Below are 72,089 nucleotides of genomic sequence, written 5' to 3'. Positions count from 1 at the left end.
AGAACCAAAGAGTTATAAGCGCCGTTCAGAATAGCTGACAACGTAACTTCAGGTGTGCCCCAGGGCAGCGTAATAGGTCCTCTGCTTTTTACGATTTACATAACGATCTGACTGATGGTATTGACAGCGGCTTTAGACTGTTTGCCGATGATACTGTAGTCTACAAGAAAATAGTATCACACGAAAATTGTGAGCAAATCAACGAGGATTTGCAGAAACTAAGTGCGTGGTGTAATGACTGGCAGTTATCTCTCAATATTAGTAAGTGTAAAAAAAAAGTGTGTGAAATCTTACAGGACCTAACTGCTAAGGTCATCAATCCCTAAGCTTACACACTACTTAACCTCAATTATCCTAAGGACAAACACACACACCCATGCCCAAGGGAGGACTCGAACCTCCGCCGGGACCAGCCGCACAGTCCATGACTGCAGCGCCCCAGACCGCTCGGCTAATCCCACGTGGCTAATAAGTGTAACCTACTGCGTATAACAAGGCGAAAATACCCACTAGTGAACGGGTACAAAATAAATGCCCAGTCTTTGGAAGCGGTAACGTCCGTCAAGTATCTGGGTGTGACTATTCGAAATGATGTCAAATGGAATGGTCAGATTACACAAGTAACGGGTAAGGCGAGCTCTAGATTGCTGTTTATTGGTAGAATCCTGAAGCGATGCAGTCCTTCAACAAAGGAAATAGCTTACAATACGTTAGTTCGTCCAGTCTTGGAGTATTGTTCGACCGTATGGGACCCTTACCAGTTGGGTCTGATTCAAGAGATTGAGAAGGTCCAAAGAAGATCGGCAAGATTCGTGACTGGTACATTTAGCCATCGCGAGAGCGTTACGAATCACATAGAAAGTCTGAAGTGGGACACACTTGTAGATGGAGGACGCACTAAACGGAAGGGGCTGCCCACTAAATTCCGAAACCAGATCATCACCGAGGATGTAGAGCATATGTTATTACCACCAACTTTCAAATCGCGCAGTGATCACCATTCAACGATAAAGGAAATAAGAGCTCGTACTGAGGCGTTTAGACAGTCGTTTTTTTCCTCGAACTGAGAGGGGGGGGGGGGAACATGACTTCGGCGCGCGAATTGTGCCATTCGCTACACACCGCTTGGTGGCCTGCGGAGTATATATGTAGATGTATGTGCACTATTGGCCATTAAAATTGCTACACCAAGAAGAAATGCAGATGACAAACGGGTATTCATTGGACAAATATATTATACTAGAACTGACATGTGACTACATTTTCACGCAATTTGGGTGCATAGATCCTGAGAAATCAGTACCCAGAAAAACCGCCTCTGGCCGTAATAACGGCCTTGACACGCCTGGGCATTGAGTCAAACAGAGCTTGGATGGCGTGTACAGGAACAGCTGCCCATGGAGCTTCAACACCATACCACAGTTCATCAAGAGTAGTGACTGGCGTATTGTGACGAGCCAGTTGCTCGGCCACCATTGATCAGACGTTTTCAATTGTTGAGAGATCTGGAGAATATGCTGGCCAGGGCAGCAGTCGAACATTTTCTGTATCCAGAAAGGCCCGTACAGTACCTACAACATGCGGTCCTGCATTATCTTGCTGAAATTCAGGGTTTCGCAGGGATCGGATGAAGGGTAGAGCCACGGGTCGTAACACATCTGAAATGTAACGTCCACTGTTCAAAGTGCCGTCAATGCGAACAAGAGGTGACCGAGACATGTAACCAATGTCACCCCATACCAACACGCCGGGTGATACGCAAGTATGGCGATGACGAATACACGCTCCCAATGTGCGTTCGCAACGATGTAACCAAACACGGATGCGACCATCATGATGCTGCAAACAGAACCTGGATTCATCCGCAAAAATGACGTTTTGCCATTCGTGCACCCAGGTTCGTCGTTGAGTACAATATCGCAGGCGCTCCTGTCTGTGATGTAACGTCAAGGGTAACCGCAGCCATAGTCTCCGAGCTGATAGTCCATGCTGCCGCAAACGTCGTCGAACTGCTCGTGCAGATGGTTGTTGTCTTGCAAACGTCCCCATCTGTTGACTCAGTGATGTAGACGTGGATACACGATCCGTTACAGCCATGCCTATAAGATGCCTGTCATCTCGACTGCTAGTGATACGAGGCCGTTGGGATCCAGCACGGCGTTCCGTATTACCCTCCTGAACCCACCGATTCCATATTCTGCTTACAGTCATTGGATCTCGACCAATGCGAGAAGCAATGTCGCCATTCGATAAACCGCAATCGCGATAGACTACAATCCGACCTTTATCAAAGTCGGAAACGTGATGGTACGTATTTCTCCTCGTTACACGAGGCATCACAGTAACGTTTCACCAGGCAACGGCGGTCAACTGCTGTTTGTGTATGAGAAATCGGTTGGAAACTTTCCTCGTGTCAGCACGTTGTAGGTGTCGCCACCGGCGCCAGCCTTGTGTGAATGCTCTGAAAAGCTAATCATTTTCATATCACAGCACCTTCTTCCTGTCGGTTAAATTTCACTTCTGTAGCACGTCATCTTCGTGGTGTAGCAATTTTAATGGCCAGTAGTGTAGATGTAGAGTGATGGAAGCAGCCCAGACACGCGCCAGTGTGTGGAACGGGACGCCCCTAGAGCGCAGGTGGCGCGCTCCACGAGCTGCAGCCGAGCGGAAGGCGGCGCTGTTGTCGGCGTGCTGCCCTCTGTGAAAACTCGCGGCAAAGGTGCGTGACAGTGATTTATCGCCCGGCTGGGAGGGGCGGGCCGGGTGTCAGTTATCAATCAAGGTGGGCGGTAATCCACGCATTGAGCGCCGCCCACTGACTCACCGGACACCGCGCCGCCACATCCATCAACGGCGCCGCAACTTTCACTCCTGACGCGGGCAGTGCGCCGCCTGCACGAGGTGGGCCATCCCTGAAGACTCCACATTTCCTCCCTCTCGATATTCTTCCCCTAATAACTTTCATACCTGCCTGCCCTACCAGACAGTCATACCACTCCAGCGATCTGCTCTTCCTGTCAGCCATAACCCGCTGTACTCCTTCCATCTCAATGAAGGCTCCAACTCATTCTTTCTCGGTGTACCTGCAACTCTACTCGCCACGCAACACCTTCGTTCCAAGATCTAGTTGTTGCTCATATGTTGTTGTTGTTGTGGTCTTCAGTCCTGAGACTGGTTTGATGCAGCTCTCCATGCTACTCTATCCTGTGCAAGCTTTTTCATCTCCCAGTACTTACTGCAACCTACATCCTTCTGAATCTGCTTACTGTATTCATCTCTTGGTCTCCCCCTACGACTTTTACCCTCCACGATGCCCTCCAATGCTAAATTTGTGATCCCTTGATGGCTCAGAACATGTCCTACCAACCGTTCCCTTCTTCTAGTCAAGTTGTGCCACAAACTCCTCCCCAATTCTATTCAATACCTTCTCATTAGTTATGTGATCTACCCATCTAATCTTCAGCATTCTTCTGTAGCACCACATTTCGAAAGCTTCTATTCTCTTCCTGTCCAAACTATTAACCGTCCATGTTTCACTTCCATACATGGATACACTCCATACAAATACTTTCAGAAATGACTTCCTGACACTTAAATCTATACTCGATGTTAACAAATTTCTCTTCTTCAGAAACGCTTTCCTTGCCATTGCCAGTCTACATTTTATATCCTCTCTACTTCGACCATCGTCAGTTATTTTACTCTCTAAATAGCAAAACTCCTTTACTACTGTAAGTGTCTCATTTCCTAATCTAATTTCCTCAGAATCACCCGACTTAATTCGACTACATTCCATTATCCTCGTTTTACTTTTGTTGATGTTCATCTTATATCCTCCTTTCAAGACACCATCCATTCCGTTCAACTGCTCTTCCAAGTCCTTTGCAGTCTCTGACAGAATTACAATGTCATCGGCGAACCTCTAAGTTTTTATATCTTCTCCATGGGTTTTAATTCCTACTCCGAATTTTTCTTTTGTTTCCTTTGCTGCTTGCTCAATATACAGATATACATCTGGGGTAGGCTACAACCCTGCCTCACTCCCTTCCCAATCACTGCTTCCCTTTCATGCCCCTCGACTCTTATAACTGCCATCTGGTTTCTGTACAAATTGTAAATAGCCTTTCGCTCCCTGTATTTTACCCCTGCCACCTTCAGAATTTGAAAGAGAGTATTCCAGTCAACATTGTCAAAAGCTTTCTCTAAGTCTACAAATGCTAGAAATGTAGGTTTGCCTTTCCTTAATCTTTCTTCTAAGATAGGTCGTAGGATCAAAAAATGGTTCAAATGGCTCTGAGCACTATGGGACTCAACTGCTGAGGTCATTAGTCACCTAGAACTTAGAACTAGTTAAACCTAACTAACCTAAGGACATCACAAACATCCATGCCCGAGGCAGGATTTGAACCTGCGACCGTAGCGGTCTTGCGGTTCCAGGCTGCAGCGCCTTTAACCGCACGGCCACTTCGGCCGGCCGTCGTAGGATCAATATTGCTTCACGTGGTCCAACATTTCTAAGGAATCCAAACTGATCTTCCCCGAGGTCGGCTTCTACCAGTTTTTCCATTCGTCTGTAAAGAATTCGTGTTAGTGTTTTGCAGCTGTGACTTATTAAACTGATAGTTCGGTAATTTTCACATCTGTCAACACCTGCTTTCTTTGCGATTGGAATTATTATATTCTTCTTGAAGTCTGAGGGTAATTCACCTGTCTCATACATCTTGCTCACCAGATGGTAGAGTTTTGTCAGGACTGGCTCTCCCAAGGCCGTCAGTAGTTCTAATGGAATGTTGTCTACTCTCGGGACCTTGTTTCGACTCATATACCCATCCAGTACTTTTCCTGTACTACTTCACACATCCCAAAACGTTTCTCAAATCTCCCCCCCCCCCCCTGCCCCCCCCCCCAAAGTGTTAGTCGTCCCTGCCACAATAATCATCTATATAAAACAGAAGGAATTCGCATGTCCGTCAAGTCAAGAAGAATTCATCGTTACTGAATTCTGTTACAGTTAATAGTAATTGCATTTTACCTCAGGCCCACGGAAACATTCCTATCATAGTATGTATGTGTATTAATGATGACAAGCTACTCACTTTCCATTTTGCTGACGACCAAGTCATTTTTGCAGAGGACGAAAGGATGGAGATGACATGAACTACATGGTTACAAAATTACACAGAGAATATCATAAATGGGATTTAACCATTAATTTAGAGAAAATGGTGTATTTAGTTACTGAAGGAGTCGACCGACATTTGACGTTAGGTCTATGAATTCCGCAGCTCGTGGTCTCGCGGTAGCGTCTCGCTTCCAGAGCACACGGTCCCGGGTTCGATTCCCGGCGAGATCAGGGATTTTCAACTGCCTCGAGATGACTGGGTGTCGTTGTGTCGTCTTCATCATCATCATTCATTCCCATTACAGTAGGAGGAAGTCAATGACAAACCACCTCCGCTAGGACCTTGCCTTGTACAGCGGTGCGGGTCTCCCGCATTGTTCCCCTACTCTCTGTCAGGGAGTATGGAACTTCCTCATATGAACTCTTATAAATACCTGCGAGTCGTTAATAAACCCTTTCACGGATAAAATTTATTTAACATATATTTGAAAACAAAACGTCAAAACCTATGTTCCTTTGTGATAAATAATGTACTTTCACTAGGGAAAAATTTCAAGCTGAGCTATTTTGAAAATCGGCGCATTGGGACACATGTCATTCCGGAACCTAACTAGACCCCTGTTTTCATGTGCACCTAGGATTTTCGGGGTTAAATATTTAATTTTAGAATCATTTTAACACGACGGCGATTATGGAAAAAAGTATAATGAATCAGCACCAAAACAAATTTATACTTCTGAAAACGAAAGACATGAAATATCGCACACAAGTTTTCAACGTAACATTTGAAGATGGCTTTGACATATCACACGACAATGTTTCCTACATTCTATAAAGTTTTCTGGTGCATATATGACCCACTAGAGACAAGTAATGTACAGATCAGCGGAATTGCTAAGATGTGTAACAATACATCGAAACAATGTCTATAAAGTATAATAAAATACAGTTATTTACTTAAGACATTCTTAGGATAGAGAAGATGGTCACTCGATATGGTTTTCGTGAACCAGACACACTATAGACACTGCAAGCCGCTTGTGTAGTACAGTATCAAAAGCCTTTCGGAAATCTACAAATTCGTAATCAATTTATTTGATAGCTCATACCTTTTTATATATCCCCCCCCCCCCCAATCTGTAGTATTTTTCTCCAAGTTTCCAAAGCATCTTGCTACGTGCTAGCACTAGACAGATATGAGATATACTCGTAGACGTCCCAACGCTGAAAACTTCATATTACTTTAGTGGGACACATCCCATCAACCATGTAAGGAAAAAGAAGGTGGGCTCAGCAAAGCGAAGTTAAGAACCGCAATGGCCAAGGGAGACAAGCAACCAAACAATTAAATGGAATTTTTTGGAGCACACGTATTAGATCAGAAACGAAGATTAGGCTATTTAAAACTACAGCCAAAAGTGTAGCAAAGTATGGAGCAGAAACATGGGAAATAATGAATAAATGTCTGAAGATGGCCTTGTAAGCCGAAAACCGGTTAGCAATAAAAATAATATTGTAGGACAAAAGCAAACTGGTGATTTTCATTTATTATTATAATGTTGTTCTACCAAGAAGCGACTGAAGATTCTGTTTATATAATAACTGAAAGATTTAAGACGAACTTATTGTCAATGGAAATGGGATTTTGGAGATGTTGCCGTGGGTCGACACTGTGGGATGAAATTAAAAATGAAAACATGAGAGATTGAACTTGAGCACCACTGTAAAGTGTACATTGCAGCAAAACGACTGAGGCGGTATCGGCGTCTATGACGTTTGGGTGTGGACGGATGGCCTAGGAAGACGATGGAATCGATTCCGACTGCTAGAAGGAGAAGAAGAGACTGCCCGAAAATAACATCGGAAGACGGAGTCGAAAGAGCCGCGTCAGAGAGGAATTTGCAGGCGTGAAACTGGAATGATAGGAGACTTTGAAAGCTAGGATGCGAGAAACAACAAAGTTTATTAAACCGGAACTAAAAAAATAATCTTTGTATTTGGAAACGCGAGCTTTCTCAGCGAATTTCATTTATGTAATAAATCGAAAGCATGGCCTCCCCTGAATATGTGGCCTCTGATGGGGGCGAAACGATGGATTTAGCAAGAAAATTCACTCGATAGATTCTTAATAATCTGCAAAATCTTCTTTCTTTCTAGCCTGTAGCTTATTTCTTTCAGTCTCCCTCATCTACCCTGAGGTTGTCGTTCCATCTTTTCCTTGGCATGCCAATATTTCTATTACCAGCTGGTGATTCATTTCTTACGATCTTCACAAATTTCCTTTCACCCTTTCTGTCTGTGTGCTCGTTCCGTTCATGTTCTCTCTTATGTACCCACGTATTATTGGAGTCCAATTTACATCCTTTTCTTACACTTTCCTCTCTATCCCTCAGTGTCATCCGTGTAATCCTTTGCAGAATTTTCATTTCCGTGATTTCCAAAAGTCCCTTTGTTTTTTATGTTTCTGGTCTTGTCTCAGCTGTGTATATCATAATTGGCCTCACTAATTTTTTAATTCTTGCCTTTGCATTTTTTCCTATATGCTTGTTTTTCCAAATAGTATGATTTAAACCTTATCACGTTTTTCTTCGCTACTGGTTTTCTAATTTTCTTTTCTACATTTCCACTGCTGTGCAGTACAATACCAAGTTATTCAAATGTCATTACCTACTGAATAATTTTTCCATCCACTTCCAGTTTGCATCTAACTGATTCCACATATGTCGTCATGCATTTGTTTTTTTGAGTGGGTATGAGCATATTTAGGTTTTTGGCTGCAGCTTTAGATATACCGTGTGTAAAATATTTTGCAGGTTATCTTCACTGTTTGCCAACAGAACTGCATCGAGAGCGTAGCATTATATAACAGCTGCCAGCCGCTACCTTCTTTATCACCTCGTCCATGGGTATAGTAAAAAGTAGCGGTCTCAAAGAGTCACCTTGTCTAATACTACTATTAACTGCTATGCAGCTAATCAGTCTGGAACCAACTTTCGCCTGGTTGAAGCTGTTGGAATAAATGTCTTCAATTGTTTTTATTAAGTTGGAAGGAATCCCACTATTGTAGAGCAGGCTTCAAACACCTATTAGCTGAAACCTGTAGAAAGCCTTCTGCAGATCAGTAAAGCAAAGATAAGATGGTCTATTGTATTCAGTGGACTTCTCTACAACCTGTCGAAGAATTATTGCTACATCTGTGTACGACATACAGGATCTAAAACCATACTGCTCCTCTGCAAGGACTGTAATGCTTTTTATTTTATTTCCTATTATTTTTATGAGTTTAAGAACTGAGCACAGTAGATTTATTCCTCTGTAGCTGGATGGAACTAATATCCTTTTTTGTACGTGAGAATTGTAATAGTAGGTAATAGTAGTTTTCCGGTCGTTTGGAATTTTGTTACCAGTTATAGCATCGTTAATCAGCCTGATTAATTGTTCAGCTTGCAGATATCCTCCATACTTCAGTAATTCATTGCGATTCCTATCTTTCCCTGAACACTTCCTATTTTTTATCAGACTTACAGCTTCCTCTCTCCTGCATGTGAAACAGTTACATCATATTTTACTTGTATACTGACCTCTGATCTCTCTTCGTTTTCTGTTTTTTTTTTTCCTCTATACAACTCTGTTAGATATCTAACCCAAGATTCCTCATTTATGTCGATGACATTCAAAATTTCCTTTAATTCTTTCCTCTACTGTGGTATCATTCTCCAAACTTGTCTCTGCAACCATAGAAGTCATATTCTAAAGTTTTAGAAAATATTTTCCAGTTTACCTGATTTAGCCTCATTATGAGTTCTTGTATAATCTTCATAAGGCTGTCGTGTTTTGAGTGTTTTATATTTCAAATAGGCACACTTATTTTTTTCTACACATATCTTGAACTTCTTTCGAAACCGTGGTGTTCTGTTTGCTTTATTCTCTTGCTGTATAACTCGTGTACCTTTTGCTTCTTGAGGTGCTGATTCCATATGTTCTTTCATTTTCTCCCAAGCCTGATCTACACTATTCTCCCCATTAATTGCTTTCTCTTCTATTTTCTCTGCTAATCGTATCTGAAACAAATTTTTTGTAGATGTATTCCGTAATGATTCTAAATTAAATTTTTCTTCTTTCAAGAGCGGTTCTTAAGCAATCTTGCTTCTCCCTAATTGCAATTTGATTTTTGCCATCAGTAGGCTGTGATCATCCCTATGTCGGCAGACTTTAAAGTTCTAACATGTAGCACTCACTGAGGATGGATGTTCTTGTTTGTAATCTATTGTAGATTTACTACCTCCCGTACTCTTAAAAGTGTAATTATATTGCTCTTTATGGTCACAGAAGGTGTTATTTGATCTCAGTTCGTTCCTTGGGCATAAAGTGGTCATAATCTAACCATTATCATTTAGAAATAATTCATTATATCGTTGTTCAACTCTAGGGATGACAGTATTTTCAAACGAGCATTAAAATCTTTCATTATGTCTGTAAGTTTGTTTGAGGGTATCAAACTGATAACTTATTTTAACTGCTCATAGAATGCCTTCCTTTTGTTCTAGGTTTACAATATTGTGGGCGGTACAGCTAGATAATGTTCAATTTGTGATGAGACAGTTTTAGTTTTAGTGAAAATATTCTCTCAGAGATGTACTGGGACCCCTAAATAAGATCTTCCGCTTTAGCTCTTGTATCCTTTTCAACTCTACTATAAATGAGTAGGTACTGGTCATATTCCTTCTCCTTTCTTTTTGGTCTCTTAGATACTACGAGGGTTGAGACTTAAATAGTGGAAACTATTTATTCGCAACCGATAAAAAAGAGTTACAGGTTTGCACCTGTTACTGTCTTTCAAAGTAGTCACCAGCGTTGTGTAGAACCCGTTGCCAGCGATGTGGAAGGCGTAGTGTACCGTTAGCAGAGCCTGTTCTGTTGATGGTGCGAATGGAGCGGTCTATTGCCTATCGAATCTCTGGAACAGTTCTGAAGCGAATGCCATGGGCAGTGCACAGTTTTACTGTTGTATTTTGGAGCATCACATGCGACCAGCTTTGCGAAAGAAGCGGCGACACTTTCTGCGCAACCCACCCATCATTTTGCACGACAATGCGCGGACGCATGCAGCGCAAGCTGTGGCTGCTCTGTTCGATCGATGGGACTGGGAAGTACTAGACCATCCACGATACTCCCCGGACTTAAGTCTTTGTGACTTTGATTTGATTCCGAAAATGAAGGAACCACTTCGTGGCTCACGCTTCAGAACTGTTCCAGAGATTCGACCGACAGTAGACCGCTCCATTCGCACCATCAACAGAACAGGCTCTGCTAACGGTATACTACACCTTCCACATCGCTGGCAACGGGTTCTACACAGCGCTGGTGACTACTTTGAACGACAGTAACAGGTGCAAACTATTTAAGTTCCAACCCTCGTACATATTGACATTTCACAATGTTTAAGTTCTTCCACAAGCTCTTGACCATTGTTATTAAAGTATTTTATGCTACAAGTTCCAGTTCTCAGAATATTTTTATTTTTCCATATCTTAGACCGGGTCCTAGCCTTAGTCCGTCTTATCTGAGTCACTGTACTGATACTCTAAGCAATGGAATCACACCTCCAATAGATCACTGGCCTGGTTGTCAGTGGGTTTGTTTTCAAGATTTTCCTTTCCTTAGGCTGGCTGCTTTCACAACAGCTTAGAAAAAAGACTGGAAAGTCGCACAGGTCACATCAATATTCAAGAAAGGTAATAGGAGTAATCGACTAAATTACAGGATCGTATCATCAACGTCGATACGCAGCGGGATTTTGGAACATATATTGTGTTCAAACATTATGAATATAACTGGAAGAGAACGGTCTATTGACACGCAGTCAACACCGATGTACGAAACATCGTTCCTGAGAAACACAACTAACTCTTTTCACACACGAAGTGTTGAGTGCTACTGACAAGGGGTTTCAAATTGATTCCGTATTTCTAGATTTCCAAAAGACTTTTTGTTGTGTCTAGACAAGACAGCCTAGACACAATGAGAGGAAGCCGAAAGGCACGCGCTTAAACTCACGCAGGCTGGCGTGAGGTCTGAAACAGGATACGTAATGAATGCTATAAAGAAAAGTACGTAGCTTCTGGAATACTTAACTTTAATCCACATTTGTAGAACATCGCTCTTGATGATATATGTTATAACCACAATATATATAGCAAAGGATTATGGCGCCTTGCTAGGTCGTAGCAATTGTGGCTAAAGGTTAGGCTAACTATCGTCTCGGCAAATGAGAGCGTATTTGTTAGTGAACCATTGCTATGAACGTCGGCTGTACAACTGGGGCGAGTGTCAGTACGTCTCTCTAGACCTGCCGTGTGGTGGCGCTCGGTCTGCTATCACTGACAGTGGCGACACGCGGGTCCGGCGTATACTAATGGACCGCGGCCGATTTAAAGGCTACCACCTAGCAAGTGTGGTGTCTGGCGGTGACACCACACTTTTGATACTGTACTATACAAGAGGCTTGCAGTGGAACTGCGTGCTTGTGAAATATCGTCTCAGTTATGTGACTGGATTTGTGATTTTCTGCCAGAGCGGTCACAGTTCGTAGTAATTGACGGAAAGTCATGGAGTAAAACAGCAGTGACTACAGGCGTACCCCATTGTAGAGGAATAGGCCCACTGCTGTTCCTTATCTACATAAACGATTTAGGAGACAATATGAGGAGCCGTCTTAGGCTGTTTGCAGACGATGCTGTCCTTTATCGTCTAGTAAACTTACCAGAAGATCAAAAAACCTACAAAACAATTTAGAAAAGATATGTGAACGGTGTGAAAATTGACAGTTGACCCAACATAATGAATAGTGTGAGGTCATCCACAATAGTGCTAAAAGGAATCCTTTAAACGTCGGTTGCACTATAAATCAGTCTAGGCCGTAAATTCAACTAAATACGTAGAAATTAGAATTAAGAACAATTTAAATTGGAAACAACACATAGAAAATGTTATGGGAAAGGCTAACCAAAGACTGCGTTTTATTGGCAGGACACTTACAAGGGAACCTCCCCATCGCACCGCCCTCAGATTTAATTATAAGTTGGCACAGTGAATAGGCCTTGAAAAACTGAACACAGATCAGTCGAGAAAACAGGAAGAAGTTGTGTGGAACTATGAAAAAAAAGCAAAATATACAAACTGAGTAGTCCATGCGCAAAATAGGCCACATCAAGGATTGTCTGAGCTCAGGAGCGCCGTGGTCCCATGGTTAGCGTGAGCAGCTGCGGAACGAGGTGTCCTTGGTTCAAATCTTCCCTCGAGTGAGAAGTTTAATTTTTTATTTTCAGACAATTATTGTGTGTCCGTCCGTCCGTCCGATGTGACGTAACTGCGCCGTAGTATGGGGACGCTACACCTAAAGAAACATCGAAACACCTAAATCGGGCAAGGTAGAAGAATCTTTTTACCCATTCGCCAAGTGTACAAGTTAGGTGGGTCGACAACATATTCCTGTCATGTGACGCACGGGCTGTCACCAATGTCGTATAGAACATATCAGACGTGTTTTCCTGTGGAGGAATCGGTTGACCTACGACCTTGCGATCAAATGTTTCCGGTTCCCATTGGAGAGGCACATCCTTTCGTCTACTAATCGCACGGTTTTGCGGTGCGGTCGCAGAACACAGACACTGAACTTATTACAGTGAACAGAGACGTCAATGAACGAACGGACAGATCATAACTATGCGAAAATAAATAAAGTAAATTTTTCTCTCCTGGGAAGACTTGAACCAGGGACCTTTCATTCCGCAGCTGCTCACGCTAACCACGGGACCACGGCGCTCAGGACCTCAGACAAACCTTGATGTTGCTTATGTTGCGCATGGACTACTCAGTTTGTATATTTTGCTTATTTTTTTCATAGTTCCACACAACTTCTTCCTGTTTCCTCGATTGATCTGTGTTCAGTTTTTCAAGGCCTATCCACTGTGCCAACTTGTAACTAAATCTGAGGGGGGTGCGATGGGGAGGTTCCCTTGTTAGAAAATGCAACAGACCTACTAAGGAGGCTGCCTACACTACGCTTGTCCGTCTTCTTTTGCAGTACTGCTGCGCGTTCTGGGATCCTTATCAGAAAGGATTAAAGGAGTGCATCGAGAAAGTTCAACGAAGAGCAGCTCGTTGTATTATCGCGAAGTAGGGGAGAGAGTGTCATGGGCATGATACAGGAATTGGTTTGGACACCACTGAAACAAAGGCGTTTTTCGTTGCGGCATAATCTTCTCACGAAATTCCAATCACCAACTTTCTCCTCTGAGTTCTAAAATAAGTTGTGAATGCCGGGCTACATAGGGAGAAACGATCATCATAATGAAATACGGGAAATCAGAGGACGCACAGAAAGATATAGGTGTTAGTTTTTTCCGCGCTTCAGTCCGGAACCGCGTTGCTGCTACGGTCGCAGGTTCGAATCCTGCCTCGGGCATGGATGTATGTGATGTCCTTAGGTTAATTAGGTTTCAGTAGTTCTACGTTCTAGGGGGCTGATGACCTCAGATGGTAAGTCCCATAGTGCTCAGAGCCATTTGAACCATTATTTTCCGCGCGTTGTTCGAGAGTGAAATAATAGTGCATTTTTGTGAAGGTGGTATCCATGTAGATGTGGATGTAAACGCCCGAAGCTGAGTCTGCCCCACCATCCTTACTTCGGTGCTTCCGCACCTGCAAGTCATTGGGATGAGCAGAATTTTTCTTCAGGGTTTTCTTCCTTAGCCTTTGGTGATCCAATACCCAACTCTACAAGGCAACAGCTGTGATGGTATGAGTTGAGGTCACAAAAAGAGCGACTCCGTCAGCCGCGAAACCTACTACCTTTGGGATGTAAAGAACAAGAGTTGGCCACGATAGGCCGACAAGAAAGGAAATAGAATGAGTCTGACACCAGTAAGTGGAGGTAACGTCATACTCAGCTCAGGGCCCCACTGTCGCTAACTAAGGGTAACCTGGAAAATGTTCCGTTAAATTACTCACTGCGAATATTGCTGAACGATGTACAGCCCAAATATTAGCATCAGTGAACATTTGGTTAACAGCTGAATTCCCGTAATCATATTGATCAATTAGTACGCCGTGAAAACTTGAACATTCTCAATCTGGAAAATGTTATTAATTGTATATTTTATATCTGCTCTACCGGTTCGAAGAAAGGAGACAAAACATGAAAACCACCACTTAAATTTTTGAAGCGTGAGAGTCTATAAGTGTACGTATGCTGACTTGTTTACTTGAAATCTAGTGTAGCTCTGAGGAAAAGTTTTCTTTTCTTGGTGGATTCACCCTTTCTGACACTTTACCACATTTCTTAGGAGGGAAACTGCCCACTGCAGTCCTCTCAGACTGAGTGGCAAGGTAGCCAAGTGGGTGGCCTATCAGCGAGTGAACACAGATGAAGCACGAAAACAGGAAGAAGGTGTACTGAAGTACGAAAAAAGAAGCAAAATATACACAGTGAACGGTCCAAGCTCAAAATGTTTAACAGTGAACGAATTTGAATGGCTATGGAGTCATGGTTAAGTGGGTCCGGTATTGGACTGCGAAGGGGGTGATCCGTGTTCAATATATATATATATATATATATATATATATATATATATATATATATATATATATATATATATATATATATATGCTTGTGTCTGTATATGTGCGGATGGATATGTGTGTGTGTGTGCGAGTGTATACCTGTCCCTTTTTTCCCCTAAGGTAAGACTTTCCGCTCCCGGGATTGGAATGACTCCTTACCCCCTCCCTTAAATCTCACATCCTTTCGTCTTTCCCTCTCCTGTCCTCTTTCCTGATGAAGCAACCGTGGGTTGCGAAAGCTTGATATTTGTGCGTGTGTGTTTGTGTGTTTTTTATTGTGTCTATCTACCAGCGCTTTCCCGTTTGGTAAGTCACAGCATCTCATATATATATTATGTGGACACATGTCCACATAACATCTTTTCTTTATTTGTGTGTGAGGAATGTTTCCTGAAAGTTTGGCCGTACCTTTTTGTAACACCCTATATATATATATATATATATATATATATATATATATATATATATATATATATATATATCCTGTCCGATGAACTGCCCGTTCGGTCGTTGAAGTGACTGTTCGCTGTATTCAGATTTGTGTGCTGTAACGTCCATTGCAAATTTGTGTGCTGTAACGTACGTTTGGAAAGACGAGGTGTAAGAAAGGAATCTCGAGACGTACGCGCCTCCTATGTGTTCTACACTCGCGTCCCATTTTGGAAGTTATGCCTCTTGCATTCCTTGCATAGTTCTCATCCGTCTATTTGTTGTTTTCATTCCTGTGAGAGTTCGATGCGGCATCTGGCCTGCTCTCCCTTCATGACATTTGCTTGCGACGTTAATATATTCTTATCATATGACAGATATTCTATAATCAGTGTATGGCATGACAATTGCGAAGACTACAGGAGGGGGAAACGACAAGTCAATGACCGGACAGACAGTTCATAAATTTGTGAGAAACAAAATTGTGGCACTCAGGTGATTTGAACACGTGTCTCCCCCTTTCAGTCCAACACCGTGACCGCACGACCACAACCCCACGGTTGTTAAAGTTCCTTCCATCTCGCACATTTTATGCTTGGACTTTTCACTGTTTCGATCTTGCTTCTTTTTTCACAGTTCAGCACACTTCCTGCCTGTTTTCACGCTTGATATGTGTTCAGTTTTTGACAGGCTACGCACTGGGCCGTTTTACCACTAAATATGACGAGGGTGTGATGGGGAGTTTCCTTTGTTAGTATTTGATAATTTGGATTACGGTTAGTCCAGGAAGTTGTGAGTCTGTAGGCATGCATGGAAAAGGTATTCTGTTATTTATTTGTTGTTACCTTCAGTGTTAATGCATTTTTCCCGTACAGAAGAACTGCGGAGGCTTGCTACTTATTTAATCGTAGCTTTATCTACTTACTAAGATGGCCTATTAGCATTATTTTTTTTATATAAAAGCTTCTCGTACCCGTTCAGTTTTTCGTTTACTTCCATTGATGAGACCGTCAAGGTCCAAATTGTCCCACCCCTCAATGGGGAGTCAGGATTCTGCACAAGTAGCGCAGAGTACGCGTCGTTGACGACGTCGAAAAATAGCTTGTTTCAATTGGTCCCACACATGTTCGATTGGTTTCATGCCCGGGCAATAGGCAGACGCTTTCCTTCTGTGATCCTAGCACGCTGAAGGAACGTGTTCACGAGAAGAACACAATGAGCACGCGAGTTACCATTCATGAAGATGAAATAGTCACGAAAATGTCACTAAAAATTGGTTGCAGAGTCTCTTACCTGCACTCTAGAGTAGTTACAAGCCCCAAGAACTGCAAATAGATGCACGATGGTCCCGCGTAATGCCCCCTGCGAACATGACATCGAGAACGTGACATCAAATGGTTCAAATGGCTCTGAGCACTATGGGACTCAACTGCTGAGGTCATAAGTCCCCTAGAACTTAGAACTACTTAAACCTAACTAACCTAAGGACAACACACACATCCATGCCCGAGGCAGGATTCGAACCTGCGACCGTAGCGGTCGCGCGGTTCCAGACTGTAGCGCCAGAACCGCTCGGCCACCAGCGGCCGGCAACGTGACATCACCAACAACGTGTTGCACATGTGGGACACAGTTTTCGAGGCGTTCGGTAATACAGGATAGTCTTCAAACACATTGTCTGCGATTATCAGTGTAGAAACAAATCCGAGTTTCGTCCGTAAACAACACCCGACGCCACTGCTGTGCTAATGGTGTTCTGGTGCTTGCCACGGTCGTCAGAAAGTAAAATTCACATCTCTCTGTAGCCTCTTCGAACACCCACTGCAGTTCTGGAGCTCTCAGCTCACGGTTCTTCTGACTCAAAAGTATTTATCGAGCCCCTTGTGCACCTGACGAACGTAAACAGCCTGTGCGGTGTGAGTCCTCAGCACAACCCATCAGTTGGAACCGATTCCATGTCCGCACCACATCATTTTGACTCTGGTGCACACGTCGAGCAACTCATCTGGTTGAAACTTCCTGGCAGATTAAAACTGTGTGCCCGACCGAGACTCGAACTCGGGACCTTTGCCTTCCGCGGGCACGTGCTCTACCATATGAGCTACCGAAGCACGACTCACGCCCGGTCCTCACAGCTTTACTTCTGCCAGCATCTCGTCTCCTACCTTCCAAACTTTACAGAAGCTCTCCTGCGAACCTTGCAGAACTAGCTCTCCTGAAAGAAAGGATACTGTGGAGACATGGCTTAGCCACAGCCTGGGAGATGTTTCCAGAACGAGATTTTCACTCTGCAGCGGAGTGTGCGCTGATATGAAACTTCCTGGCAGATTAAAACTGTGTGCCCGACCGAGACTCGAACTCGGGACCCTTGGAAGGTAGGAGACGAGATACTGGCAGAAGTAAAGCTGTGAGGACCGGGCGTGAGTCGTGCTTCGGTAGCTCATATGGTAGAGCACTTGCCCGCGGAAGGCAAAGGTCCCGAGTTCGAGTCTCGGTCGGGCACACAGTTTTAATCTGCCAGGAAGTTTCATATCAGCGCACACTCCGCTGCAGAGTGAAAATCTCATTCTGGAACTCATCTGGTTGATTATACAATGAGGGCTCGGATGTTTCAGCTGTCGAGAATTCTTCCGGGTTGTATGGCCGTGGTCCATGGATCTCTTCTATCCCTGACGTTTCGTCCAAAACTACGTTGGACATCTTCGGAGGTGCTCCTGGTTGCGCTGAGTCTTACCGACTGACGAGTCGGACGTCGAAGAACGGCCTAAATACCGTAGAAAGTGCTCGTGGTCTGGATTTCATGTGATAGCAGAAATAAACCTTGTCAAGGATAAAATATAATTATCGATCATAGTACGTCCAAGATAAAAACTTCTCATCGATTCTGTAGCGCCACTGTCCATACATTGCTGAGTTTAATAGCTTCTTCTTTTCTGTTAAAATTATCCCCGAGTTTATATATTTCGATGGATTCTCTATATAGCCGTGGATAATAGCCTTCTGTGAGTAATGAGATGATGCGGACCGTTCATTGGTCGCGACTGTCCTTTGTGACGTGATGTTCACTCTACTGTTCCACAGTTCCATATTGGTGCTTTACTTTAAACCGAAATGCCAATAGTCAAATAGAAATACACTGGCACGAAATATCGGGATGATGCATAACTTTTGTTAATGTGAGGGTTTGGAACAGGGTGAAACGTAGCAATCAACATCACCACAGTTTGGCCCTGCGGGATCTAATCATCAACGAGTGGCTTCTGATGGGTATGGCGTACCTGAAATAAACTTGCAGACGCGTTTCCTCTGCGAAATTCTGCCATTAGGAAGGGTAGAGTCGGTGTTACACAGTATTAGTGGTGACTCCTGAAAGCGACTAATTTTTTGTTCTTATAATTCCTATTACGGAAACTCGATATCTGCACATTTAAAAATTTAAAGTAAGCAAGTGTAGTGTTGTAATTTATGAAGTCGTACTACAAATACATTCTAAGAGAAAAAAATACGATGCACTAAGAAGAAAATATCTGAATGGAATGCAAGTCAGTAGATATCATGTACGGGTACAGACAAAGAAATGGTTATAGTTGCAGAAAAATAGGAATATTTGTTCAAGGGAAAGTTTCACAAATTGAGCATGTCAATAACGCGTTGGTCCACCTATGGCACTTATGAAAGCAGTTGTTCGGCTTGAGTGACAGATTTGTTGGATGTCCACCTGAAGGATATCGTTCCACATTCTGCCCAATTAGCGGTTTAGATCGTCAAAATTCCGAGCTGTTTGTAGGCCCTGCCCATAATGGGAGAGATCCGGCGACCTTACCGCCAAGGAAAAGTTTGGCAAACACAAAGACAAACAGTAGATTCAAACGGTTCAAATGGCTCTAAGCACCATGGGACTTAACATCTGAGGTCATCCGTCCCCTAGACTTAGAACTACTTAAACCTAGCTAACCTAAGGACATCACACATATCCATGCCCGAGGCAGGATTCGAACCTGCGACCGTAGCAGCAGCACGGTTCCGGACTGAAGCGCCTAGAACCGCTCGGCCGGCCTTGCAGTAGAAGCTCTCGCCGTGTGCGGGTGGACTTTATCTTTCTGAAATGTAAACCTAGGATGGCTTGTCAAGAAGGGCAACAAAACGGGGCATAGAATATCGCCGACGTACCTCTGTGCTGAACGGTGCCGCGGATGGCACCAAGAGGGTCCTGCTATGAAAGTAAATGACACCACAGAGCATCACTCCTGCAGTCGAGCCGTATGGGAGTCGACAGTCAGATTGGTATCCCACCATTGTACAAGGGTTCGCCAGTCATCTCTTCGCCGGTTATCGGGGCTCAGTTTGAAGATCATTCTACTCCAGTCAATGAGTCTGCAAAATTTGACCGAAGACCCTGCAAAAGGGTTTGTTGGTGTACAGAGGTCAATGGTAGTCGGCGCAAGGATCACGGTGATCTCAGCCCCCTTTCTGTGAGCCGCCTGTTGACGGTTCTTGGGGTCCCTGAAGCACCAGATGGACGTCGGGTCGATGGTAATCATAAACCCGGGACTCTGACAGCCCCTTTGATGACTCCTCGGTCCTCGCGTTCTGTCGTATCTCGAGATCGACTGCTTCCTTCTTGACGCTGCATTCGGTCATAGTTCACCCATTCCTGCCAACATCGTCGTACAGTGGCATCGCTGCTATTCAGATGTCGAGTTATTTGCCGATTACTACAACCGGCTGCTTTGAGCCCTACTTCACGTCCTCTCTGAGATGTTGACATCTGCTTATATTGTTCACCGGCCTCTCTGCGAGGCATAGGTACCGTCCAACTGAGTACACGCAATGAAAATCGCCCTGGTATCGACATGTCCCCTGTTTACTATCCTTACCAGCTACACGGTAAAATTGCACTGCAGCGTCACACATTTATCCATCGCTCACAAGTTTACAGTTTTGTATATTTCGTCGATACCTTTATGAATATCATTTTGGGACCAGTTTGCATAATGCCTCGTGGTGCGTCGCCTGTTTTGTCTTAGAGTGCATATGCCTTACAATGATCTGTGCAGTTCACACAACTTGGCTCTATCCAATCGAGACACACTGAAGAACCAAAGAAACTGGTACACCTGCCTAAATCGTATCGGTGCCCCCGCGAGCAAGCAGAAATGCGGCAACACCGCGTGGCATGGACTTTATTAATGTCTGAAGTAGTGCTGGAGGCAACTGACACCATGAATCCTGCAGGGCTATCCATAAATCCGTAAGAGTACGAGGGGGTGGAGATCTCTTCTGAACAGCACCTTGCAAGGCATCCCAGATACGCTCAATAATGGCTGACGTGTTTGGTGGGCAGCGGAAATGTTTAAACTCAGAAGAGTGTTCATAGAGCCAATCTCTAGCAATTCTGGAAGTGTGGGGCGTCGCATTGTCCTGCTGGAATTACCCATGTCCGTCGGAATGCACAATGGACAAGAATGGATTCAGGTGATCAGACAGGATGCTTACGTACGTGTTATCTGTCAGAGTCGTATGCAGACGTAGAAGGGGTCCCACACCACTCCAACTGCACACGCCCCGCCGGCCACTGTGGCCGAGCGGTTCTAGGTACTTCTGTCCGGAACATCGCGGTTGCTACGGTCGCAAGTTCGAATCCTGCCTCGGGCATGTATGTGTGTGATGTCCTTAGGTTAGTTAGGTTTACTTAGTTCTAGGTCTAGGGGACTGATGACCTCAGATGTTACGTTCCATAGTGCTTAGAGCTATTTGAAACACTTCTCACACGCCCCACACCATTACAGAGCCACCACCAGCTTATTTCCACATCAAAACTTTGTCTCGAAACCTGGCAGAAAATCCAAAGAGATTCTGGTGGTATATGAAGTATGCTAGCGGCAAGAAACAATCAATGCCTTCTCTGCGCGATAGCAATGGAGATAGTATCGAAGACAGTGCTGCCAAAGCAGAGTTACTAAACACAGCCTTCCGAAATGCCTTCACAAAAGAAGACGAAGTAAATATTCCAGAATTCGTGTCGAGAACAGTGTCAACATAAGCAACGTAGAAGTAAATATCCTCGGAGTAGTGAAGCAACATAAATCAACTTAAATCAGTTAATAAAAGCAAGTCTTCTGGTCCAGACTGTATAACAATTAGGTTCCTTTCGGAGTATGCTGATGCATTAGTTCCATACTTAACAATCATATACAACCGTTCGCTCGACGAAAAATCCGTACCCAAAGACTGGAAAGGTGCACAGGTCACACCAATATTCAAGAAAGGTAGTAGGAGTAATCCACTAAATTACAGCTCATATCGTTAACGTCGATACGCAGCAGGATTTTGGAACGTAAATTGTGTTCAAACATAATGAATTACCTCGAAGAAAACTGTCTATTGACACACACTCAACATGGGTTTAGAAAACATCTTTAGTGTAACACATATCTAGCTCTTTATTCACATGAAGTGTTGAGTGCTGTTCACAAGGGATTTCAGATCGATTCCGTATTTCTGGATTTCCGGAAGGCTTTTGACACTGTACCACACAAGCGGCTTGTAGTGAAATTGCGTGCTTATGGAATATCGTCTCAGTTATGTGACTGGATTTGCGATTTCCTGTCAGAGAGGTCACAGTTCGTAGTAAATGACGGAAACTCATCGAGTAAAACAGGAGTGATTTCTGGCATTCCCCAAGGTAGTGTTATAGGCCGTTTGCTGTTCCTTATCTATATAAACGATTTGGGAGACAATCTGAGCAGCCGTCTTCCGTTGTTTGCAGACGACGCTGTCATTTATCGACTAATAAAGTCATCAGAAGATAAAAAAAAAAAACGCAAAACGATTTAGAAAAGATATTTGAATGGTGCGAAAAGTGACAGTTGACCCTAAATAACGAAAAGTGTGAGGTCATCCACATGAGTGCTAAAAGGAACTCGTTAAACGTTGGTAACACGATAAATCAGTCTAATCTAAAAGCCGCAAATTCAACTAAATACCTAGGTATTACAACTACGAACAACTTAAATTGGAAGAAACACAGAAAATGTTGTGGGAAAGGCTAACCAAAAATTGCGTTTTATTGGCAGGACACTTAGAAAATGTAACAGACCTACTAAGGTGACGCTTGTCCGTCCTCTTTTAAAATACTGATGCGCGGTGTGGCATCCTTACCAGATAGGACTGACAGAGTACATCGAAAAAGTTCAAAGAAGGGCAGCACGTTTTGTATTATCGCGAAACAGGGGAGAGAGCGTCACAGAAATGAGACAGGATTTGGGCTGGACATCATTAAAAGAAAGGAGTTCTTGTTGCGACGGAATCTTCTCACGAAATTCCAATCACCAACTTTCTCCTCCGAATGCGAAATTATTTTGTTGACGCCTACCAACATAAGGAGAAACTATCACCACGATAAAATAAGGGAAATCTGAGTCCGTACGGAAAGATATAGCCGTTCGTTATTTCCGCGCGCTGTACGAGATTGGAATAATAAAGAATTGTGAAGGTGGTTCGATGAACCCTCTGCCAGGCACTTAAATGTGATTTGCAAAGTATCCATGTAGATATAGATGTAGAAGTAGATGAACAGTGCCCTGCTGACATGCAGGACCCATGAATTCATGAGGTTGTCTCCATACCCGTGGACGTCCATCCGCTCGATACATTTCTAAACGAGAATCGTCCGACCAGGCAACATGTTTCCAGTCATCAACAGTCCAATATCGGTGTTGACGGGCCCAGGCGAGGTGTACAGCTTTGTGTCGTGCACTCATCGAAGGTATGCGAGTGGGCCTTCGGCTCCGAAAGCCCATATCGATGAGGTTGCATTGAATGGCCCAGCATTGAAATCTACAGCAATATGCGGAAAGGTTGCACTTCTGTCACGTTCAACGATTCTCTTCAGTCGTCGTTGGCCCCGTTCTTGTAGCGTCTTTTTGCAGCCAAGCGATGTCGGAGATCTGATGTTTTTCCGGATTGCTGATATTCACTGTACACTCGTGAAATGGTCGTACGGGAAAATCCCCACTTCCTCGCTACCTCGGAGATGCTGTGTCCAATCGCTCGTGCGCTGACTGTAACACCACGTTCAAACTCACTTAAATCTTGATAACCTGCCATTGTAACAGCAGCAACCGATCTAACAACTGCTCCAGACACTTGTTCTCTTGTATAGGCGATGCCGACCGCAGCGCCGTATTCTACCTGTTTACATATCTCTGTATTTGAATACACATAGGCGCTTCAGTGTACAACGTGCGTGTCATTAGAAGCGCGCAGCAAACATTGCTACGAGAGAAGAGTCACGCTGTCTGGCACCACACGGATGGAGAGGGGCCCAAGACTCGCCGGTGGGAGGACGTCTCCTTGTCGCTCTCAGCACGCCCAGCGGATGCGCGGCGCTTTACTTTTTCTGGCGGCGCGTGCTACGAGTCTGTCGATATCTGCCGGTGGGCTTTACTTGTCACTGCCTCTCTACTTGCCGCTTTCCGAGGGAGCGGACGCGAATGAAAATTCGAATTTAATCTTAACGCCGGCAGCTAGCGTGCGGGTGGGAATCTGTTTGCGAATACATCGCACGTCACCACTAATACGAAATCGCTGACGTTTAATTTCGCAGCGCTCGTCACTTGTCACAGAACGTTGATCTTCTGCCATTTTGTATTCAGCGCGCGTCTAAGAGACCCTTCCCGTCCTTTTATTTATTTTTCCTGTTCCCCATATACTGCACATTGACACTCAGCTTTGTAATTTCCTTGCTCCAAAACCCAACACCATACGATTAAAAATATTCGCTCACTGGCTCGAAGTTGTCGGTGAAGTATGATCGCCGTAATGGTAGGACACTAGAGGATCGAGACTGTCCTAATTCACGTAATGCAAACACCGGGATGGTTCCTCTTAAAGAACACAGCCGGCTTTCTTCACCATATACAGGGTGAGTCACCTAACATTACCGCTGGATATATTTCGTAAACCACATCAAATACTGACGAATCGATACCACAGACCAAACGTGAGGAGAGGGGCTAGTGTAACTGGTTAATAAAAACCATAAAAAATGCACCGAAGTCTGTTTTTTAACACAAACCTACGTTTTTTTAAATGGAACCACGTTAGTTTTGTTAGCACATCTGAACATATAAACAAATACGTAATCAGTGCCGTTTGTTGCATTGTAAAATGTTAATTACATCCGGAGATATTGTAACCTAAAGTTGACGTTTGAGTACCACTCCTCCGCTGTTCGATCGTGTGTATCGGAGAGCACCGAATTACGTAGGGATCCAAAGGGAACGGTGATGGACCTTAGGTACAGAAGAGACTGGAACAGCACATTACGTCCACATACTAACACCTTTTTATTGGTCTTTTTAACTGACGCACATGTACATTATCATGAGGGGTGAGGTACACGTTCGACGGGCGTTTCATAGGACGTGGAGGACGCATAAATTGGCCAGCCCGTTCTCCTGATCTTACACCTCTGGACTTCTTTCTGTGGGGTATGTTAAAGGCGAATGTGTACCGTGATGTGCCTGCAACCCCAGAGGATATGAAACAACGTATTGTGGCAGCCTGCGACGACATTACACCAGATGCACTGCGGCGTGTACAACATTCATTACGCCAGAGATTGCGATTGTGTGCAGCAAATGATGGCCACCACATTGAACATCTATTCGCCTGACATGTCGGGACACACTCTATTCCACTCCGTAATTAAAAACGGAAACCACGTGTGTACGTGTACCTCACCCCTCATGGTAATGTACATGTGCGTCAGTGAAGAAGACCAGTAAAAAGGTGTTAGCATGTGGACGTAATGTGCTGTTCCAGTCTCTTCTGTACCTAAGGTCCATCACCGTTCCCTTTGGATCCCTACGTAATTCGGTGCTCTCCGATGCACACGATCGAACAGCGGAGGAGTGGTACTCAAACGTCAACTTTAGGTTACAATATCTCCGGATGTAATTAACATTTTACAATGCAACAAACGGCACTGATTACGTATTTGTTTATATGTTCAGATGTGCTAACGAAACTAACGGGGTTCCATTTAAAAAAACGTAGGTTTGTGTTAAAAAACAGACTTCCGTGCACTTTTTTATGGTTTGTATAAACCAATTACACTAGCCCCTCTCCTCACGTTCGGTCTGTGGAATCGATTCGTCAGTATTTGATGTGGTTTACGAAATATATCCAGCGGTAACGTTAGGTGACTCACCCTGTATATTGCAACGATCCGGCTGCCTATGAGTTAGAACGAATCCTCTCATAAAGTCCGTGAATCTCCGCGAATCTCTTCGATGATTATCGGTCGTCGATAATATTGTATAAGTGAAACATTTTCAGACGAGCAGTTGCGAAATGAGTCTAACACCAATTCTTGGGTTAAATCATCTGTCTGTTCCACAATGCATTCAATACACGCCAAGAGCCAATTTCCTGTTAGCGTTCGTTCAGGCCAGATTGTAGTTTTAGTAGAATCCTGTCGAGTGACCCCGTCCAAGCACAAGTGGCAGCGAAATTTTGCACAACGGAACACCATCAAATTTTGTGTTGGGCTGGGGAATTCGGGTACGGAGGGCTTGGCCATGATTCGCCAAGTGTTCAAGGACGGAATCGCATCACAGACTGCTGTTTTCAAGTGGCACAACCTCTTCAAATGTGCCCATGCTGGACGTATGTTGAAGTCAAGAACTGACGACGACGTGAACCGTCTGCGTGAAGTGCAGATTTCAGACCGTTGGTTGGCCCATGGTCGCAGATGCACCTGACAATGATAAGATGACAGTGCACACCACTATCACTTATGATATGACGATGCAGAAGATCTGCGATAAATTCTTCCCCGCGGTCTTGACCGGCGACCAAAAGCAGAGGCGAGTGTCTGCTTGCGTAGACCTGCAACGCGCTGAAGAAGATCCCGGATTTTTTGACAACGTAATCACGGGAGACGAAACATGGATATTCCAATACGACTAGGAAACGAACTGGAAAAGTTCCGAATGGCACACTGCAGCATAACCTCGTCTAGAAAAGGCTCCAATGAGCACATCCAAAGAGAAAGTCATGCTCGTCGTTTTCTTCATCGTATGGTGTTGGGGATAGTCCACTACGAATTTGTACCTGAGGTGCAGGCACTAAATTGTGCTTTTTACCTAGAAGTGCTAAGAAGACTGGAGAGAAGCGTCAGCGGGGTGAGGCCAAACATCGACGGAAATTGGAAACTGCATCACGACAATGCACCCAGCCACACCTGCTCCGAGGCCACCGACTACCTGACGATAAAGAGCATCGTGACGATTCCCCAACCCCTTAAAAGTCCCGACTTGGCACCAGCAGACTGCTTTCTATTCCCAAAAGTCAAACCCTCCCTCAAAGGTCACCACCACAGGACCATAAGTACCATCAAAGAAACTTGCACGCGTATCCTTAAGGACCTTTCAGGATCCGCCTACCGGACGGTCTTTGAGCGGTGGAAAAGTCGCAAGCTAAAGTGTGTCGGCTCTCATTGGGTGTATTTTGAAGAATTTTGAGGCCTTGTAGCAATATCTCAAATAAATCTATTTTCCCGAAACTTTTCCCAACACTTTTTATATAAACAATGTAAATTTAAGCTAGCGAGGACTTGGGTGAGCGGAAGATAGCAGGCCACAGAAAACTTTAATAAAAAAAGCAGAAACCTTTATATCAGTTTTTAATTTGTCAATCTTCACGAGTGACAGCAGAGACCTTTGAACTTTCGTCATTTACACATATTGCACCAACTTTACCAGGTTGTCTTGCGAATTTGAAGTTAATAATCATAATAGGAAAGACGTTATCTGAACTCTTGCTCAATGTTGAATTTAACAATCGTAAATGACTTCCATCATAGCAGTTCGGAAGCCAGTTCAGCCTTCGCCTTCGCTCATGTGCACAACAGTTCGACAAACAGAGAAAATTTTCCACTTTAAAACAGTCACAGGGTGGAACATATTAATGCAATCGGACATGGAACAAAAACAATCCTGATATTTTATTAATTGGTTGAAAACAGAGGGATTACCCAAGCAAAAAATTGATTTCGTTTTAAATGTATGTTCTATATGTGACTAAACATAAGCCTTTTACCTAATAGCTTAAAACATTACAGTATAACAACCTTTCTAGACCTGTAGCAGAAATGTAAAATGTATTTATAATAACAATAATAAAGCTTCAACTGAAAGCAAATGCACATAGTTTAGAGCACAGAACTGTCGTATAAGTCTTTCATTAGCACGACAGTGAACGCAACAAGTAGAGTAAGGGCCAATGACTGTGCAGTACATTTTTTTCGCAAAATTGTAAGTACTTATAACGACTTGGAAGAGAAATCATGATAAAATGACTCATGATCTAAAAGGAAAAACAACAGAACCGTTTTTAAAAAATAAAAAAGCTTAAAACAATTGTATCTACCAGAATCTGGCTCGGCTAAAGAGTTAACCTTTAGTTATACTTTTAAGATGGCGATTAATCGAACACATGCAATACTCACTTTCATCAGTGCAGCCGAGTGGCTTCTCCAACATGCTTAAATTAATTATAAAAGCTGTTCCAATCCTCGACGGCCAACATGCTGCAGATTTAAACGGCACCAAATCACTAGACACAGAGCCAGGTACACCCCTCGCTGACCAGATTTTGCTTCGCTCCACTATACCTCAGTCGTATCATACAAACCACCAAATGATGCTGGACACGCGGCTCTATACTGTAGTTAGAACGGATTCACCCTCTGAATGTAGTAGCTTGCAGAACCACATCTGACAGGCTTGTGACGATTCAAATCAAAATGGTCGCTGTGAAACTTGCAGACACGCGATTTATCTGCGCCACCGCTTAGCACACAATGACACTTGGAATATCAGTCTTAAGTCACTGGGGCTTAGATATCTGACAGACTGCAGACAGAGACTGCCAGAGAGCCCCTAGCCGCTGGCGACACGTTACCATAATTTCACATATTCGAAATTGCGAATGTGGACAATCATCCGCTGTAGAATGGAATGATGGTAATGAAAATTGTCAGTATAAATGATATTCGCCAACAGACGCGTAATTGAGACGTTATTTTATTTTATTTTGACTACCAGTTTCGGCATTCCACTACGCTATCTTTAGGCCCCAAATGCATCTCTCAAAATAAACTTCATTGTCATACAGAGCCATATATCCATGAATTTCGTGAATTCAAACCGTTTCACAAGTGCTTCATTCGACGACTTGATAGCAACTTTCAAGTCTTCGAATGAAGCACTTGTGAAACGGTTTGAATTCATGACATCCAGAGATATATGGCACTGTATGACAATATCGTTTATTTTGAGAGATGCATTTGGGGCCTGAAACTAGCGTAGTGGAATGTCGAAACTGGTAGTCAAAATAAAATAAAATAACGTCTCAGTTACGCGGCTGTCGGCGAATTTCATTGATGTTGACCATAACTTAACCATTTGATGTCCTCTGTCCACGATGGATGAACAGGGACAAATAAAATTTGTTCTAGACCAGGACGCGAACCAGGATTTCCCGCTTATCCAAATGATATACCAATCAGGTTCCTCTCGAAGTATGCAGACACATTACTCCCTTTCTTAGTAATCATATGCAACCGCTCACTTGACGAAAGGTCTGTTCCTAAAGACTGGACAGTAGCACAGGTCACACCAATATTCAAGAACGGAAATAGGAGTAACACACTGAATTACAGACCCATATCACTGACCTCAATTTGCAGTAGGATTTTGGAGCATATACTGTACTCGAACATTATGAATCACCTTGAAGAAAATGACTTATTGATACAGAACCAACGCGGATTCAGAAAATATCGTTCTTGTGTAACACAGCTAGCTCTTTATTCCCATGAAGTAATGAGTGCTGTCGACAAGGGATCTCAGATCGATTCAATGTTCCTAGATTTCCAGAAGGCTTTTGATACCGTTCCCCACAAGCGACTATTAATCAAATTTCGTACATACGGAGTATCGTCTCAGTTGTGTGACTGGATTCGTGATTTCCTCTCAGAGAGGTCACAATTCTTAGTTATAGACGGTAAATCATCGAGTAGAACAGAAGTAATATCTGGCGTTCCGCAAGGCAGTGTCATAGGCCCTCTGCGGTTCCTGACTTACATAAATCATCTAGGTGATAATCTGACAGCCCCGTTAGATTGTTTGCAGATAACGCTGTAATTTACCGTGTAGTAAAATCATCAGACGATCAATTCCGATTACAAAATGATCTAGAGAGAATTTCTGTATGGTGCGAAAAGTGGCAATTGGCATTAAACAAAGAAAAGTGCGAGGTCATCCACATGGGTACTAAAAGAAATCCTATAAATTTTGGGTATGCGATAAATCGCACAAATCTAGGGCTGACAATTCACCTGAATTCCTAGGAATTACAATTACGAGCAATTTCAATTGGAAAGACTACACAGATAATATTGTGGGGAAGGCGAAACAAAGACTGCGCTTTGTTGGCAGAACACTTAGAAGATGCGACAAACCCACTAAAGAGACAGCCTACATTACTCTTGTCCGTCCTCTGCTGGAATATTGCTGAGCGGTGTGAGATCCTTACCAGGAAGGATTGACGGAGGACATCGAAAAAGTGCAAAGAAGGGCAGCTCGTTTCGTGTTATCGCCCAATAGGGGTGATATGATACGCGAGTTTGGGTGGCAGTCACCGAAACAAAGGCGGTTTTCTTTGCAGCGAGATCTCTTTATGAAATTCCAGTCGCCAACTATCTCTTTCGAATGAGAAAATAGTTTGTTGACACCCACCTACGTAGGGAGAAATGAACATCATAATAAGAGAAATCAGAGCTCGAACGGAAAGATTTAGGTGTTCCTTTTTCCCCACGCGCCATTCGAGAGTGGAATGGTAGACAAGTAGTATGAAAATGGTTCGATGAACCCTCTGCCAGGCACTTAAGTGTGAATTGCAGAATAACCATGTAGATGTAAATGTAGATGTAGCGGCTATCCGCGCACGACTCACGGGAAGACGCAAACTGCCATATGTCGTCAGCCATGAGTCTACAACCTTTATTCGTACATTCATTAGGTATGATTACTGGCTGTAGACATATGGAAGTTTGGGTCTGGCCGTGAATTGTGCACAGATAGTCAAATGTTAAGGCGACCGTTCACGGTAAGCGGGAAATTCGCGTTCGAGTTCCATTCGGGCAAAAATTTTCACTATCGTCGTTCCATTCTAAGGCTAATGATGGGCCGTATTCGCCATAGCGAATACATTTAATGTATTTCATAACGGCTGTAGTCGCCACAGTGCCTGTTTCTTTGGACCAGCACGGAAGTCCAGTGGAACTTGGTATCGTAATTCAGAATAACACAGGCACTGCAATATCTGATCGTTATGGTAATGTCTTCGTAACGCAACCGCCACACCACCTAGGCGGACGCAGCAACGGATGGTGATCCGCGATAACGTACAGAGACTATTATAATAGGTCTGTCGCATCGAGACAATACCAAACTGGGCCAGGATATTTTTCTGAAGGTATTTGTCTGAAATGTATCCTTGTACGAAAGTGGAACTTAGACGGTAAGCTGTTCAGACGAGAAGTGAATAGAAGCTTTTGACATGTGGTGGTACAGGAAAGTACTGAAGATTACGTGAGTAGATCGGATAACTAATGTGGAGGTACTGAAGCAAACTGGAGAGAAAGGAAATTTACTGCACAAGTTGACCAAAGGAAGGATCGGTCGATAAGAAACGTTCTGAGACACTGAGAAAACAAGTTCATAATGGAAGGAAGTGTCAGAGATAAAAACTGTAGTGATAGATCAAAGCCGGCCGGAATGGCCGTGCGGTTGTAGGCGCTACAGTCTGGAACCGAGCGACCGCTACGGTCACAGGTTCGAATCCTGCCTCGGGCATGGCTGTGTGTGATGTCCTTAGGTTAGTTAGGTTTAATTCGTTGTAAGTTCTAGGCGACTGATGACCTCAGAAGTTAAGCTGCATAGTGCTCAGAGGCATTTGAACCATTTGATAGATCAAAGTTTGACTACAATATCAGGTTGAAATCGATGTAGGTTGCATTAGCTATGCGGAGAAAAAGAAAAGAGGGATAGATAATCTCGTCGGACTGAAAAACACGGGCCGGCCTAAGTGGCCGCGCGGTTCTGGCGCTGCAGTCTGGAACCGCGAGACCGCTACGGTCGCGGGTTCGAATCCTGCCTCGGGCATGGATGTGTGTGATGTCCTTAGGTTAGTTAGGTTTAACTAGTTCTAAGTTCTAGGGGACTAATGACCTCAGCAGTTGAGTCCCATAGTGCTCAGAGCCATTTGAACCATTTTTGAAAAACACGGGAGTGTCTGGGGCATAGCTAAAAGTGGTAAATATTCGCAAACTGTGGTGCAGTAACAAAGTTCAAGTCCGCATGATTAAATAAGAGGCCGGCCGGAGTGGCCGAGCGGTTCTAGGCGCTACAGTCTGGAACCGCGTGACCGCTATGGTCGCAAGTTCGAATCCTGCCTCGGGCATGGATATGTGTGATGTCCTTAGGTTAGTTAGGTTTAACTAGTTCTAAGTTCTAGGGGACTAATGACCTCAGCAGTTGAGTCCCATAGTGCTCAGAGCCATTTGAACCATTTTTGAAAAACACGGGAGTGTCTGGGGCATAGCTAAAAGTGGTAAATATTCGCAAACTGTGGTGCAGTAACAAAGTTCAAGTCCGCATGATTAAATAAGAGGCCGGCCGGAGTGGCCGAGTGGTTCTAGGCGCTACAGTCTGGAACCGCGCGACCGCTACGGTCGCAAGTTCGAATCCTGCCTCGGGCATGGATATGTGTGATGTCCTTAGGTTAGTTAGGTTTAAGTAGTTCTAAGTTCTAGGGGACTGATGACCACAGCAGTTAAGTCCCATAGTGCTCAGAGCCATTTGAACCATTTTTTGATTAAATAAGACGTTTCACTCTCAGTGAATATCATTACAATTTGGGATAAATGCGTGCTAAACTGCCGTCCATCTAGTGCTCGCACCTTTCTCAGTCGCTTCTGGTCGCACAGCGGCCAACCTTGTCCACAGGTAGCCGAGCAACACCTTCCCCTCTCTCTGGATGTGGCAGCCGTTCCACCCGCCTTTTTTTGGTGATATGGTACACTACAGTATCACCAGCCTTCCGTGGTCTAACTGTGTTGGTGAGCCAGTAAGTATAAACCATAGGGCAGTGACATTGCGTCACTGCAATACACTTTGGAGGTCTGTCGCTGGGACTTGGAGTCCCATACCACCCTGCAACGCTGACAATACTCTTCTGTCCAGCAAAAAACGTAGTCCGACATGGGCAGGTAAGATTGGAAAGTCGTGGACGTGGAATGGAGGGCTAGTCCAGGCAAAGGAGGCAGCCGTGGTGGGCTTGCTAGGCCCAGCGCTAGTCCTGTTCGGAAGCCGATTCCTCTAGGATGGTCAGCGGAACCGGATGGCGATGCCAGCAACGTGGATGTGTAGTCCCAATGTGGCGTAGCCCACGGACAGTGTCTCGTAGGGCAGCCACTTTCTCGCAGAGCCGCCGCGCGTTGTTGCGTATGGTCTCCTTGAGGGGGACGATATCTGCTTCCTCATGGAGAGTCAGAATCCGCGTGAGTGGCAGGGCGTGCAGGCTGCACCTGAGAACCTTGTTCTGCAGGCGCTGCAACGTCCGCATCCTGGTGACACTAATCGTGGCCCGTGCAGTGGATCCATACGTGAGGGCAGGCAGGATAACAGCCCGGCAGATACGGAGGTTGGTAGGCAGGTTGAGTTTCCTACTACGGAAGCGACGTACTCTGCATGACAGTGGATTCAACTGCCAACCACATTCCAAACATGTACTGAAGACAACACTTAAATGGCGTCCTTATCGATGGAACGTTAAACTGTAGTCTTCCTTCTTCGTCCATTTCACATACAGCGTGTAACAAAACGAATCATCCGATTTTAAAAAATCACAATTATTATGTTATTTGAGATATGTGTGTGAACAACGTGCCGTTGGAGAGAGCAAACTCTCGAGTTTTACACGGTTTCCGCTAGGTAGCAGCAGTGTGCACCCACTTCAGTTCTAGTAAAAATGGTGTCGCGACAACAGAAAGCTTTTGGAGTTCTACGTTTTGCGCAGTGCGGGTCAGTAACAACTGTTCAGCCCGACTTTCGTATTGAGTATGGCATGGTTCCTCCTACAACACAGAGCATTAGATGATTGCATCAATTCCGAGAAACAGGTTGTTTGTGTGCAGACAAATCGCCGGGCCGCCGTAGTTTCGCAAGGAGTCCACAGAAATCCGTTCGCCGTGCAGCTCGACAGCTCAGTATCCCCCGATGTCCGTCTGGCGTGTGTCGCGTCGACGTTTACACACGAGACCATACAAAATTCAGTTACTGCAAGCTCTTAGTGAAGGTGACAAACAACACCGTGTGGAGTTCTGTGATTTCGTTCTTGGTAAGGTGAAGGACGACAGTTTTCTTCCACGCTTAGTGTTTAGTGACGAGGCAACATTCCATTTAAATCGAAAGGTGAACGATCATAATGTGAGAATATGAGGTACGTAACAGTCACGTGAAGTTGTACAACATGAGAGGGACTCTCCAAAATTTAATGTGTTTTGTGCAGTTTCTCGGGAAAATGTGTATGGTCCATTTTTCTTTACCGGGAACACTTACAGGTAGCACATGTCTCGATATGCTTGAGAACTTTCTGTTCCTACGGTTGGAGACTGATTCGAACGACTTCATTTGCCAACAGGATTTGGCACCGCCACACTGGCATCTGAAAGTGGAGAAATTTTTAAATCCAAGGATTACTGAACGATAGATCGGTCGCACTGGACCAAATGATTCAGCTTCACATTACTGACCTCCAAGGTCACCGGCACTGACTGTATGTGATTATTTCTTGTCTGGGTTTATAGAACACTGTTTATGTGCTTCCGTTACCAAAAACAACGAATTAACTGAGACATCTCATAGCAGCAGCTGTGGAAGCTGTAACTCAAGACATGCTCGCTGCAGTGTGGGAACAATTTGAATACCGCATTGACATATGCCATGCATCTCAAGGGTGGCATATTGAACACCTATGAAAACATAAGGAAAAAAGCTTTTTTGAGTTTCCCGTTCATCAAAAAACTGTATTCATTGTATATGATTATTAGTGTCATGAATATAGACGTGCCAAATCGGATGATTCTTTTTGATACACCCTGTGTATGACGTCCCAGAGATAACTGGGTATAAAAAAATACTCGTATCGTGACTTCATATACCACATATGATCACTACAGCACTCTTCTAATAACAAACGACATTTTCATCATTCGAATGCCGGGATGGTTCATTTGAAAGGGCAAGGCCGATTTCATTCCCGATCCTTCCCTAATCCGAACTTGTGCTCCTTCTCTAATGGCCTCATTGTCGATGGGACGTTAAACAGTAATTTCCTCCTCCTCCACTTTCATCATTGGACAAGGAGTGCAGTTGTTAATTGTTTCTACATTGCATCATCGGTGAAGCACTTCAGGACCACACACTGAATTTCAGAGTAGTACAGTATGCTCTTAAATAGCTGGCGACAGGTTCATGCTGACAGTACGGACATTACGTCTAACTCCACAAGCCGCCTTGTGGTGTGTGGCAGAGCGTACTTTGTGTGAGCTGTCACATCCCCCTTTCCTATTCTAGTCGTGAATGGAAATGCCGTGTAGCTAGGGCCTCCCGTCGGGTAGACCGTTCGCCTGGTGCAGGTCTTTCGAGTTGACGCCACTGCGGCGACCTACGTGTCGATGGGGATGAAATGACGATGCTAAGGACAACGCAACACCCAGTCTCTGAGCGGAGAAAATCTCCGACCCAGCCGGGAATCGAACCCGAGCCCTTAGGTATGACATTCCGTCGCGCTGACCAATCAGCTACCAGGGACGGACAGTCGTGAATGGTACGCGGGAAGATCGATTGCGGGTTGGCCTCCGTGAGAAGTCGCAACTTCGTATTTTTCCTTTCATGATCTTTTTGTGTTATATGCACAGCGGAAAACGATTTATTGAATGACTCTTCTAGGAATGTGCGCACTCGGAATTTTAACAGTAAACTACATTGTAGTGCCTGTTACTGGAGTTACTCGTAGATGAGCGTTGCTGAGACGCTTTCGCTTCAATTAAACGAAGTAGCCAAGGTGGCATTGCACTGCATGGGCGTGAGCATTTCATGCACCGTCTCCATATACATTTCGCCATCGATCTTACTCTCATTAAGGGTGAGGTCAATGCCATGGTCCCTTCCCCTCCCTTTCCCAAAACTCAATATCCACACCCAGACGGTTCCTACTCCAGAACTGCACTTCGTCTGAAATATCGACTCTTCTTAAAAAATGCAACTGCAGCAAAACTCGTCCTCAAATTACCATACACTCATGAAATTTGATTCTATGCCGAAGTTATCTTCTCGTATTTTTTCGTCAATTACGTTTTAAATAGACGTTATCTGTCAGTTTTTGTGATCTTGGGAATAAAATATAAGCTTCTGATTTGTTCGATTGTGCCCCACCAGACAATTTTCCATGAGAGTTTTGTTAGGCATGAATTTTCATATCAGTGTTGCTCGAACTAGTGTGACAGGATTCGGAAGCAATGGGATGATGCATTCGCGGAAAATACAGGTTAGTTGCAGGGTGCTGAAAGCGAACAGACGGATGCACGTGAACGAAAACTAGCTTCCTATACCGTATGAAGGCGAGAGGGGATAGTAGACATAGCAGAAACTCTTTCATTTTTTTTTTTTCTCGAACAGGCCAACTAAGGACCATTGTGTTTGGAGTGGCTTCAATCTCCACCCAGTAATTTCCCATGATGCTCCTTCCTTTTCTTTGCCTACTATGAGGAAAATTGGTCTCCACAGCCTTGAAAGGCAACCAGTCTATAGGAGAAAACGCCTAAATAAAACCTACCGGAGCTCACAATCGCTATAGTAGCTCGATCAGAGGATTCAATCGTTTATTTCACAAAATAATTTTCAGCTGAAGAATGGAGGGACCCGTTTCCACTCTAAATATAGTCTATACGAGAATAATTTGATCACTTACAACTGATTATTGCAGTCACAGTTGTCATGTAATACACTTCATTAACGCTTTCAGGAGTTAGGGTCCACCATCAGATCTGTTCAGTTTGCTTACGGTGTAACACGTCAACTTCTATGCTATGTATGGCTGTCTCATGCTGTATTTTTACTTCGTCGCTGTATATGTGTGCTTTAGCATGAGGCTGCCGTACGAGGCGAAGAAGTTGACATGTTGCATCATAACCAAAGTAACAAGATCGGAAGAGGGACATGAACTCCCGAAAGTGGAAAGAAGTATTTTAGTACTCTAGTTTGGACATTAATTTGCTACAATGTTGCCCATATCCACTGCTGCATCTCTCAGTAGTCGGCGGTAATCTAGTTTATCAACACATTGGCTCTTGCGGCAGCGTTTGCTTCGGAACTGAGGTATGTTTTCTTTCTTTATTGATCATTTTGTTCTCCTGACGTGGGTAATGGCGGGTGAGTAGCGGCGACGTTGCTGCTTTTTAAACAAATAATCTTTAAATATCTACATATGCAGTTTTTTCACAGGTAAAAAATTGAAATAGTAAGATTTAAAAAATCTACAACAAGAAATGAATCTCTAGTGATACAAAACTGAAAACCAGAAAATGCTCCCCAACGAACTATAAGCTCGGCAGAATAGAGAAACCTGAAAGACAGCTGCAATGGAAACGACAGATAGATGGAAAATGAGAAACAATGAGGTGAGCTGTCAAAATACAAAGAAAGTATCAGAAGTTATGGCAAATAATCTTCTTAGGACACCTTTACTGAATGAATGAGAACAAGCTAATGGAAGAACATAGGAAGTCAACAATAGCATGGGTTACGTAAATAAGAAAATAACTGAAAAGAAACATCCAAGAATGTGAAAATAACAGAAAGAAACTTTTCAGAGAATGAGAAGGCTTTTTAGGTAAAAAAATAGGCACAACATAGAAGAAAGGAAAAGACAACATGTGGAGAAAATGGATTATGGGAAAAAGAGGAGACAACAAAGAAAGAATAGAAACTGAAGTTGTTACATGGTACAAGTTGGTCATTATGAAGCCCAAATGTAGGATTAAAATACAGCAAAAATGCATCCTGCTGATATTTACTATAAAACACAGTATAGCTCTCCCTCTCCGACCGAGAAGAAGGGCTACATTGGTAAAGGAAATTATTTGGTCATAACGAAATGTAGACTCATACTTCACTGCCGGGATAACAGGCTCGCAATTTCTAATTCGCGAGCGAGTGAATATTAATTACTATAGGCGCGCCAATGTTATTCGATTGGACATCGGCTTCGTAGTGAAATAATAGCTGCAGGCTCTCAAAAAGGTTGATGCCGTTAATAATGATCTGCATGAAATGTAGGAAACGGTTGATAATTGTTCGTCGGCGAGCCGTTATTCGGGAAGGAGTTACTGGTTCTAACAGAAACTGGAAGCTCTGGCTTCTCCGCTGTGAAAATGGTGATTTTACTCGTAAAATAAGCACATGTACACCATTTCCAATTAGTGCAATTATTATTAATTAAGAATTTAAAATGCAATGATCAAAACAGCAGCGAGAAGTCTAGCTGAAGAAAAAGAATGATGAACTGCTTACAAAAATTTAGATACACCATTTTGTCGTATTACAATTTAAGAATCATTTGATATACATAGAAAAAAAGTAAATGTATCATTGCAACAGATGACGAGGGACTGGCTGCTGCTAAGACAATGACGGTGATAGTGACACATCCGTCAAATCCCTCAAGGTCAGCTCCTACGTACTTTGTAGGTAGGAAAACGGTATAGAGGAATGGATGAAGGTCAATAATTTAATACGGAAAAATGGCTTTGTCTGTACCTGAGACTGAGCAGAGAAAAATGATCTTAGGCTTGGAAGGGAGACGTATAAAAGGAAGTTGGAACAGGTAGGAATGAGGGTGGTTCGGGAGGCTGGGAAAGGCATCTGAGGTGTGATTTCAGGATATAGCTACTAAGACGGGTGGATGTCGAGGCAGGTTTCAGAGTCAGGAAATGGGATACTGTTGAACTTGTGTTGGGATTGGTTATGAAGAGTAAGGAAATGTAGGGAGACTGGAGCTGTTGCTGCAGGCGTGGCTGCAGGTCAGGACTGGAGAGGATACGGTAGAGAAGTGTGTTATGGCGTGGAAGGTTCTCGGGTGTAGCGTCAAATCGTATTGTCTATTGACAATACTATCCAACACCACGCTCGAGAACTTCTCAAGCAGATGTAACATAGTTGACCATCAAATGTTCAAAATGTGTGAAATCTTATGGGACTTAACTGCTAAGGTCAGTCCCCAAGCTTGCACACTACTTAACCTAAATTATCCTAAGGACAAACACACACACACCCATGCCCGAGGGAGGACTCGAACCTCCACCGGGATCAGCCGCACAGTCCATGACTGCAGCGCCCCAGACCGCACGGCTAATCCCGCGCGGCTGACCATCAAACAGGACTATTTTGTTATGTTTTTTTTTTCCAAGGCATTCGAAGGCATCGAGGAGCGGAGCAATTTTATCAGTTTTAGAGGATACGTGTAGGAGAGGGAAGACGGATACGTGAAGCGAAGTTTACAGTAAAGCGTTCCAAGAATTGTAACGAATGCTATAAGACACTTTAACGTCTAGAGGATTGTTGAAGGATGCAATCCTCATGCACGGCTGTAAGTAATTTTAGTCTATTATGGGCTTTTTTGTTGATTTATTAGCAGATGGACACCAACATCTTATTTGTGGTCGAGGGATAGTGGAAGAAATTTAATGCGTTAGTAAAGTGGATCGTATGGTTATGGATTATAAGATGGAAGTGAACGAGAAGGAAGTGATGGGAATTACTTTTTTAAAGCCAAATTACGGCTGCAAGTGCGAAGTCAACATATCCATTCTCAGAGGTGGACCTTTCTTTGACCGGACTGGCCTTATCTGCCGGTAGCTCCGCGGCACGGCGCTGTTGTCAGCTGCTGAAAATGGCGGTTGTACTTTCCAGGTCCACGAAGTACGAGGAAACAAGTGTGACTCGTTTTCTTTGGAATAAGGGAAGAACGCCCAGCGAAATTCACAGGGAAGGGCAGCTGACGATGGGGAAAAGAGTCTCGCTTCGAGAAGTCTGGGAGGAGGAGGAGGAGGAGGAGGAGGAGGAAGGGGAGGAGAAGGAAGAGTCATGAATTCGCAAAAGGCCGTGAAGACTTGCATGACAATGAGCGTTCACGGACGTTGCATTCGCCGCTGACTGACGTTTCCTGTGTGGATGCAATTGTGAAAGCGGATCAACGTGTTCAAAAATGGTTCAAATGGCTCTGAGCACTATGGGACTTAACAGCTATGGTCATCAGTCCCCTAGAACTTAGAACTACTTAAACCTAACTAACCTAAGGACATCACACAACACCCAGCCATCACGAGGCAGAGAAAATCCCTGACCCCGCCGGGAATCGAACCCGGGAACCCGGGCGTGGGAAGCGAGAACGCTACCGCACGACCACGAGATGCGGGCGATCTACGTGTGCGTTTTAAGGATGTTCCTCACGAGCTTGGCATTTCGTATGGGAGTGTTTATGACATTGTTCACGGGCCTTTAGGGTACTGGAAGGTTTCATATCGGTGAGAGCCTAAGTAGTTGGATGACATGATGACAAGCAAGAGCCGGCCGCTGTGACCGAGCAGTTCTAGGCGCGACAGTCTGGAACCGCGTGACCGCTACGGTCGCAGGTTCGAATCCTGCCTCGGGCATGGGTGTGTGTGATGTCCTTACGTTGGTTAGGTTTAAGTAGTTCTAAATCTAGGGGACTGATGACCTCAGATGTTAAGCCCCATAGTGCTTAGAGCCATTTGAACCTTTTTTTTTTTTTCATTCCTTCTCTGAATCATCTGCAACGTGTAACAAATTAACCTCTCTCTCAGAATCAGGAATCAAATTGTACCCTATGCTACAACTAATGTGCATTGAAACTACCTCTTGAATTATTTTTATCATTTCAACACTGACCTACAGAATTTTCCCTGACAAGGACAACTCAAACTTAACCTGTTCCTTTATTACCTACAATATAAAAGTGCAACGCAATTTGACTGTTATACATTGACGACAATAATGACTTCCAGTAATTAACACAGAAGAATGGCCCGGAATTGCAAGAAATCCTAACAATAATACAGATCCAAAAAACGTGAAATTAAAGAAATACGAAACTATCTCCAACTCTGTTAATTGCCTAAACTCATTTTAGTCACGAATCCCAACAGTGCAAACCCCATTCTTTCTCGTAAGTCACTTACCTCACAGAAAATCTTCATAACACGAAGTACAGGAATTGCAGCAAGCAGCAACTGCAGCCAGCTAAATAAAAAGATTCTGACTACTATAGATTCATGTGACATTCAGTTCCAAAAATTATATAGTTGTCAGTTACTCCACTACCCAAACACTATCAACCATACATCCGTTATCATACCTTTCCTTACATATTTTCTTACAAGACATTTCATCTCACTTTACATTGCGTGTCCTACCAACACAGTCTCCACTAAGAGACTAAATGCTAGTCCGTCCAACCACAGAATCTCTTGCCGAGGGCGCAGAGCGCTGTCAGTGATACTAACACAGTCTATAGCACTGCCAACATACAAATAGGCTACTTGCAATATCATTGTTTAGGTAATTTCGTTTTTCATATTTTTAAATAACGTCTCGTACTCTTGCATCACACACATCAAAAAAAGTTTTGCATCACCTCGGTTCCGAGAGTTCCGGAACCTGTACAGAAAATTGGAATACAGATCATCATAAACATAACTTCCGCCCTTTTTATTGCTCATGAAAACCACACATTGCATGTTGTAGCACCATACAGCGAGACTTTCAGAGGTGGTGATCCAGACTGCTGTACACACGGTACCTCTAGTACATAGTAGCACGTCCTCTTGCACTGATGCATCCCTGTAATCGTCGTGGCATACAATCCACAAGTTCATCAAGGTACTGTTGGTCAGATTTTCCCACTCCTCAACGGCGATTCGGCGTAGATCCCTCAGAGTGGTTGGTGGGTCACATCGTCCATAAACAACCCTTTCCAATCTATCGCAGGAATGTTCGATAGGGTTCATGTCTGGAGAACTTTCAGGCCGCTCTAGTCGAGCGATGTCGTTATCCTGAAGGAAGTCATTCACAAGGTGTGCACGATGGAGGCGCGAACTGTCGCCCATGAAGACGAATGCCTAGCCAATATGCTGCCGATATGGTTGCACTATCGGTCGGGCGTTGGCATTCACGTATCGTACAGCCGTTACTGTGCCTTCCATGACCACCAGCGGCGTACGTCGATCCCACATAATGCCACCCCAAAACAGCAGGGAACCTCCGCTTTTCTACACTCGCTGGACAGTGTGTCTAAGGCGTTCAACCTGACCGCGTTGCCTCCAAACACGTCCCCGACGATTGTCTGGTTGAAGGCATATTCAACACCCATCGGTGAAGAGAATGTGATGCCAATCTTGAACGGTCCATTCGGCATGTTGTTGGGCCCATCTGTACCAAGCTGCATGGTGTCGTGGTTGCAAAGATGGACCTCGCCTTGGACGTCAGGAGTGAAGTTGCGCATCGTGCAGCCTATCGCGCCCAGTTAGGGTTGTAACACGACGTCCTGTGGCTGCACGAAAACCATTATTCAACACGGCAGCGTTGCTGTTAGTGTTCCTCCGAGCCATAATCCGTAGGTAGCGGTCATCCACTGCAGTATATATAGCCCTTGGGCGGCCTGAGCGAGGCATGTCATCGACAGTTCCTGTCTCTCTGTATCTCCTCCATGTCCGAACAACATCGCTTTGGTTCACTCCGAGACGCCTGGACACTTCCCTTGTTGAGAACCCTTCCTGGCACAAAGTAACAATGCGGATGCTATCCAACCGCAGTACTGACTGTCTAGGCATGGTTGAACTACAGACAACACGAGCCGTGTAATTACTTCCTGGTGGAATTACTGGAATTGATCGGCTGTCAGACCCCCTCTGTCTAATAGGCGCTGCTCATGCATGGTTGTTTACATCTTTGGGCGGGTTTAGTGACATCTCTCAACAGTCAAAGGGACTGTGTCTGTGAGACCACATCCACAGTCAACATCAGTCCTCAGGAGTTATGGAAACCGGGGAAATGCAAAACTTTTTTGATGTGTTTATAAGCAAGTCATTGTTCTTGCTCTGTGTATTATTATGGTAACAATTAGACTAGGTGAACGGAGATATGTTTTATTTCTTAGGAAAGGTACTAATATCGTCTGCTGATAATATGTAAAGACTTTGTCCTTGTTTAAGAGTTTCTGTAACTTTGGGAAGCGACTGGTTTGACGACTTGTCGATTACGCGCCATCCGCACGACATTGTATGCTCATCTGCATTCTTTGTAAGTCGGAACTTGCAATCTAAATTTTTTGCCACGAAATCAGTTTAATGATTTTGTGTAATGCAAAACATTCTTTTGCACTGAATGAGATTTTCACTCTGCAGCGGAGTGTGCGCTGATATGAAACTTCCTGGCAGATTAAAACTGTGTGCCCGACCGAGACTCGAACTCGGGACCCTTGCCCTTCGGGGGCAAGCGCTCTACCAACTTTTTTTTTTTTTTTAAGAAAATGACTGTGTTAGAATTTGAAAAAAAAAAAAAAAATTGACGAACGGGACTCGATCCAGCGATCCAGCAATTACAGGGCTGGAACGCTAACCACTTTTTTTTTTTTTTTTTTTTTTTTTTTTGTAACAATAACAAACATAAATTGCTTCTAGCACTTTTTCTGTAAATATATAAGACGATGACTTTATAAAATAAAATTTTCTGGGAAACGTAAATAAGTGAACTTTTTTTTACATAATAGTGAAAAAATATAAAAAAATTAAAAATAAATGAAATATCCTGCTTCTGTCAGTACAAAACAATAACGTTCGACGTTCCTCTTTTAGGCGCGTACCTCGCTAATCCCGTCATACCTCGCGTTGGTGTCGGGTACGTCTTCACGTGTGTTTGTGGATCCTCTCCACTGTCCTGGTCCTTTCTTGTTCTGCTACTTATAGACAATAATTACATTCTCCTACCCGGGACACCCCAACTGGGTGGGGGATCAAGCAAGGCACTCCCTAAAAAATTTGCGTAATATGATCGATATCTCGGATGTCTCATAAGCTGTGAGTGGTGTTCCTGTAGTAAGGCCCAAAAGTCAAGCACATTCTTACTGCCGTCTCGGAAAAGATAACGCACAGTCAAACCGCGAATCCAAGTCACTGCGTTTGTCTTCGTTCGGGGATAATACGTCCTATCTGGGAGAAGTAGTGTGCGCGGTTCTATTGTTTGCGGCCCCACCCGAAGGAGGAAGGCGATAATTTTTTTTACCAAACACCATACGTCCGCCGAAGGACCGCATATCAGGCGATGCTCCTCAGTGTCTATAACATTGCACTGCGGACACAGTGGCTCGTCCGCCATATGAATTGTATGCAACCTGGAACGAGTCACGTATTTCCCATTGACCACCTGATACCACAGTGCGCGCGTTCCCGTATCAAGGTGTGGGTGGTGCACTGTACGCCATACCACTGACCACGTAACCGTTGGTTGGCGGCGCTCTACGGCATTATTCGGCCGTCGTCGAGTCAAGATGTGATATATATCACGTGCCGTTGCCGTCCTGGTAGTTGGTAGTTCCATATGTACATAACTGTGTTCCACAAAGAAGGTTCGCATATGTGCAAGCGATGGTGAGATGTGAGCCACCGCTACCGGAGTCGAACGAGAAGGTGGAGCGAGTTCGTCTATCAAGCTGCCCGTCAGACTTGTCTGGTGTCGTGTCCACATCTTTATCATCGTGGTTACATAAATAGCCACTGCTCGGTCGCGTACGTGGACTAGTCCAAGACCTCCACGACTACGAGGAAGGGTGAGGGTTTCGTATCCTACCTTAAAAAGCAGACCTGTGCTCACAAAATATCCTAGTGCCGCCAGGATTCGGCGGGCCAACACCACCGGCATAGGAAGAACTTGTGCCAGATGGGGGATGCGAGAGGCTAGATAAGTGTTGGCAAAGGTGACTCGTTGTATCATATCCAGTGCCCTTAACCTGTGACTTCGGACACTCGCACGAATTGTTTGCAGAAGATGTCTGTAACTCAGTGCCGCCGTGCGTCGAACGTCTGTAGTGAAGATAATTCCTAGGCATTTCATCGTGGTGATCGGCTGTAATGGTGCTACACTTCCTGTCGGGAGCCCTCTCCCGATGTTCATCGCTCCCGACTTTGCCATGTTCAGGCGACTTCCCGTAGCCATACAATACAAATTAATCCAATGCAGGGCCGCTCTTGCCTCGTCGCCTGACCGTGCTAAAAACACTAGGTCATCTGCGTATGTTCGGCATATAAACTTGTTGTGCCTTATCGTCATTCCTTGGAGTCGATTCCGGAGCCCGCAAAGCAGCGGCTCGACAGCGATGGCATACAATATCGTTGACAGCGGGCACCCTTGTCTGACCGATCGTGAGATGGTGATGGGCCCCACCAAGCGTCCGTTGATGAGCACTTTGGATGCGGCTCCGTGGAGTAGTCTCATGACGACGGTGACAAAACTGTCCGGAAACTTCAGTTTCGTCATCACGTCCGTGAGATAAGCATGACTCAGCCTGTCAAATGCGCGATCGAAGTCTATCGATACCAATACACCCCGGAGACGACATGTTGAAGCCAGTGCGATAACATCGCGGTAGTCGCTGAGTGCCGTTTGTATATTGCTATCACCTCCTAACTGGGTTTGGTCGAGTGAAATCACTTGGCGTATCACGCGTTTAAAGCGTGCTGCAAGTATCCTGGCGTAGATCTTGTAGTCGCAATTAAGAAGGGTCAGTGGCCGGTAGGCCTGTATCCCTGTGCCACCAGATGGTTTGTGGATGGGGATGATCATTCCTTCCACGAAGGTGGGCGGAAGAGGCACGTTGGGAGACATCAATTCGCAGTACATGGCAGTCCATCGTGGAGTCATGAGATCTTTAAATGTACGATAGAACTCTAACGGAAACCCGTCGGGCCCCGGCGATTTGTGCGACGCTCCCTTATCAATCGCATCCATTACGTCGTCAACTGTGATTTCACTTGTTAACTCCAGGTTGGCCGACTCGTCGAGACACGCGGAGAGCGTTCGTCGGACCTCATGAAAGGCTGCCTGATCGTGTTCCGCTTCTTCATAGAGATGACCGTAGTGTTCCACGAAAGCGTTGGCAATGTCTTTTTGCGTTGTCATGCGGCGACCATCTGGCAGGACGACCGTCTGTATTAAGGTTCTGCGACTACGTTGTTTTTCTCTGATAACGTGATACATCGACGGGGATTCTCCACGGACTCGTTCGAAGGCCCTTGTACGGATTGCGACACCCTCCAGTCGGCGGCGCGTTATGGAAATTATTTGGGCCTGTGCTCGGTTTATACCTGCACGACGTTCCTGTGAAGGTGCTTGTACAGAAAGTTCGCGCAGCATCGTGAAATAAAATTCCGTCGTGTATCGCCGCCACATCATCTGCTCCCTTCCATATGCAATTAACGCTCGGCGCAATGCAGGCTTAACGCATTCCAGCCACCACTGCAACGTCGTCGGATATGTCGGGAGGCGTCGTTCACACACATGCCAAGTGTCTTCGACTAAGCGTTTGCACTCAGGTTCCCTAAGGTGTGCTATATTCAGTTTCCAAACACTGCGACTCCTCCACACTTGTTGACGACTCAAGGAGACCGTGCATATATATGCTATGTGATCTGAAAAGGCGACAGGCCACAATTCCGCATCGAGGATCGCAGGTTCGAGACGACGTGTTACGTAGATGCGATCGAGACAACTTGCAGAGTGACTCGTGACGTAGGTGTATCCACGTCTGTCGCCATGTATCTTCTCCCATGTATCAATGAGATTCATGTCCTGTATGAGTTGCCGCAGCTCCGGGCACGAAGTATAGCGTGGGTGTTGATCTTTTGGTGCAAGCACGCAGTTGAAGTCGCCTCCAAATAAGACATGTTCATACCGACCTAAGAATAGTGTTGCAATCTCCTCTGCATAAAATCGGGATCGGTCGCGCCGTCTGTCTGACCCCGACGGTGCGTAAATGTTAACGACCCGTACTCCCAACACTGTGAGCGCCAGTCCTCGCGCTGACGGCAGGTACACCACGTCCTCGGCTACTATGCCGCTACGTAGAAGTATCGCTGTGCCGCTGCCGCCGTCAGTCGTAGGTGTAATGTACGTATCGTACTCGTAGAGGTCGGGGAAGCTCTCAACACATACTTCCTGCAGCAGAACGATGTCGACGTCTGACGCATGCAACATGTCCCGTAATAATTGCAATTTGACAGGCGTTCTGATCGTATTAATATTAATAGAGGCTGTTCGATATGCCTGCCGCTGTTCCTCAGTGCGTAAAGCGCACATGAACGCCTATGGTAACGTGTGTGCTTCTGCCCGGTGACATGCTGTCTGTGCGTCAGTCTGCATCTTCTGCGCGGTTAACATCCTGCGGACGCAGCACTCGCCATTGTGGGTGCGTCGTCGGTGTGGGGGTCAGTATCTGAGTCGTCGGCCCAGTTCCTGTGCTGGAGGTCCAGCTCCCGTCGTGTTTCTCCTGCCGGGCTGAACGAAGGCGGTGGCGGTGCTGCGGTGGGTGGAGGGACTCCTTCCGTCGGCTTTCCGTCCGGTGTGACTGTATTCAACCCCTGTGGAGCATAATTCGCGTCGGACTGCTGTGTGGGAGGTAGAACCTCCCGTTGCGCATCCGGATGCACTGGATCGACGTTACACCCAAGTCCGTCTGGCGTGGACTGGAGTAAGCAGGTATCCGACGGCGCTAGCCGTCGTTTCTTGTGGCGCTTCGGCGATCGTTGTTTGCGCGTGTGCGCCTCCGTATTCGAGTGCGGAAGTGACTCCCGGTGCTCAGGGACGAAAGCAGCTGTCGGCACAACAGCAGGATCAATTTCCATTTCTCCTACCGATCCTTTCCGCTCGGTTAAGTGCGTCGACGGCGCCGGAGCGGCAGAGGTGTGCGTCGTTTCGTCACTGGAGGCGGTCCCCGCCGCAGTCGGTTGCCGTAAACTGTCAGGATTTGGTAGCTGGTCATTCTTCGGGATGGGATCCGTTCGAAATGCGTCCGCATACGTTAGTGGCAGCGGCGTCAACGTGGACGGAGGTACGGGTTCGCCGTTTGGAACTTGCACTATCCTCCGCTGCATACATTCGGAACGGACGTGGCCCTCTTTCCCACAGCCTGAGCATGTTTTGGGTTGTCCATCGTATATGACTATAGCTCTGCATCCGCCGATGAACAAGTACGAGGGTACATGTTGTGTCAGTTCTATTCTGATTTGACGCACCCCATTGAGAACGGGGTAAGTCGTGAAGTTGGACCATTTTTCCTCAACGTGGCTAAGCACTCTTCCATATGGGCGTAAGGCGTCAACGACCAAGTCAGACGGAACCTCGAAGGGAAGTTCGAAAATACGTATGTTTCGTAAGCCCAGTCCTGCATGATCAATAGTTACTTCTCCAACATGTCCATCAGAGTGCCGAAATTTGAGTCCGTGTTTAGTATCTCGGATGATTCTGTCACATACTGCATCGTTAATCAGCTTGACGTAAACAACACTGCTCACTATGGAGAGGTGGATTCCGATAAGTTCGTTGTAGTCAAGTTTAACTTCGTCTCGTAGAAACCTTTCTATTTCGTAGGCTTTCGGTCTCGCATATTCATTCGAAAAACTAATCTTGAGAGTCGACTTTCGGTATGCATGTGCCATTCTATATCGAGTCGTCTAAACGCGCGAGTACGCCGAAGAGGTAAACAACTGCGCGAGCGCGAAACTTCGCCGGCAGGGACGTAAACAGACGTCCGTGCCGTAGCACCGCCGAAGGCAGACTGTACTGAGCTACCGAAACACGACTCACGCCCGGTACTCACAGCCTTACTTCTGCCAGTACCTCGTCTCCTGCCTTCCAAACTTTACAGAAGCTCTCCTGCGAACCTTGCAGAACTAGCATTCCTGAAAGAAAGGATATTGCGGAGACAAGTTTCATATCAGCGCACACTCCGCTGCAGAGTGAAAATCTCATTCTGGAAACATCCCCCAGGCTGTGGCTAAGCCATGTCTCCTGCTGTGGTCACTGTGATGTATCCTTACTCTGAACAATTAGTTTTCTGAGGACTGAATTTCAATCACTTTCTTCCTCACAAGGGAACCTCCCCATCGCACCCCCCTCAGATTTAGTTATAAGTTGGCACAGTGGATAGGCCTTGAAAAACTGAACACAGATCAATTGAGAGAACAGGAAGAAGTTGTGTGGAACTGTGAAAAAATAAGCAAAATATACAAACTGAGTAGTTCATGGGAAGATAGGCGAGATCAAGGACTGTAAGAACACAGAAGCGCCGTGGTCTCGTGGTAACGTGAGCAGCTGCGGAACGAGAGGTCATTGGTTCAAATCCTCCATCGAGTAAAAAGTTTAATTTTTTTATTTTCAGTTTATGTGAAAAACTATTGTGTTTTCATCACTTTTTTGGGAGTAATTATCACATCCACAAGAAAACCTAAATCGGGCAAGGTAGAAGAATCTTTTTACCCATTCGCCAAGTGTACAAGTTAGGTGGGTCGAGAACATATTCCTGTCACGTGACGCACATTCCGTTACCAGTGTCGTATAGAATATATCAGATGTGTTTTCCTATGGAGGAATCGGTTGACCTATGACCTTGCGATCAAATGTTTTCGGTTCCCATTGGAGAGGCACGTCCTTTCGTCTACTAATCGTACGGTTTTGCGATGCGGTCGCAAGACACAGACACTAAACTTATTACAGTGAACAGAGACGTCAATGAACGAACGGACAGATAATAACGATGTAAAAATAAAGAAAGTAAAATTCTCACTGGAGGGAAGACTTGAACCAAGGACCATTCCTTCTGCAGCTGCTCACGCTACCACGAAACCACGGCGCTCCTGAACTCACATTGTCCATGATGTTGCCTATGTGGCCCATGGACTACTCAGTTTGTATATTTTGCTTATTTTTTCACAGTTCCACGCAACTTCTTCCTGTTTTCTCAATTGATCTGTGTTCAGTTTATCAAGGCCTATCCACTGTGCCAACTTATAACTAAATCTGAGGGGGGTGCGATGGGGAGGTTCCCTTGTCAGCAACTACTATTTTTGAGGGATGCATTACAAATGGAATTCCGAAGAGGGTGACAGTTTCCTGGACTGCTTTGTTATAAGCGAAGAAACTTGGTTGCTACATTTCACTCTGTAATCGAAGCAGCAGAGCGTTGTGTGTAACCGGCCGCTGTGGCCGAGCAGTTCTAGGCGCTTCAGTCCGGAACAGTGCTGCTGCTACGGTCGCAGGTTCGAATCCTGCCTCGGGCATGGAAGTGTGTGATGTCTTTAGGTTAGTTAGGTTCAAGTAGTTCTATGTCTAGGGGACTGACGACCTCAGATGTTAAGTCACATAGTGCTTAGAGCCATTTGAACCATTTAGAACAATATCTGTAAAAATCCCGGTTCACCTGTGACAAAAAATTCCGTTCAGTGCCATCTATTGGAAAAGTGATGTTAACGGTCTTTTGGGACCGCCGAGGACCACTCCCGTTGGATTTCATGCCACTAGGTGCAATCATCGGTGCCGAAAGTAGTTGTTGTTCCTTACAGTTACGTCTGGGGCTGCCAACAGGAAAAATTGTCGAGGGATTCTCGATGTGAACAACTTGGTTATCCGGAGGACTGTCTTGGCTCAGAAACTTATCCTTAGTAGTAGTAGTGCAACCAGTTCATCGTCTTCTCCAAAATCTTACAATGGGTACGTCGATAGGGTTCCGAGGAGGAGGGTACCCCTCCTAGTTCAAGTCCTAAAATACTCTCTGACGTACTAGACTACCAGCCCACAATCTTCTATCATCTCAGAGGGTCAGATCGAACTTTCTCTACTTCTACTGTCGATTCCCAATTCATTGCATCAACGTGGCCCTCATCGCTCAAAATGTTCACTAACAGCTCCGAAACAGGAAAGGGCACCGACTTTGCTTGTTTCTTCGGAGACTCACTATCGTCGGCTTTGTTTAAGCTAAAGCCAACATCTTCACTGCGGAAGTACCTGCAATTAAGGAAGTACTTCAATATGCGGCAAATCAACAACATCCTTATTGTCACTGATTCGAGGAGTACACTGGAAAACCTGGAAAAGCAGCAATGGGGCTCAAACACTTATCGTCAAGTACACGATGTAATTAAGTTACTCTATAAGTGTGAAAGTCAACATAAACGAGTCCAGTTGTCATGGATCAAGGGACTCTTTGATATCTCAAGTAACGAGATGGCTACCACCTGTCAAAGCAAAGTGTGACTGATGATCAACCTTACAACACGTGCCTTCCATATACAGATTTTGTTGCTGGCGTGAAGAAAAAGGTTCATGAAGAATAGTCACATACGCGGGAGATCTCACAACAGTCCAGAGGAAGACACTGTGCCGCAGTACAGCAGAACTTTTTTACGAAAAACGTGGTTCTCCCAAATAAAGCTATTTAGACGTCATACCATTACCACAACGCGCATCCAGAAGGGTCACGGCTGTTACCCTTCACATCTTTGGAGGATCAAAATCCACCCATCTCCTTACTGCGGAGACCACCCAACTGAGATTACAGACCTCAATCATGTGATACTAGACAGCGCCGCAAGTTTCTTAAGACCACGTCTGTAACGGACCTGTTTCGACAACTGATCACTGTGTCAGTCCTGCCCAGTTTCTGCAAGAAGCGGATATTCAGTTACAAATCAGACTCAAAGAATCCAGCATAAGAAGTTGTGACATATGGACTGTGTTGAGAGCATAAATGCATAGACTGTACCATGAAGTTTACCTAGGATTAACGTAATTTATAAAGTGTATGTGCTGTTGTGTATGTGATATTGTATACCAAATCTGTAAATTACTCGCCGGCCGGTGTGGCCGTGCGGTTAAAGGCGCTTCATTCTGGAACCGCGTGACCGCTACGGTCGCAGATTCGAATCCTGCCTCGGGCATGGATGTGTGTGATGTCCTTAGGTTAGTTAGGTTTAATTAGTTCTAAGTTCTAGGCGACTGATGACCTCAGAAGTTGAGTCGCATAGTGCTCAGAGCCATTTGAACCATTTTTTTTGTAAATTACTCACTAAAAGGCCAGTAAATTATATATATATTTATATTTGTCCGATAGCAGCACTAAATTTGACATATATATACATATAAAGCCAACGGTGTTTCCACATCAGCCGGACGAATTCTACCAAGGGAGTATGTCAAATTTAGTGCTGCTATCGGACAAATATCTGAACCGGTGCGGGGACTACGTGCAAAAAACAGTGCAAGATACGCAGAAAAGCATGTATATTTGTCCCTGTATGTATCTTATTTCGTATAATAAAAAAGGAAGACAAAGGCTATCTCATTCACCCTCTATGATGATTGTCTGGGTTTTGGCAGGATTAATTTTGAGATACCAGAGATAGAAGCAGGAAACAGAATCGAAGTTCTCAGCGTACGCAGTGACAGTTATTGAACCATATGAAATAAAATCGTCATAATTTCTGAACGATTTGCGTTAGGACGTTCAAACTTCACGGCTGGTCGCGGGGCTTGATGGGAACTAGTATGGCTTGGTTTAGTGACGAAGCCCACTTTCATTTGGATGGGTTCACCAATAAGCAAAATTGGCGCATCGGGGGGACTGAGAATCCGCATTTCGGCCTCGAGAAGTCTCTTCATCCTCAACGTGTGACTATGTGGTGTGCAATGCCCATCAAGGAATAATCGGTGCGATATTTCTTGATGGCACGGTGATTACCGAACGGTACGTGAAGGTTTTGGAATATTTCATTCCCATTATCCAAACTGACCCCGATTTCGACAAGATGTGATTCACTGAAGACGGAGCTGGAACCCATCGAAGCAGGAAAGAGTTTGATGTCCTGGAGGAGCACTCTGGGGACCGCATTCTGGCTTTGGGCTACCCACAGGCCACTGGAATGGGTCTCAATTGGTTCTGTACACACGCGACTCCTTTTGTGGGTCTATATTAAAAGTGTACAGCAACATGTCATAATCTAAATCCAAATAGCCATAGTGACGTTTACATGTTAAACAAAGTTTGTGCACGCCGTGGTTTGTGACTAATTTACGTTTTTCTTCATATAGTTCAATACACAATGTGATCAAAAGTATCCGGACACCCCCAAAAGATATGTTTTTCATATTAGATGCATTGTGCTGCCACCTACTGCCAGGTACTCCATATCAGCCACCTCAGTAGTCATTAGACATCGTGAGAGAGAGCAGAATGGGGCGCTCCGCGGAACTCACGGACTTCGAACGTGGTCAGGTGAATGGGTGTCACTTGTTTCATACGTCTGTATGCGAGATTTCCACATTCCTAAACATCCGTAGGTCCACTGCTTCCGATGTGATAGTGAAGCGAAAACGTGAAGGGACACGTACTGCATAAAAGCGTACAGGCCGACGTCGTCTGTTGACTGACAGAGATCGCCGACAGTTGAAGAGTCGTAACGTGTAATAGGCAGACATCTATCCAGATCATCATACAAGATTTTGTATGTCCATCCTATTAGCAGGACGTCTCTGGGACGACGGCCGTTTACTATCGTGACAAAAAATTAAAACACCTACAGCCGTCCTTATGATTTTATTTTATTTGTCGCTACCAGTTTCGTCGCTTCATTGCATCATCTTCAGCCTGTTTTGATGCGGCACAGGTTGATACGATCCCCATGCATAACCCATCACTTGCCAGCATTACTGGATTAGCAGATAATCTGAAACTTACGTGTAAGCACTACAACCATCAACTCTCAACTCATGAGTTATCTGCGAATCCAGTAATGCTGGCAACTAATTGGTTCTGCATGAGGTTCGTATGAACCTGTGCCGCATCAAAACAACCTGAAGATGACGCAATGAAGCGTCGAAACTGTTAGCGACAAAATAAAATCCTAAGGAGCGCTTGTAGGTATTTTCATTTGTTGTCGTCATCATACAAGAATTACAAACTGCATCAGGATCCACTGCAAATAGCATGACAGTTAGACGGGTGGTGAGAAAACTTGGATTTCATGGTCGGTCGGGTGCTCATAAGCCACACATCACGCCGGTAAATGCCAAACGCCGCTTCGCTTGGTGTTCAGATGGTTCAAATGGCTCTGAGCACTATGGGATTTAACATCGAAGGTCATGAGTCCCCTAGACTTAGAACTACTTAAACCTAACTAACCTAAGGACATCACACACATCCATGCCCGAGGCAGGATTCGAACCTGCGACTGTAGCGGTCGCGCGGTTCCAGAGCTTTTGCTTGGTGGAAGGAGCGTAAACATTGGACGATTGAACAGTGGAAAAATGTTGTGTGGAGTAACGAATCACGGTACACAATGTGGCGATTCGATGGCAGGGTGTGTGTATGGCGAATGCCCACAGAACGTCATCTGCCAGCGTGTGTAATGCCAACAGTAAAATTCGGAGGCGGTGGTGTTATGGCGTGGTCGTGTTTTTTGTCAAAAATGTTCAAATGTTTGTGAAATCTTATGGGACTTAATTGCTAAGGTCATCAGTCCCTAAGCTTACACACTGCTTAACCTAAATTATCCTAAGGACAAACACACACACCCATGCCCGAGGGAGGACTCGAACCTCCGCCGGGACCAGCCGCACAGTCCATGACTGCAGCGCCTTAGACCAAGGCGGTCGTGTTTTTAATGGAGGGGGTTTGCACCTGTTGTTGTTTTGCGGGGCACTATCACAGCACAGGCCTACATTCATGTTTTAATCACCTTCTTGCTTCCCACTGTTAAAGGGCAATTCGGTGATGGCGATTGCATCCTTGAACATATCGAGCACATGTTAATAACGCACGGCCTGTGGTGGAGTGGTTACACGACAATAACATCCCTGTAATGGACTGGCCTGAACAGAGTCCTGACCTGAATCCTCAAGAACACCTTTGTGGTGTTTTGGAATGCCGACTTCGTTCCAGGCGTCACCGACCGATATCGATACCTCTCCTCAGTGCGGCACTCCGTGAAGAATGGGCTGCCATTCCCCATGAAACCTTCCAGCACCTTATTGAACGTATGCCTGCGAGAGTGGCTCTGAGCACTATGGGACTTAACATGTGAGGTCATCAGCCCCTATAACTTAGAACTACTTAAACCTAACTAACCTAAGGCCACACACATCCATGCCCGAGGCAGCATTCGAACCTGCGACCGTAGCAGTCGCGCGGTTCCAGATTGAAGCGCCTAGAACCGCTCGGCCACCGCGGCTGGCGCCTGCGAGAGTGGAAGCCGTCATCAAGGTTAAGGGTGGGCCAACACCATATTAAATTCCAGCATTACCGTTGAAGGGCGCCACGAACTTGTAAGTCATTTTCAGCTAGGTGTCCGGATACTTTTGATCACGTAGTGTAATTGTCACCCTCTATATGCCATGTCGTGTGGAAAGCCTAGCACAACCGCTGCAAGGACAAGCTCTCTCGAGATTCGAGTCACGTGACACGCCGAGCTGTCACGTGTCCTGCCGGCAACGGCTTTCCCTCTCCAACCCCGCAACTAATTACACTCCTGGAAATGGAAAAAAGAACACTTTGACACCGGTGTGTCAGACCCACCATACTTGCTCCGGACACTGCGAGAGGGCTGTACAAGCAATGATCACACGCACGGCACAGCGGACACACCAGGAACCGCGGTGTTGGCCGTCGAATGGCGCTAGCTGCGCAGCATTTATGCACCGCCGCCGTCAGTGTCAGCCAGTTTGCCGTGGCATACGGAGCTCCATCGCAGTCTTTAACACTGGTAGCATGCCGCGACAGCGTGGACGTGAACCGTATGTGCAGTTGACGGACTTTGAGCGAGGGCGTATAGTGGGCATGCGGGAGGCCGGGTGGACGTACCGCCGAATTGCTCAACACGTGGGGCGTGAGGTCTCCACAGTACATCGATGTTGTCGCCAGTGGTCGGCGGAAGGTGCACGTGCCCGTCGACCTGGGACCGGACCGCAGCGACGCACGGATGCACGCCAAGACCGTAGGATCCTACGCAGTGCCGTAGGGGACCGCACCGCCACTTCCCAGCAAATTAGGGACACTGTTGCTCCTGGGGTATCGGCGAGGACCATTCGCAACCGTCTCCATGAAGCTGGGCTACGGTCCCGCACACCGTTAGGCCGTCTTCCGCTCACGCCCCAACATCGTGCAGCCCGCCTCCAGTGGTGTCGCGACAGGCGTGAATGGAGGGACGAATGGAGACGTGTCGTCTTCAGCGATGAGAGTCGCTTCTGCCTTGGTGCCAATGATGGTCGTATGCGTGTTTGGCGCCGTGCAGGTGAGCGCCACAATCAGGACTGCATACGACCGAGGCACACAGGGCCAACACCCGGCATCATGGTGTGGGGAGCGATCTCCTACACTGGCCGTACACCACTGGTGATCGTCGAGGGGACACTGAATAGTGCACGGTACATCCAAACCGTCATCGAACCCATCGTTCTACCATTCCTAGACCGGCAAGGGAACTTGCTGTTCCAACAGGACAATGCACGTCCGCATGTATCCCGTGCCACCCAACGCGCTCTAGAAGGTGTAAGTCAACTACCCTGGCCAGCAAGATCTCCGGATCTGTCCCCCATTGAGCATGTTTGGGACTGGATGAAGCGTCGTCTCACGCGGTCTGCACGTCCAGCACGAACGCTGGTTCAACTGAGGCGCCAGGTGGAAATGGCATGGCAAGCCGTTCCACAGGACTACATCCAGCATCTCTACGATCGTCTCCATGGGAGAATAGCAGCCTGCATTGCCGCGAAAGGTGGATATACACTGTACTAGTGCCGACATTGTGCATGCTCTGTTGCCTGTGTCTATGTGCCTGTGGTTCTGTCAGTGTGATCATGTGATGTATCTGACCCCAGGAATGTGTCAATAAAGTTTCCCCTTCCTGGGACAATGAATTCACGGTGTTCTTATTTCAATTTCCAGGAGTGTATATTACTCGCGAGTGTAAAATAACGCCAATTCGGCGTACAAGGAGGAGGAACGACGTAACGGTCCGACGCGACCAGCAGAGCAGAGACGCGGCCGAGAGACGGGCGCGTCGTCAGGCATACCTGCGGCCGGCAGCGGCCGGGATTATCCGGCAGGTAAACAATTACGGGGCTAATTGCGCGCCAATCCCGCGGCTCACGCGCTAAGCCGGCCGTCCGCGGCGCCGGCACGGCGTACCGCTGCAGTACAGCAGAGCGCAGCGCGGCCCGGCAGCCGCGCCGCTAGCCGAGGCCGGCCCGGCGTCCTACTGCCCACTTGCTGACACCAGACACCGCCCCCGCGGGTTGACTTCCGCAGCGCCCCTGATTACGATGCCGCGCGGCGCCTCTGGCTTTGCGAAAGGCCCGGTCAACCGCTGCAGGCTGCCTCTACACAGACGGCCGGAGCTGCGGCGTTGCACGCCGAGATGCTCACACTGTGGTTACATCTACATCTGCGTGGATACTCCGCGAATCACACTTAAGTGCCTGGCAGAGGGTTCACCTTCACACTATCTGTCTCTTATTCCAATGTCGAACAGCGCGCGGAAAAAACGAACGCCTATATCTTTTCGTGCGATCTCTGATTTCCCTTATTTTAATACGATGATTTTATTATGATGTTCGTTTCTCCTCATATAGGTCTCTCTCTCTCTCTCTCTCTCTCTCTCTCCTCCGGGACAGGCCATGAAGGCCCAACGGTACCGACCACGATGATTTTATTGTTATGTTCGTTTCTCCTTATACAGAGTGATACAAAAAGGTACGGCCAAACTTTCAGGAAACATTCCTCACACACACATAAAGAAAATATGTTATGTGGACATGTGTCCGGAAACGCTTAATTTCCATGTTAGAGCTCATTTTAGTTTCGTCCACCTACGCTCAATGGAGCACCTATTCATGATTTCATACGGGATACTCTATCTGTGCTGCTAGAACATTTGCCTTTACAAGTACGACACAACATGTGGTTCATGCACGATGGAGCTCCTGCACATTTCAGTCGAAGTGTTCGTACGCTTCTCAACAACAGATTCGGTGACCGATGGATTGGTAGAGGCGGACCAATTCCATGGCCTCCACGCTCTCCTGACCTCAACCCTCTTGACTTTCATTTATGGGGGCATTTGAAAGCTCTTGTCTACGCAACTCCGGTACCAAATGTAGAGACTCTCCGTGCTCGTATTGTGGACGAGCTGTGATACAATACGCCATTCTCCAGGGCTGCATCAGCGCATCAGGGATTCCATGCGACGGAGGGTGGATGCATGTATCCTCGCTAACGGAGGACATTTTGAACATTTCCTGTAACAAAGTGTTTGAAGTCACGCTGGTACGTTCTGTTGCTGTGTGTTTCCATTCCATGATTAATGTGATTTGAAGAGAAGTAATAAAATGAGCTCCAACATGGAAAGTAAGCGTTTCCGGACACATGTCCACATAACATATTTTCTTTCTTTGTGTGTGAGGAATGTTTCCTGAAAGTTTGGCCGTACCTTTTTGTAACACCCTTTATACAGGGTGATCAAAAAGTCAGTATAAATTTGAAAACTTAATAAACTACGGAATAATGTAGATAGAGAGGTAAAAATTGACACACATGCTTGGAATGACATGGGGTTCTATTAGAACCAAAAGTAAACAAACTTCACAAAATGTCCGACAGATGGCGCTGGATAGCAAAACGTCAGTAACTGCTACCGTGACGGGTGAGAGGTACGCCGATATGTTACAGAATCGCATCATTCCCAGCCTGGCTGATGAACACCTGCTTGAACGCTCCACCCCATATTGCTAGACGCGTGAAAGATCTCTTGCACGCGTCGTTTGATGATGATCGTGTGCTCAGCCGCCACTTTCGTCGTGCTTGTCCTCCCAGGTCCCCAGACTTCAGTCCGTGCGATTATTGGCTTTGGGGACACCTGAAGTCGCAAGTGTATCGTGATCGACCGACATCTCTAGGGATACTGAAAGACAAGATCCGACGCCGATGCCTCACCATAACTCCGGACATGCTTTACAGTGCTGTTCACAGCATTATTCCGCGACTACAGCTATTGTTGAGGAATGATGGTGGACATATTGAGCATTCCTCTAAAGAACATCATCTTTGCTTTGTCTTACTTTGTTATGCTAATTATTGCTATTCTGATCAGATGAAGCGCCATCTGTCGGAAATTTTTGAACTTTTGTATTTTTTTTGTTCTCATAAAACCCCATGTCATTCCAAGCATGTGTGTCAATTTGTACCTATCTACATTATTCCGTGATTTATTCTGTTTTCAAATTTATACTGTCTTTTTGATCACCCGGTAGGTCTCTCTCTCTCTCTCTCTCTCTCTCTCTCTCTCTCTCTCTCTCTCCTCCCGGAAGGCCATGAAGGCCCAACGGTACCGACCGGCCGCCGTGTCGTCCTCAGACCATAGGCGCCACTGGATGCTGATGTGGAGGGGTATGATTCAGCTCATCGCTCTCCCGGCCGTATGTCAGTTTACGACACCGGAGCCGCTACGTCTCATTCAAGTAGCTCCTTAGTTTGCCTCACAGGGGCTGAGTGCACCTAGCTTGCCAATAGCGCTCGGCAGACCGGATGGTCACTCATCCAAGTGCTAGCCCAGACCGACAGCGCTTAGCTTCGGTAATCTGACGGGAACCGGTGTTACTACTGCGACAGGGCAGTTGGCCCATATATAGGCCGGCGTCAACGAAATATTTTCGCATTTTGAGGAAAATTTCTTGAGAAGATTACGCCGCAACGAAAAATGTCTTTGTTTTAATGGTTTCCGCCCCAAATTCTGTATCATGTCAGTGATACTTGTAACGTTCTTTAAAAATGATATCTTTACGAGCATTTTGAATGTCTGATCTGTACCGGCCGGTTTGACCGAGCGGATAGCCGGCACGGTAGCTCAGCGTGTTCGGTCAGAGGGTTAGCAGCCCTCTGTAACAAAAAAATTGAGCTAATCGATCAACAACGAACTTAAACGGATGTCTTACGACGTCCGCCCCGAGCAGATGCAACAAACAAAAGTGAACAAAATGAGATAAAAAAAAGCGGTTCTAGACGCTTCAGTCTGAAACCGCGCGACTGCTACAGTCGCAGGTTCGAATCCTGCCTCGGGCATGGATGTGTGTGATGTCCTTAGGTTAGGTAGGTTTAAGTAGTTCTAAATTCTACGGGACTGATGACCTCAGATATTAGGTCCCATAGGGCTCAGAGCCATTTGAACCATTTTGTCTGATCTGTGGAATGGGTACTGAACTCGAAATGTCGTGTGCGTGTTGTAAGAGCAAGTGGTGTGCTTACTCTGTTTTGTTGTTAGCAAAACCTTACACGAATCGATTGGGCAATACCCAATACCAACAAAGAAATACAGTCACTGCAAAATACACCCGCCCCCTTAGGCACTGAATCATCTGGCCTTGAAACTTCCTGGCAGATTAAAACTGTGTGCCGGACGGAGAATCGAACTCGGGACCTTTGCCTTTCGCGGGCAAGTGCTCATCTGAGCTCATGCCCCGTCCTCACAGGTTTACTTCCGCCAGTACCCCGTCCCCTACGTTCCAAACTTTACAGAAGCTGTCCTGCGAACCCTGCAGGACTAGCACTCCTGAAAGAAAGGATACTGAGGAGATATGGCTCAGCCACAGCCTGGGGGATGTTTCCAGAATGAGATTTTCACTCTGTAGCGGAGTGTGCGCTGATATGAAACTTCCTGGTAGTTTAAAACTGTGTTCCGGATAGAGACTCGAACTCGGGACCTTTGCCTTTTGCGGGCAGGTTGGTAGAGCACTTGCCCGCGAAAGGCAAAGGTCCCGAGTTCGATTCTCGGTCCGGCACACCGTTTTAATCTGCCAGGAAGTTTCATATCAGCGCACACTCCGCTGCAGAGTGAAAATCTCATTCTGGAATCATCTAGCCTTGTTCAAAACTGATAACTTTGGTCCCTGTGCACATAACAAATAAATTAAATTGTCTTACCTCTACAGCAACGGTGGAACGCGTATATTCAGATCTCTTATACAAATAATATAAATATGCTAACTACAGACTAAGCAGTGTGCAATGCCGGCCATAATACTTGAAATGCACATGAAATTCATTTGGCTGATAAACGATAACATTTAAGAAAATCCAACTTGTTTAAAAAACAGATGACCCGGGCAGGGAGGCAGTACTGATTATGGTGAATTACTAACACTCAGTTTTTTAGCAAAATTATATTGCATGTTAAGTTTGGGTTCTCAAAATCATCTGACAATTGAAGCTATATTACTCACAATTGATTCACAAACAATGAGATTTAAACAGAAAGTATTATCTGACTTCATTAATCCAACATAAATGCAAATCATCAAATTACACTTAGCTCTGTTAACAAATCTTAAAGGTATTACAAAAATGAAATATCTAACTAGCCTTTTATTCAAAACCGTTTACGTACAATCTCTGGTTGAAACTTTGTTTGGAAGGTAGGAGACGAGGTACTGGCGGAATTAAAGCTTTGAGGACGGGGCGTGAATCGTGCTTTGGTAGCTCAGTTGGTAGAGCACTTGCCCGCGTAAAGCAAACGTCCCGAGTTCGAGTCTCGGCCCCGTACACAGTTTTAATCTGCCAGGAAGTTTCATATCAGCGCACACTCCGCTGTAGAGTGAAAATTTCATTCTATTCTGTGGTTACTCAGCAATTACAATTTATCAACCAACTTATCTATACTAACGCGCTCGCAAAAACGGAAGTCATAATTATTTAATGTCTTTACCTCGGTTGCATGAAGACTTCTTCTTTCATGTTCAACAATACCGATATACCTAAATTAATCTAACTCTTGGTGGCTTCACAGAGCACACCACAAGAACTGCTTACTCCATCGCCTCAGACAGCACCTACAACTGTGCGCCAAGCGCTCTCTTATTCCAACAAAGCAGTACAGTAACTTGGGCTCTGCGGTCGCACACAGTCAGCGATCCGCATTATCGGGCCTATCAGAGAAATTGAAAATGTGTGGTGAGGTCTCATGGGATCAAACTGCTGAGGTAACCGGTCGCAAAGCTTACACACTACTTAATCTAACTTAAACGAACTTGCTAAGGACGACACACACACCCATGCCCGAGGGAGCACTCGAACCTCCGACGGGGGGAGCCGCGCGGACCGTGACGAGACGCTTCATACCGCTCGGCTACCCCGCGCAGGCCTATCAGGTACATTCATCGTTTATAGTATACTAGTTTCGTTTCAATTAATTAATATTCTTATCTTATTCTGGTGCCACATACAAATGTGCCCCTGTATAATCCTTTCACACTCCCTCCCTTGTTTCACGATAATACTAAGTTGTTATAATTGAACCATTTAACACGTTATAATTAATTACCGTGCGAGGATCAAACTTGGTAGCATTAATGTCAAGGACACGGGGAAGAGAAATAATACAGCATCAGTTCAACTGAAACACTTCTAATGTGCTGCTACGATATATCACACCATTACATACCGGTGCCGGCTGTAGTGGCCGTGCGGTTCTAGGCGCTGCAGTCTGGAACCGCGAGACCGCTACGGTCGCAGGTTCGAATCCTGCGTCGGGCATGGATGTGTGTGATGTCCTTAGGTTAGTTAGGTTCAACTAGTTCTAAGTTCTAGGGGACTAATGACCTCAGAAGTTGAGTCCCATAGTGCTCAGAGCCATTTGAACTATTTTTTACATACCGGTACCATTACTGCTACAGAAGGGGCTCAATATGGCGCCCATCCGTGTCCAGAAGAGTCTGAAAGAGCAGGATTGCATTCTGCACAGCAGAACGAAGTCTGTCCGCAGGTATTCTGGCTACTCCTCTGTATATGCTGAACTTAAGATCAGCACATGTGTGAGCGTTCCCCCGGTAAACCCTGTCCTTCAGGTAGCCCCACAACCAGAAATCACAGAGAGTGAAATCAGATGACCGTGCCGGCCAAGCGTTTGGAAAAGATCGGCTGATAATTCGATCGTTTCCAGATGTTTTTCGGAGGAACAGGTGAACTTCACGAGCGATGTGCGGTGGGGCGCCATCTTGCATGAAAACTCTTAAGTTCAGTCTGCCTCCTGCAGGGAGGGTACGACATGCTGGCGAAGCATATCGCAGTAACGCTGGCCAGTCACATTGCACGTCTTTGGCCCTTGAGCGCCAACGTGTTCAAAAAAGAATGGGCCGATGATGAATGTAGCCGTGAGGCCACACCATACGGTGACACGTTCACCATACAGAGGAACTCATGCACGTGTCAGGAGGTGAAGATTCCCACACTCGGCAACACTGTGTTCACCTCGCCCGTCAGATAAAAATGAGCTTCGTCTGTCCACAAGATGTTCAAGGGCCAGCCCTCGTCAACTTCAGTCATTGCAAGGAAGTGGAGAGCGAAGCAAACTCGTCGTTGTGCATCCTGTGGTGCAAGCTGCTATACGATATGGATCTTGTACGGATACCATTCGAGAATGTTTCGAAGCACTTTCCGAACAGTGGACCACTAGATGTTCAACTGTCGTGACGCAGCACGCTCACTGCCTGACGATCGGAAATTGTGCCCAGCGCTGTCTGCCATAGCAACAGCGATTTCATCAACCACCTGTAGTGCAACTGGTCATTCGCCTGTTCCCACAGCGACGCCCAGTTTTTAGATTTTTATGAGCTGAATCCAAATCTAGCCTTATTTTTTTTGTATCAGCCATTGTTTTCGAACAATATGCTTTTTATTCTGTAGTATAAAAATCCTATGCTATACGGTAAACGGGGAAATTAATGAAACGCTTTGTTACAACATAAGCATGGTTTGTATTTACAGTATGCTACTTAAAACAGTCACTTGTCAGCTGGAATTGGTTTGTATTTTCTTTCTCTTTTTTCTTTGAAGCTTCTTGTGCAGCTTTTTTTACGATGAGTCGCTTGCTGAACTTCTCGGTGAAGTGAGCAACAGTAGTCCCCCAACATGTTGGTGTTCCAGCGGCCTTGGTAGCGTTTTTCCATCACTTTAATGTCCTGGTGAAAACGCTCTCGTTGCTCCTCACTAACATCTCCCATATTGTACGAGAAGTAATCAAGGTGACTGTTCAAAAAGTGATTCAGGCTCATTAAACATCCTAAAGTTTTCAACTTCGTTAACATTGTATAATAGAAACGTATTATGGGTCTTTTTCGTGTCCTTAAGAACTTTGTAAAGACTTGCTAGAATCATACCCATGCTTCTTTCTGATTTAAGGTCATTGTGGATTCAAAGTTAACATCAAACACCAATTTTCTAATGACAGGTCCGACAGAGACGCCTTCTTTTAGTTTAGCTTCTGAAAGGTGTGGAAACTTTTGGCAGAGATACTTAAAACATGGTCCATGTTTAGGCGGAGCCTTTACAAACTGTTTCATTAGGATTAACTTTATATGTAGAGGTGGTAGGAGTACCTTTTTTGGATCTACAAGGTTTTTGCGTAGAATATTCTTCTCACCAGGTTTCAAAGACTCCCTCATAGGCCAGTTCTTTGTGCACCAGTGTTGATCCATAGCCCTACTGTCCCATTCACACAAGAACTAGGTTTCCATAGCTTTCTTTCATATGTACAGAATGTCCTACAGGTATAGATGCATACATGTTACCATTGTGTAATAAAACAGCCTTTAAACTCGTTTTGGATGAATCAATAAACAGCATCCAGTCTTCCTTTTTGTATCCAATACCAAACTCATTCATTAGACTGGGATTGTGTGAGCAGTACACTGAATTACCTTCTTGTTGAAAAAACTTGTAAAATGGCTGCTCTCTCTTTCTGTACATGTATATGCTGGTTCCAACTGCCAATAAGTTCTCTTTTAATCTAGAGCCAAGCAACTCAGCTTTTTCTTTCGTTAAGCCCAGATCCCTAACCCAATCGTTAAGCTCGGTCTGAGTAAACAATTTGGGCTCTATACTTTCTGTATTACAATGGAATTCATCATCTGGTTCATCTTAATCGCGTTGTACATGAGAAAATACTTCAGTTGGAATAGAATTTAAATCGTCTGGTGGTTCAGGAACCACCAAATCTACACCGTGCCCTACTGGTCGGATGGCGGACGGAAGGTTAGGGTAGCTTATTACCTTCTTGTTTTTCGAATTATGACCAGTAATATCAACACTGCAAAAGTAGCAATCATCGGAATGATTTCTTGGCTCCCTCCATATCACAGGAACAGCAAATCTAAAAGCTGTTTTCTCCTTTATGTACCATTTTCTCAGATCTTCAACTCACACATAATATACTTTATGCGGCGCCCAAGATTTATCTTTATCACCAAGCTTAGATACAAAGTATGATAGATAAACCTTTTCCACAAAGTCTGTCAGCAGAGTTTTTACAACCACGATTAGACATTGTACTGAGCACATGTACAGGAAACGGGAAAGTGAGATTAGGTTGACAGTAAACAAAACAACATCTGTTAACACAAAAATAGAATCGACCTTTTTTGTCAGTAAATGTTTTCAGCGGTGCTACCGTCATCTACATTCATTACACCTCCTTTTTAAATTATTGTAACTCTATAGAAGTTGTAAAATCCCTTAAAAATCGCTTAATTTAATAAATTTAACTGTAAAATGTGATACAGTTTTTAAGTATCATATTTGGATTTTCCACCCTAAAAAACATAAGAATAAGGTATTTTCAGCAAAAAAGGTTTTCCATCGGGGTTGGCCTGTGATATTAGAAGAAACGAAGTCTAAACACACTATTGCTTCTTACGCCGACAACTGGCAAGTAGCGGTCCCCGCGATCTGTATGCTAACTGAGCACCAGATGGCAGTAGCGGTCAGATAAGACAAGCTCTCGCAGTTGAAGACATGCTGAAGTGCGGCATTTTACCCGCTGCACCAAATTACCCACTCTTCCCTCTTACAAACCACGTCTGCCATACAGAATAAAATGTGTGCCTAGTGGTTCGTGTCGTGTCCGTAACTAGCTGCCACCCAAAATTAATCACAAATCATGAGGAGGATGCTCTCCAATAAAATCTCATGTTCATTTACTTGCTTTATTAATCTTTAAACGAGAAAATAGTGTAACTATCTCTTACTCATTCACGCTGATATTTTCACAAATTCAAGTCCATTTTCTCAAAAGAAGTCACAGTCTGTTCACGTTAGCTCATGGTGAAACTGATTATAGGTCTAATAACATTGAATACAAATTATTCTGTGAGCAAGTGTCCAAGCTAACAGTGGATATTCACATTAATCGCGTAAGTTAACATCTCATCCGGTAGTATTCTACTACTCAACACAAAACATTCTCGACTTCACATCTTCTCATTAATTTTCATATATAAATTACACCTCTCAATACAACTGCTAAATACATTGCTCAAAAGAATTAGGGGAACAAGACTTTTGGAGACTTTGTCGGCAGTTGTGGCCGAGCAGTTCTAGGCGCTTCCGTCCGGAACCGTGCTGCTGCTACTGTCGCAGGTTCGAATCCTGCCTTGAGCATGGATGTGTGTGATGTCCACAGGATGGTTAGGTTTAAGTCGTTCTAAGTCTAGAGGACTGATGACCTCTGATGTTAAGTCCCATAGTGCTCAGAGCAATTTTGTTTGGGCGTCTGCCACACTTCATGGAGCAATAATTGAGAACTGGGTATGTTGCCAAATTATACTTTTACCTTTCAGAAATTGGATACACAACAACACATCATTATAGCCTCAATCGTTTACATAAAAAGGACTGAAACGTCCGACAGGAGTCGAAAATAAAGTGAAAAAATCCTGAGTGTTTTTCATTGGACACTGAGAATGCAACAACGTGTATGCCCTCCGTGAGCGTTTGTCAGTGTCTGACACCAACGTGGCATGCTTTGTATAAGTCTACAGAGATCACGCTGTCCTATCCGACACCAGTGTTCAATGAGAGCCCACGACAGTTGTTGGAGAGTCTACGGTGGAGAGGTCGACCACGAACATGTGTGCCACCATGTCCCATATACGCGCAGGAGAGTTTAGGTCGGGGCTCACCGCCGGCCGTTCCACTACTTCAATCTCCAGGCTTCGAAAGGTATTCCTGCTCACGCCCACCACATAGACCCTGTCATTGGAAGGAATTCAGGGTCACCACAGTATGCAGTTCGATGGTGCGAAAAGTTCGATGGTTCGATAAGTGGCAGTTGACCCTAAATAACGGAAAGTGTGAGGTCATCCACATGAGTGCCAAAAGGAACTCGTTAAACTTCGGTTACACGATAAATCAGTCTAATCTAAAAGCCGTAAATTCAACTAAATACCCAGGTATTACAATTACGAACAAATTAAATTGGAAGGAATACATAGAAAATGTTGTGGCGAAATCTAACCAAAGACTGGGTTTTATTGGCAGGACACTTAGAAAATGTAACAGACCTACTAAGGAGAATGCCTACACTGCGCTTGCCCGTCCACTTTTAGAATACTGCTGCGCGGTCTGGGATCCTTACCAGATAGGACTGAGGGAGTGCATCGAGAAAATTCAAAGAAGGGCAGCACGTTTTGTATTATCGCGAAATATTGGAGGGAGTGTCACAGAAATGATACAGGATTTGGGCTGGAAATCAGTAAAAGACCGGCGATTTTTGTTGTGACGGGATCTTCTCACGAAATTCCAATCACCAACTTTCTCCTCCGAATGCGAAAATATTTTGTTGAAACCGACCTACATAGAGAGGAACGATCACCACGAAAAAATAAGGGACATCCGAGCTCGTACGGGAAGATATAAGTATTTATTCTCTCCGCGCGCTATACGAGATTGGAATAATAGAGAATTGTGAAGGTGTGGTTCGATGAACCCCCTGCCAGGCACTTAAATGTGATGTGCAGAGTATGCATGTCGATGTACTGCCTGGCGGTAAAGTGGTCATGTACAACGACTAGATCCGTATAGCTGTCAGCTCTGAAGCATCCCCACAAAATCACAAAACAGTGGAAATCTGTCGGTTTCTTGGGCAATATTTGTCAGGTACCACTTACCGCGGGTCTCCGGTCACGAACAAGGCCATCACCTTGCGGCGGAGGATATCTGGGCTCGTTTCTGAAAAACACGTTTCGCCATTGACGAAGTTGCCGATTGATATGGGAACGGCAGAACTGAAGGCGAGCTGCAACATGATGACGTGTAAAGCGGGGCACTCGAACAGGGCGTCTGAGTAGTAAGATCGTTCCTCGTTGCCTGTTAATTACAAGTCTGATCGGATCGGACACAGCGGCTCCAGCTGCCCTTCTGAGATCGTATGGCAGTGCTCAGGCGGTACCCGTGCGACGCCGCAACACAGAGAAGGTCTTCACGTGGGGTTGTAATACATCGGCTACCTCGTCCAACTTGCCTTGTGTTGGTTCAAACGGCTCTGAGCACTATGGGACTTAACTTAAGAGGTCATAAATCCCCTACTTAAAGTTAACGAACCTAAGGACATCACACACATCCATGCCCGAGGCAGGATTCGAACCTGCGACGTAGCAGTCGCGCGGTTCCAGACTGTAGCGCCAAGAACCGCTCGGCCACCCCGGCCGGCTTGGCTTGTGTACTGACTTATCCTTTAGCGTGTGCACAACCTGTGGATAAAATGTAAATGTCGTGTGACTAGGGCCTCCCGTCGGGCAGACCGTTCGCCGGATGCAAGTCTTTCGATTTGACGCCACTTCGGCGACTTGTCCGTCGATGGTAATGAAATGATGATGATTAGGACAACACAACACCCAGTCCCGGAGCGGAGAAAATCTCCGACCCAGCCGGGAATCGAACCCGGGCTCTTAGGATTGACGTTCTGTCGCTCTGACCACTTCTTTTTTTTTTCGGTAATGTTCGTTGCGTTTGGTCTGGGTGGACGTCATAGAACAACCGTTCAAGTTCATCGTTGATTCCTTTACTCAGTTTTTTTATTACAGAGGGCCAGCGCCTCTCTGAGCGAACACGCTGAGCAACCGTGCCGGCGTCCACTCAGCTACCGGGGGCGGAAAACCTATGGATGACACATTCAGAGTCATTGGCATCTGCAGCAACACGGCTGGAAGTCCATGCTTTTTGTGACCGCCCTTGTAACTTGCACTGCATTATGATGTCGCGCTCCATGTTCTTGGTTCAATACAACGCCCGCAAATGACACTGCTATCTGCGTACCTCACTAGAAAACCCTGGGACACGGGTACTCACTTTCTTATGAAGAGTTACTCGACACTGTAATGCGTAACACAGCCAAAAGATGATGAATTATTTTAATTGTTGCCTACACTAAAAGCCGTGCAACGTGACCAGAGGTAGCGCCTGTATCAAAATAGGTTTAAGATACCGTACTGAAGCGAAACAAGCGCTGTGCCGTGTGTGAGTTCCAGAAGTGAGCGAGTGTGCCGGGACTTAACCCCAGTTCACTGCTAGTAGCGCCACGTCACCTTGACGCGTCTGCGCGTAGCGCTGAAGTATTGCACCATAATTAAGTATAAAATTAAAAGTCAAAATTTCCATTTCAAAATTTGTCAACATGTACTTTTATGTAATAACGTTTAGTGGTCAAGTCCTAAAGTTATTAAATAAATAATTTCGGTAAAAATACAGTTTTAAGAAAAAATAAGTGGCACTAAATAATGAAGCTAGAAAGCCAAAATTTGGTCAGAATGTGCCTATGACGGTCATAAATGAGTGGTGCAAGTTTCAAATCAAAAGAATTAAAAATACAGTCAGAATCCACATGTTTAAGAAAAACTGAAGGCGCTAATATTCAACTTAGAAATGCAAAAATTTGTTTAATGCCTCAGTTCAACCTAAAAATAATAACTAAGACTACGTTAAGCTACCTCTTATACTTTCTGAGTAATTTAAGGAAAACCAAATTTGTATCTAAAATATACCCAAAAAATGGCTCCAAGCACTATGGGACTTAACATCTGAGGTCATCAGTCCCCTACACTTAGAACTACTTAAACGTAACTAACCTAGCGACATCACACACATCCATGCCCGAGGCAGGATTCAAATTTCCGAGCGTAGCAGCAGCACGGTTCTGGACTGAAGCGCCTAGAACCGCTCGGCCACAGCGGCTGGCAAAATATAATCATTTGTACCTGTATTTTAATGATAGAAAATATTGATTACAGCACATAATTAAACCTACTAAATAATAGAGCTATACCAAATTTTAGAACCGTAATAGTAATAATATCCTATACAACTTCTAGTAAAGGTATAATTCAGAGGTAACGATCTACCGTTAATTGCACTATAAAAATTCAAGAACGCCAGGTTTTTTATTCAAGCGAGCTGAAACTTTTTCTGTGCTTTCAACAAACTTACCTGAATGCATGAAAAATTCAATGAAATTCTAAAGTAATTCATAACTTGGTTATTAAAGATTATATGTCCGAGAAAGCGGTCATTCAGAGGCTGCTGCCGTGTACATAAGGCAGTTAACAACAGATGTTGCCTTGGGCGTCCGTTGTGGCACATGTTGTTGTTGTTGTTGTTGTGGTCTTCAGTCCTGAGACTGGTTTGGTGCAGCTCTCCATGCTAATCTATCCTGTGCTAGCTCCATCTCCCAGTACCTACTGCAACCTACATCCTTCTGAATCTGCTTAGTGTATTCATCTCTTGGTCTCCCTCTACGATTTTTCCCCTCCACGCAGCCCTCCAATGCTAAATTTGTGATCCCTTGATGCCTCAGGACATGTCCTACCAACCGATCCCTTCTTCTAGTCAAGTTGTGCCACAAACTTCTCCGCAATCCTATTCAATACCTCCTCATTAGTTACGTGATCTACCCACCTAATCTTCAACATTCATCTGTAGCACCACATTTCGAAAGCTTCTATTCTCTTCTTGTCCAAACTATTTATTGTCCATGTTTCACTTCCATACATGGCTACACTCCGTACAAATACTTTCAGAAACGACTTCCTGACACTTAAATCTACACTCGATGTTAACAAATTTCTCTTCTTCAGAAACGTGTTCCTTGCCATTGCCAGTCTACATTTTATATCCTCTCTACTTCGACCATCATCAGTTATTTTGCTCCCCAAATAGCAAAACTCCTTTACTGCTTTCAGTGTCTCATTTCCTAATCTAATTCCTCAGCATCACCCGAATTAATTCGACTACATTCCATTATCCTCGTTTTGCTTTTGTTGATGTTCATCTTATATCCTTCTTTCAAGACACTGTCCATTCCATTCAACTGCTCTTCCAAGTCCTTTGCTGTCTCTGACAGAATTACAATGTCATCGGCGAACCTCAAAGTTTTTATTTCTTCTCCCTGGATTATAATACCTACTCCAAATTTTTCTTTTGTTTCCTTTACTGCTTGCTCAATATACAGATTGAATAACATCGGGGAGAGGCTACAACCCTGTCTCACTCCCTTCCCAACCACTGCTTCCCTTTCATGCCCCTCGACTCTTATAACTGCTATCTGGTTTCTGTACAAATTGTAAATAGCCTTTCGCTCCCTGTATTTTACCCCTGCCAGCTTTAGAATTTGAAAGAGAGTATTCCAGTCAACATTGTCAAATGCTTTCTCTAAGTCTACAAATGCTAGAAACGTAGGTTTGCCTTTCCTTAATCTTTCTTCTAAAATAAGTCGTAGGGTCAGTATTGCCTCACGTGTTCCAACATTTCTACGGAATCTAAACTGATCTTCCCCGAGGTCGGCTTCTACCAGTTTTTCCATTCGTCTGTAAATAATTGGTGTTAGTATTTTGCAGCTGTGACTTATTACACTGATACTTCGGTAATTTTCACACCTGCTTTCTTTGGGATAGGAATTATTATATTGTTCTTGAAGTCTGAGGGTATTTCGTCTGTCTCGTACATCTTGCTCACCAGATGGGAGAGTTTTGTCAGGACTGGCTCTCCCAAGGCCGTTAGTAATTCTAATGGAATGTTGTCTACTCCCGGGGCCTTGTTTCGACCTAGGTCTTTACGTAGTATCGTATCTCCCATTTCATCTTCATCTACATCCTCTTCCATTTCCATAATATTGTCCTTAAGTACATCGCCCTTGTATAGACTCTCTATATACTCCTTCCATCTTTCTGCGTTCCCCTCTTTGCTTAGAACTGGCTCTCCATCTGAGCTCTTGATATTCATACAAGTGTCTCTCTTTTCTCCAAAGGTCTCTTTAATTTTCCTGTAGGCAGTATCTATTTTACCCCTAGTGAGAGAAGCCTCCACATCCTTACATTTGTCCTCTAGCCATGCCTGCTTAGCCATTTTGCACTTCCTGTCGATCTCATTTTTGAGACGTTTGTATTCCCTTTTGCCTGCTTCATTTACTGCATTTTTATATTTTCTCCTTTCATCAATTAAATTCAATATTTCTTCTGTTACCCAAGGATTTCTATTAGCCCTCGTCTTTTTACCTACTTGATCCTCTGCTGCCTTCACTACTTCATCCCTCAGAGCTACCCATTCTTCTTCTACTGTATTTCTTTCCCCCATTCCTGTCAATTGTTCACTTATGCTCTCCCTGAAACTCTCTACAACCTCTGGTTCTTTCAGTTTATCCAGGTCCCATCTCCTTAAATTCCCAACTTTTTGCAATTTCTTCAGTTTTAATCTACAGTTCATAACCAATAGATTGTGGTCAGAATCCACATCTGCCCCTGGAAATGTCCTACAATTTAAAACCTGGTTCCTAAATCTCTGTCTTACCATT

Source organism: Schistocerca nitens, chromosome 1, assembly GCF_023898315.1.
Source record: "Schistocerca nitens isolate TAMUIC-IGC-003100 chromosome 1, iqSchNite1.1, whole genome shotgun sequence".
Classification (NCBI taxonomy): domain Eukaryota; kingdom Metazoa; phylum Arthropoda; class Insecta; order Orthoptera; family Acrididae; genus Schistocerca; species Schistocerca nitens.
The sequence above is the reverse complement of the archived record's forward strand: the minus strand, read 5'-3'. Positions refer to the sequence as shown.